Source organism: Pagrus pagrus, assembly GCF_965226575.1.
Source record: "Pagrus pagrus genome assembly, chromosome: 19".
NCBI classification, from domain to species: Eukaryota; Metazoa; Chordata; class Actinopteri; order Spariformes; family Sparidae; genus Pagrus; species Pagrus pagrus.
Genome location: NC_140203.1, coordinates 28,002,347 through 28,074,435, shown reverse-complemented (window position 1 = coordinate 28,074,435; position 72,089 = coordinate 28,002,347). Strand labels below are relative to the sequence as shown.

Here is a 72,089-nt window from a genome sequence, read left to right as displayed (position 1 = left end):
CCCCCCTTGACAGACAAATGTCCATCGACCAGGCGGGAGGACAACCTGTTGCTGCTCCCCTGGGCTTTTTGAGAAATGGAGAATCCTGCTATGACTGAGAGTAAGTTAGCCCAAAAATGTGACCTCTGCAACATGTTTTAATCATCAATGTGGAGGATTTTATGAATAATTTTATTTGCACCAAATGTGACAAAATCAAAGAACTGCAGGAGAAGCTAACTGATCTGCACATGAAACTCAACTCTGTCAAATGACAGAATTAAACACTGCTTTAAAAGAGACAACGAAACTGCAAAAAAACTCCACGGTTTTAATCGGTTCCACTGTCTTTGGAACACATTCAGCACTGCCCACATCAACTCTCCCAGTTCTGGACCCATATGTGGAAACCCTGACTGAGGAACACTATCAACCACTAACCACTGACATGGCAGCTCCAGCTGTGGGACGCTCAACGGGGTCCTGCTCCACACCATGCCTAGGGGAAAATCAGTGGAAACGAGTGGTTGACAGGCGGCGGGGAAGACAGAGGGAAATCCTCCCCCCCTACCACTCGTCCGGAGCTCAGGCTTGAAAAACGTTTTACAGTACTGAGCCCAGACTCAACCCTTTGCCATCTCAGGACCCCTGCTAACCTACAAAAGGGACACAGAAAAATTCAGTCACCTTCTCTCTCTCAATTCATGGCTTAAAACTGCATGTAGACATTTTAAATGCATTTTTATTGATAACTTCGTTGCCCTGCAATTTTTAAGGGTGATGGACTGCACCCCAACACAACACAATGCAATATATTACAACATGACTAACTGCTTCCCCACCCACCTTGGTTGATTTTATTAAACCCATCATCTCAGCTCGACACAATAAAGCCAATAGAGCTTTACAAGAACCAAACATAAACAACCTGGTTCACAGAAACAGGAACTCTTTTTCAGCTGCAAAATGTACAGAAATAAACATAGCACTGAGCATTAACAAACAAATCTTTTCTGTTTAATCTTTCTTACAAATGGTCACTATCATTGTCATGTTATGCAATTGGTGTGCATTAGTCTCTAAACTGTTTTTATACTATATTTTTTCTTTTTCAATCACTTGTACATCACTTTGGATTGCATTTTGATTTGTTTGAAAGGTTGACTGAATTTAAAGTCAAGCCCAGGCTAGATTTTGAAAGTATCCAGCCAGTAAACCCCACCCCCCTGCACTCAGACCTCTGTCCAAAGCCGCTCCCCCAAAACAATGAACATGCACTGTCTGCATGCCGCCGCCGGAGTCCCGAGTCCTCACAAGTGGTGGGAAGGAGAGTGTATCGGTGCATCGTTTTCATCACATCTAACAAGTAGCTACCTTATGTCTCATTCACCTGTAAGTAAACACCTAATATTATCATATTGAACGTAAACAAACAACACAGCCATTGCTAGCACTGATAGCTCAAGCTAGCTTTGTTAGCATTCAGACATTGTTTTGAAAGTGTATTTTGGTGTTTTAACTCATTGAAGGTTAGCTAGCAGCAGCTGGCTATGGTAACATTAGAAATGGCAATGCTAAATCATCAAGATTAGTGGTGGGCCCGCTACATGTTTTATTTTTTGTTTCACTCAATGATTCACAGACAAATGTGAATATTGTATTGGACTCATGATGATATGATGTTTTGCATGTTAGAGCTTCCACGATGAGAGCATAGTTGACTCTGGTGACGAAGACACGCCAGAGCGAAACACATCATCACGTCAGAGAGGACGACAGGAGGGCAACCAGCAGTGTCCGAGGCAGTGAAGGCAGAGGCCGTGGACACGGGAGGGCGACAGGTTAAGGAGCAGATGTTCATACGTTGAGTAGAAGATCTTCAAGCTCAAAGAATTGCACATGAGCAGGTCAGCATCTGAAGTAGAACATTACTGGTGCTTTTTTTTTCCTGATATACACCACCTACAACTAACCTACTGTTTGTACAGTATATTGACCAGGCATGTAACTTGGACACACATTGAATTTGTGTTTTGGTGCATTACAATAAACACAGTAAGTAGAAAAATGAAAAGAATGATAAAGGGCTGGTACTTAGCATAAATAGATAAAATGAAAAAAAAAAAGCATCTACATCTACATCTGTAGTTTTGTCCAGGAATGTCTTCACCATTGACTGTATATGTTCACAGTATGCTGAGTACAGTTAAGCTCTGTTCCATAAAAATATCTAACCATGTTGCTCATCTATTGCTTTACAAGTCATTTTTTGCAAATCCAAGTCAAGTCTCAAGTCTCTTATGGGTGTAATTAGCGTTCTATCATCTGCAGCATGCCATCTGATCTGCTTAGAACACTGCATAGTTATATCTAAGGAATTCAAAGCATGTACTGTATTATAATCACTCCTAATTAATCTATTAGCATAGAGTATTATCAGCACTGATTAGTTGTTTGATATATGATCACTTTAAACAGGTTATTGCAAAGCAATATGGGAAAAACACACACAATGAAAGCTTTCCTTTAAAATGAATAACTGTATTTTGCATTTAAACATAAATACACAGCTATGTTGTATCCTGTTGTTCATTATTATTTATTTAGAAATCATTATTTATTGATGGATTCTATTTCATGATTTACATTCAGATAGCTTAAATATATCAGATAGATAATATTAAAATACAGAGTAAAAGTAAAGTTATTTCCATACATGATTTCATTTATCATTGGTATGAGATGTTACACATTTAGACCACAAGGGGGCGTTCTGTTTGTTTAACATGTCAGTTGAGAGGAGGTCAAAGTTTGAACAGAAGAAGAAGAAAAGAGCAGTTGGAAAACGTTGAAGTAGAGACTGTTTTGTTCTGTTAGTCGTTGTTTTATTGTACTGTGATAGTCTTCTTCAACAGTAAAAAGCTGAAAAGACATCGAGAAGTCCTGCTTCGTTTTTTTTCATAGAAGCTGCAACTAGTTCCCATATTTTGGTGCCGAAACCCGGGAAACGGGAGACTAATGAGTGAAGACGGGAACCGTTAGCCGATAGCTGCAACTAACCGACCAACGGCAGGAACCGGGACAATGGCGGAGCGGCTACAGAGACTGAAACAAAAGCGAGGAGTTGTAAGAGCCTCCACCACGAAATTGCTGCGGGTTATCGAAGAAGAGACATCCAAGGACGATGTGAGTTGTGACTGCGTACGAGAGCTGCTGTCCATGTTATCGGTGAAGGAAGCGAATCTCCTGGAGCTGGAAAAGGAGATCGAAGAGGAGATACCGATGGACGAGCTGGAGGCGGACATTGTCAAGACTGTGGATTATCAGGACAACCTTATCCTCTGGAAGACTCGAGCCACGAGACTGATTGAAAGAGAAGGAGCCGCCGCGGGCGAACACATATCGCCGCGGCTGAGCGATGTGAGTGCCCACTCGAGCAGAATGACCAGCAGACCATCGGTAAAGTTGCCCAAGTTGTACATAAACAAATATGATGGAGAAATATCGATGTGGCAAGAATTCTGGGACCAGTTTCAGACTACTATCCATGAGAATATTGCGCTAAGCAAAACTGAAAAGCTTACTAACCTGAAGTCCTAAGACCTATTTGGCGGGTCCAGCAGCCAGAGCCATCGCGGGGTTAAAGATAACGGAGAGCAATTATGACGCTGCCATAGACATGCTCAAGGAGAGATTTGGAAGAAAGGACCTGATTGTGAGTGCACACATGTCTAAACTGTTGAGCTTGACACCAGTTAAAAGATCTTCAGACATTGTTGCTCTCAGAAGACTTTACGATGAGTGTGAGGTCCAGATTAGAGGCTTGGAAGCAATGGAAGTAGTGTCAGACACGTATGGAGGATTGCTATGCTCCATATTACTGCAGATGATCCCAGATGACCTTGCTTACACACGTGAAATAGGTTCAGACCATGAACTGAAAGTTCCAGAGCTCATTGCCTTAATACAGCAGGAGGTTGAAAGCAGAGAGCGTGCCATGCACCTGAACAAAGCAGGAAGCCACAGCAAGGAGTCACAGTCCCCCAACCAGCACAGATACAAGCCTGATTCAGCAAGCGGAAAGTTCAGGAAGCCAAGTGTGCCATCAGCTGCCATGCTCTACACCAGCAGCTCACAGTCCCCTCCAGGATGTATATTCTGTGACAGCACAAGTCATAAATCTGAACTGTGTACAGACAACACACTTAACCTGCGAAAGGAAAAGCTGAAGAGAATGGGACGGTGTTTCATATGCTTAGGACAGCGACACATGGCTAAATTCTGCAAAACCAAGGGAGTGTCATGTAGTGTGTGCGGACGGAGACACCACCTCACAATGTGTGACAAAGGTGAAACCAGTGAAACCCAGAGCAGCGCTCAAGAAACAACTGAGGCTGTCATCTCATCTGTGGCCCCCCCACACAGTAAAGACAAGCACAGCCAAGCAGAACACAGTTCTCCTGCAAACAGTAACAGCATTGGCAGAGGGAACCAAGGGGAAGAAGAAGGTACGTTGTCTGATGGATGGAGGAAGTCAACGGAGCTTCATTCTTGAGAAGCAGGCAAAGGCATTAGGATTACCTGTTGTGAGAAAAGAGACTTTAAAGCTCCACACCTTTGGCAGTGACACCCCAGTAACAATGGAACGAAATGTTGTGAAATTAATTCTGCAAAACATCTGTGACAAAGAGAAAACCCTTGAGATTGAGGCTGTTGAAACACAACAAGTTAGCTCTGCCATCATGCAGGTTCCAGGAGAGCAAATCCAGCAACAGTTAGAAAGAAGAGGAATGACATCAGCAGATGTCTCAGGCAGCACTGACCAGGAGCTGGAACTGTCCGTATTGATAGGTGCTGATGTCTACTGGAAAATGGTTTCTGGTAGAGTTGAGAGACTGTCAGACCCCTTAGTTGCCATAGAGACTATGTTTGGCTGGACAGTACAGGGCCCAGTGTCCATGTTAAGCATGAGTGAGACTTCATACATGAAGATCTGCACTGAGGAGACCATGCAGGTTTCAAACCAGCTGCACGCATTCTGGGAGATAGAGTCTCTGGGCATCTCCTGCAAAGGTGAACAATGGGCAGCGGACACTGAAGCTCAAGAGCACTTCAACAGGTCAGTCAGCTACAGAAAAGGGCGATATGAAGTTAAGGTGCCATGGCATCAAGATAGAACAGAGCTTCAAGGCAACCTGAGAATTGCCAAGAGAAGATTTGAAGGTCTAAAAAGAAAACTGAAAGCTGATGTAACACCGTTGAAGAGATAAAATGATGTAATAGACAACTACCTTCAACAAGGAATATGTGAAGACGTCCCAGAGACCACAGTCATAGTTGGAGCAGAAAATAACAACATCCAATACTACTTACCTCACCATGCTGTGATAAAAGAGGACAAGGCAACAACCAAGCTGAGGGTCGTTTTTGATGCTTCTGCACATGAGGATGGCTGTCCATCTCTTAATGACTGTCTGCTCACTGGACCTAACCTGAACCCAGACCTCCTCAACGTCCTTGTCAGGTTCAGGTTGCACCCCATTGCATTCATGGCAGACATCACAAAGGCTTTCCTACAGATATCCATCGCAGAAGAGGACAGAGATGTGTTGAGGTTCCTGTGGCTCACTGGTCGCCCTGATGCTGAGAACACAAACCTGCGTGTGCTGAGAATGACTCTTGTGGTGTTTGGTGTGTCATCAAGTCCATTTTTGCTGGCAGCCACGATCAAAAATCACCTAGAGAAATATCAAACAAGTCACACACAGGTCATTAACACCCTAAAAGACTCTCTGTATGTTGATGACTTTATTGCCAGCTCAAGCAGTGTTGAAGAGGCTTACACATTGACAGCAAGTGCAAAGACAATAATGTCTGACGCAAGCATGAACCTCTGTAAGTGGACTACAAATTCCCCTGAACTGAAAGCCAAGTGGCAGCAAAGTGACTTTGACTTCGCCATGGATCCTGAGACAAGCGGCTGTGTGTTAAAGGTGCTCGGCCTTGTGTGGAGGCCAGAGACTGATGACTTTGTTTTTAACGTGAAGCACCTTATGGACATTTTTAAAGACAAAGAGAACACAAAGAGGAGTGTCCTGCGTTCTTCAGCCAAATTGTTCGACCCCATGGGCTTTCTGACACCATTCACAATAAGAGTGAAATGTCTCTTCCAGGACATGTGGCAAAGAGGCATCAACTGGGACGGGGAGCTGCCAGATGATCTCTCACAAAGGTGGCAGCAGTGGTGTATTGAGCTCCTTCAGCTCCATCAGATTGTCATTCCCAGGTGGTACGGAACTGAGACACTGCAAAACAGTCAAGCTCAAGTTCTTCATGTTTTCAGTGACGCAAGTGAGAAAGCATATGGTGCAGCAGCTTATCTCCAAGGACAGACAGCTGAGGGAGAGTCCATGACTAGACTGGTCATGTCCAAGTCAAGAGTTGCACCTATTAAGAAACTCACACTGCCATGCCTTGAACTAATGGGGGCTCTGATTGCTGCAAGAATGGGAAACAATCTGCTTCAAGCACTGAATATGCAGCTGAACCAAATCCGAATGTGGACAGACTCCATGATTGTGATTCAGTGGATTTCCAGCACACCACATAGATGGAAACAGTTTGTTGCCAACAGAGTGATGGAGATTCAGTCCCTGACCACACCAGAAACCTGGTCCCATTGTAGCGGGAAACTCAATCCAACTGCAACACTCAGACATGAGCTTCAGTGAGCGGCATCCATACATCCTGCCTTCAGACCACAGACTCTCAGAAATGTTGATCAGGTGCTGTCATGACCAAGTGATGCATTCAGGTATGAGAGACACTTTAATGCAACTAAGAGACACATATTGGATTCCACGAGCCCGACAAATGACAAAGACAATCATTACAGCCTTCACTACTTGTAAAAGATTCAGAGTAAAGGCAATGCAGCAGTCAATAGCACCCCTGCCGAGAGATCGGATTACAGAATCACCTCCATTTGAGACTGTTGGAGTGGACTTTGCAGGCCCTCTATATGTCAAGACTAAGAAAGACAAAGTGGAAAAGGCATATGTAGCACTGTTCACCTGTGCTGTGACACGTGCAGTCCACCTGGAGCTGGTGTCCGACATGTCAACAGAGACGTTCCTCCTGGCATTTAAGAGATTTATATCCAGACGAGGCCTCTGTAGGATTGTGTATTCAGATAATGCATGGACCTTCAAATGAGCTGATCAAGACCTCAGAGAACTATGGACGGCCATCAAGGAGCCTGAGCTCTTAACCCTCTAGGCGCCAGAGTTTATTTAGCAATATATTCCGTTTGGACTTTAAGATTTCAAAAGGCTGTAGCTTGGAAGTGGTGAGAGATAAATCCATACTGTAAATGAGAAAAATATTCATAATGACCTAAAGTTTGTGATGGGAGTAAATTTACTCATCTAATTTGCATATTGTGACGTCACCAGGTGACTGGATGTAACTTTCAGTAAAACTCATTTTTGAACATATTTACACAGAAAAAAAATATTTATATTGTCATCTCATCAAAATAAAGGAACAGAAGTTTGAGTGGAGTAAATTTGCTAATCTAATTTGTATATCACCAGGTAAAATTCAGTAAAACGGAATTCTGAACATATTTACACAGTAGATTTTTTTTCATTTCATTTCATTTTTTCATAGATTTTTTTCATCCTCTCATTCTCAGAGTAAATGAACAGGAATCTGATAGGAGTCAATTTCCTAATCACTCACTCTCGCCGTGATCAGTGCGTGTTGCTCGTGTGACAGTGTGTGCAGCTGCAGCATGATCAGAGTCACTCGTCTCTGACGAGCGATCGTCATCAGAGGGCAGATCGTCCCTTTCTGAATCGCGATCAGCAAAGATCTGTGCAAGCACCTCATCCGCACTGTAAAGTCTTTGGGGCATTTTGTTTTTTATTACAAAAATCGCTATCTGTGTCTCTATCTGTCCAGCACACTTCTGCCACCGCTCCGCGGCTCTCTCCTCTCCCACTCTGCCGCTTAGCCGGTGCCGCTCTGACAGCTGGTGTCGGGTTTCAAACTTTTTTTTCTCAGGTATTTTGCATAGAAACACACCCACAAATGACGTCAGGATTGAAGCTGAATCTAGTGGCCATCTAGTGGTAGCAAGCAGTAACAGCACAGGGCAGTAGATTTAAAGATATGGGCTGTTTTATTCAGCAATGCTGCCTGTCGCAATAATGCGACTTTGGCGCCTAGAGGGTTAAGGTATTTCACTGAAAAGGGCATTACATGGAAGTACATCGCAGAACGAGCAGCCTGGTGGGGGGGATTTTTGGGAGAGACTGGTTAGATCAGTTAAAACATGTTTAAGGAAAGGGATGGGAAGAGCTTCACTGAGCTTTGAGGAGATGACATCTCTACTGGCAGAAGCAGAAGCAACAATAAACCCATGACCACTCACCTTTGTTTATAATGAACCTGAAGAGCCTCAGCCCCTCACCCCAGCTCACTTTCTGATCAGAAGGCGACTCTGCTCCTTGCCACCCAAGCCCTTCCATGCTGCCAGTCACACCCCCCGCTCCAGCAGAGAGGAGCTAACACGGAGATGGAAATATCGCCAGCGTCTTCTCAATGCTTCTCCCTGTGCTGGTACCTTGTCGTTGGTGGAGAGGCTTGTGTGTCTCAATGACTCATGAAGGCTATACCGGCGGGGGTTCACACCCCTGGCAGGTTCTACCATGCCGGGCAGGTTTCAGAGTAGAGGCCAGATGAAAGTCAGCACCCGGTCCTCCAGGTTGGGGGTTGGGCGTGGGGTTAACAACCTCACCCTGTAAAACAAAAGTCTGTTGCAGAAACGACGAGAAGTAGCCATTCCGGTAAATCGCGGCGAAGAAGAGATGGCACATCCTTGGATGTATCTATGACGGGGCCGGGTGAAATCCTCCGGGAAGCCCGACCCCTGATGACCCTGATCTTCAACGCCAAGACCAACACCAGAGTAGGCACCTAGAACGTACGCACACTGTACCAGTGTGGTCGTATGGACATGGACTATCGCCTGGACATCTTAGGCGTTAGTGAAATGAGGTGGACAGGGCAGGGGCGCCTCATGGTTGATGGAGCAACCGTTCTTTATTCCGGGAAGCAGGACCACCATACGCATGGAGTCGGCATCATTCTCTCCAGCTGTGCAGCACAAGCGTTGGTTGGATGGAAGCCAGTGAACGAACGCATCATCACAGCGAGGCTCTACACCAGACATGCCAAAGTAACGATCGCGCAAGTCTATGCCCCAACCGAGGTTGCCTCGGAGGAAGACAAGGACGCCTTCTACAACCAGCTCCAGACCGTGCTCGAAGAGATCCCCAGCTATGACATCAAGATGCTGATTGGAGACTTCAACGCACAGCTGGATAGTGACAGAAGGGGCCTAAACACCACAGTGGGACCACACGGGTCTGCAAGCTCCACAAACAACAACGGGGAGAGACTACTGATGCTAGCCAGCACCAGTGGTCTTAGTATTGGATACACCTTCTTCAAGCATAAGCAAATACACAAGATGACCTGGGTTTCACCTGGCGGCGGGGCCCGAAGTGAGCTGGACTACATCTGCATCAATATAACGTGGCGCTCGTCACTGCTAGACGTTCGCTCCTACAGGGGTGCAGATGTAGGTTCAGACCACTTCCTTGTGGTGGGTAATATCAGGCTGAAGCTGAAGAAGGTGAGGAAGGTGCAGCCCAAGAGACCTTATGCAGTGGACAAGCTGAAGAACACCCACATTTCAGAACGTTACAGTGAGGAATTAAGGAGGAAGCTTGAAGAATCGCAACATCCTTCAACCATTGAGGAGCAGTGGAGCCTGTTCTCTCGTGCCATCTCTGGGACTGCGGAGTCAGTCTTAGGCAGAAGGAGAGGTACCAACAAAGAAAGGTGGATAACAGACAAGTCATGGGAATTGATAGATGAAAGGAAGATGGCCAAGGTAAAAAGAGAACAGAAAAGGAAGCTCCGGAGTTGGAGGGTGGAGGATGAGGAGTACAGGCACTTAGACAGGGAAGTGAAGAAGAGCTGCAGGAAGGACAAAAGGTGTTGGCTGGAGGAAAAGGCAAGGGAGGCACAGGAGGCAGTGGAGAAGAACGACACAAAAACCCTGTACAGGATTGTGCGGGAGCTAACCAGCTCCAGGAGCAGCTCTGGCGTGCCAGTCAAGGGAAAGGATGGCAGAGCACTCCTGACCGACGAAGAGCAGGAGGCAAGGTGGGTGGAACACTTAAAAGAGATTCTCAACCAGCCAACTCCGCCCATGCTCTTCACTTTTGACCAGGAAACACCAGCTCCAACTCTCAACGTCACTTCAGATGAGATATCCGGGACTGAGGTTGCTAGAGCAATCAAGAACCTCAAAAACAACAAGGCGCCGGGACTTGATGAGGTGACAGCTGAGCTGTTGAAGCACGGTCAGGAGGTCGTTGTGGAGAGCCTCACTCGCTTGTCCAATGCAATTTGGCATGCTGAAGAAGTTCCAGCCGACTGGAGACGTGGGGTTATTGTGATGCTGCCTAAGAAGGGAAACCTCGGGGACTGTAATAACTGGCGGGGAATCACACTGCTGTCTATCCCTGTCAAGGTATTCTGCAGTGTGATGCTCCAACGCCTAAAGGACGAGGTGGATAACATCTTAAGGGAAGAACAAGCTGGCTTCAGGAAGGGGAGGTCCTGCTCCGAGCAAATCTTCACACTTCGCAACATCATTGAACAGTGCCAAGAACATCAGACACTCCTCATGGTCAATTACATCGATTTCAAGAAAGCTTTCGACAGCATCCACCGGGAATCACTGTGGCAGATCGTCCAGCTATATGGCATACCACCAAAGTATATCAACATCTTCAGGTCGCTGTACCACAACTCTACTTGCAGAGTCAAAACTAACAATGGCACAACCAACAACTTCGACATTGTGACCGGTGTGAGACAGGGTTGCATCCTGTCACCATTACTGTTCATAATTGTCATTGACTTTGTGATGAAGAAGTCCGTCACCGGGGCAAACTTTGGCATCAAGTGGGGAGGGGGCAGATTAACTGACCTGGACTTTGCGGATGACTTGGCTCTGGTTAGTCATACTCAGCTTGCACTCCAGGAGATGACCAACAACCTCCATGAGCACGGAGAAAAAGTCGGACTACGGATAAGCCAAGAAAAGACCAAGGCCATGGCCGTTGGACAAGTCCAACACCTTCCACCACTCACTATAGGCGGACATGACATAGAGTATGTTGACGACTTCACCTATCTTGGAAGTAACATCTCAAGTACAGGAGACGTGGAGAAAGACGTCAGTAACAGAATTGGCAAAGCTGCAGGAGTGTTCCAACGGCTCCGAAACATCTGGTCATCTAAAGCCATCACAACGGCCATCAAGCTACGCCTCTACATGTCAGTGGTCATACCAACAGCGACCTATGCCTGTGAGACGTGGATGAAGACAGCCAGCATCACCAACAAGCTGGACGTCTTCCACCGACGATGCCTCAGATCCATCCTGAAGATCTCCTGGAGAGACCACATCACCAACGAGGAGGTGATGAGAAGGGCGGGTGTAGCAGCACTGTCCGACATCGTCTCCGAAAGGAGAAGGAGAACGACGGGACACGTACTCTGACTGCCAAGAGAGAGACCGGCAAGTGTGGCAATGGACTGGATGCCAGAAGGTGGAGTAAGGAAGAGAGGGAGGCCGAAGAAGACGTGGAGGCAGACAGCCAAGGAAGACCTGAGCGAGATGGGTATCAGCTGGCACGGAGCAAGAAGAGCCGCCAAAGACCGGAACAAATGGAGGGGACTCGTCGCCCAATGTTCCAATAGGAACGGGAGGAACTAACTCTAAGTCTAAGTCTAAGTAAGTCTTCTCAACGACTTCTGGACTCGATGGAAAAGGGAGTACTAACTGGAGCTGAGATCTGCCCACACCAGTAAGAACTCACATTCTACCCCTCTCAAGGAGGGTGATCTGGTGCTCATTGGAGAGGAGAGAGCGCCGCCCAGCAAGAGATGGACTTGTGAGATCTTGTGCTGTACGCACATCAGATGGGACAATATTAAGAAGACCAGTTCAACTGCTGTACCCCCTAGAGCTTTAATTCTATGAACTGTCTTCATGGGGGGGAGGATGTTGTATCCTGTTGTTCATTATTATTTATTTAGAAATCATTATTTATTTATGGATTCTATTTCATGATTTACATTCAGATAGCTTAAATATATCAGATAGATAATCTGAAAATACAGAGTAAAAGTAAAGTTATTTCCATACATGATTTCATTTATCACTGGTATGGGATGTTACACATTTAGACCACAAGGGGGCGTTCTGTTTGTTTTACATGTCAGTTGAGAGGAGGTCAAAGTTCGAACAGAAGAAGAAGAAAAGAGCAGTTGGAAAACGTTGAAGTAGAGATTGTTTTGTTCTGTTAGTCGTCATTTTATTGTACTGTGATAGTCTTTTTCAACAGTAAAAAGCCGAAAAGACATCGAGAAGTCCTGCTTCGTTTTTTTTTCATAGAAGCTGCAACTAGTTCCCAGTTATATCTAAGGAATTCAAAGCATGTACTGTATTATAATCACTCCTAATTAATCTATTAGCATAGAGTATTATCAGCACTGATTAGTTGTTTGATATATGATCACTTTAAACAGGTTATTGCAAAGCAATATGGGAAAAAACACACAATGAAAGCTTTCCTTTAAAATGAATAACTGTATTTTGCATTTAAACATAAATACACAGCTACAGTAGCTAAATGTAAAACACCATTACTGCCAAATGATCTGAAATATACTGCAAGTCCATAAACTGGTAATATTAAAACATGAAGTTTTTGTTCAAAAAGAGATCAAAAAGAGTCTGTGTTGTTTAACAATAAACATCAGCTGACTTTTATTCCTGAAAGAAATGTTTGTGTTTTGGAATAAAACCCATTAAAACCAGGCTTTTCTCTAAGATTTTTTGCTTGCCATCAGTTCTAGGTTTACATGTAAGTAGCACACTATACTAAATGTGTGTAGCAGCATTGGTTCAAGTCGCTTATCAGTAATTGACCTATTGGCTGGATAGCACAAACTTCTCATGTGTAACATTTTTCAGTGTTTAAATTAGTGAAGAAAAATTCAGAACTTAAAGTGAACTTACCCCTTGCATGCTGTTGATGCTGAGCTAGACATGTTTGCTAACCGTCCATAGGCGCTGGGGTTAACCTTCACATTACCAAGTGACTGACAAATCCGGGTGTGTTTTTCTTCTTTTTTGTTTAGCAGTTGTTTGCAGGTGCCAGATAAAGTTTGATGTGGTCAATCCAGCATCCATTATATTCATTCTGCAAACGTTGCATTTGGCAATTCTTTTGTTTGCGCCTTGTGTGTAGTTCCTATAGGCAAAGCTTATGACCAACGGGAGAGCAGCAGCAGTTGTGCTCATCGACATAGTATTGTCGTCATCCGTGGCTGTGCGCAGCACCCACTAGACCGTGCCTAAGGTTACATACGTTCATGTCTTTGTCAGATCGTTTTCGTTTTCCCTCCGTCTTGGTCTGTGATGTTCCGTGTTACTTCATGTCCTGTCCTTTGATGTCCCATTCCTGGTACCGTGCCCTCCCTACTTTGCCCGACCTAGCCTGTGTTAGCCTGTGTCCGTCTTCATCTGTCATCCTCCATCTTTGTCTGTCTTTCCACGTGTTGCCTCCCAGCTTCGTCCCCAGTGATTCCTCCAGTGTCTCCTAATGTCTCCAGTTTGGTATGTTTCTAGTTTTGGTTTCTGGTTTCTCTTGATTTGTACTTTGCTTTTGTTTGCACTTTGTTTCAGCCTTTAGTTGTTACTTTGTTTTTTTGTCTACTTGACTCATTTTAGTTTTCTTTATTCCCCATTGTCTGTAGTTCAGCTTTGTTTATTAAAAGCTCGCCTTTTGTTTCCCCCCAATCCCGCCTCCTGTGTGTGTCTGCACTTGGGTCCTCATTTAATATACTGTAAAACATAACAGTTTGGCTAGTGTTACTACCCAAACAGTGGCTTAGCTAACCACCACCACCACTATGCCATGCTGTGCCCTGTGAAGACGATGTACTCACAGGGCTAAGATTGTCGACCTTGAGAAAGCTATCTGATGGTGAACTGTAGAAGAGGGACCCACTTCTATCCAGCTTCACGGATGTGGCCTCCGGGCAGTCAAAACGGATTGCCTCCCTCACTGCAGCCCTCCTGGACACCGCTCTGTGGGACCCCTGCCTTCCCCCTGTTAGCCTCACCCTCTTGTCTGAGCCTTTCCAACTGCTACACTGCCCTTTCTGACAACTATCTGGTCCATCCAGCACACGCTACTGCTGAACTGTCTCGGAAGGCCTTGCTTGCCAACACTGTGGCTTTCCCACCGCTGGTGGCTGACAGCATTGGAGCGGCCAGCTGCCCCACTGAAAAGCCGAATCCGCAGTCCTCATCACGGGCAACAACCTTCTCCTCACAACGAAAGATCTAAAAGAGGCTGTGCTCAGACGTTCCGGAAGTCTTCCCCATCCTTGGCCGGCAGGGATTCCATCACCAAGGTCCAATGCCGCAGCCTCACCACAGCCCCTGATCTGTCTGTCCCCAAAATGTGGATCCAGATTGTACCCTCTTTGCTCCAGCCACATTAACAGCCAGGGACTCCATAATCAGGCACACCTGTTTGTTCAGCGCTTTCTTGGAGCCACAGTTCCGGTGATCCTGGATAAACTCCAAGTGCTCACTGCTGTCTTTCAAAAACGTGTGGTTACACATGTTGGATCAAATGACACTCGCCTGTTGAAAATGTTTTTTTATGTCAGGACCTAACCTGACACTAGCTGGAGCAGGACGGATACTCAGCCTTCACACCTGCAGAGCTCACAACAGGTTTTATTTTAAATTTTTATTTGTTTCGGAACAGTTTCTCCTGTCCACCCAAAGAGTCCACCCAAACTGGCTGGGTCGCTGCATGCTAGCGGCTAACATACAGCATGCTGTACAGTCCTGTACAGACTGTTTACATCCCACACCTCCTCACCAGAACCTGCATCTTCTTCCCCACTTACAAAGACTGACCAACTGAACACTACTCCCCCCTCTAGCTCCCCTGACTGGTCTTATCTACCATTAACCCACTTACCAGGTACAAGCCATTAGGAGCTGCACTGGTATGCCTTGTTTTATAACGATCATCATCTTCTCCCATAGAAAAACAGCAGAACGCTCTGCTGCCAATCATAAACATTGGATTCAAGTTCCACTGCAAGCTCTGTCACCATCTGCCCCTCAGTGTACTCCTGTTAATTGGCCAGTATTTCAAAACTATCTCACAGGATAATCTTGGTCGGATTGGATTAAATTCTGATCTGATCCAAAAATTGGGTATTTCAAAGCAAATCCAAGGATTCCTGATACGGACGGTTTGGATTCAGATCTGGTAGTCCAATCCTACCTTTAATCCAGATAAAATGCGTTTGGGTGTTTCAAAAGTTAAAGCTACACTAGGTAGTTTTTTGACCTTAAAATAATGTTTCTAAACTCAGTTAAGTGGTAGAAAAACAGTTAACAGGATGAACGGTGACGTCTCTGCAGCCTGAGGGGGGTCGCGCCGGCAGAAACCGCACTGTGTAACTTCTCAGAGCGGGTCGGAACCTATCTGACAAAAAGGCGTCTAGTGCGACCTGCTTTACGGCATACGTCACACATTAATTGGTCGGTGGATTTAGCCAGCAGCTACTTGGATTTTTCGTAAACCAACACCATGGCCGAGCCAGCTAAAAAAGCCTAGAAGATATTGTCCGAGGAGGCGAAGAAAAGAAAAAGAGAAAGTGATAGAACACGAGCCCGGACACATAAATATTGGACCAGCTTACACTCGCTGGCACAAGCTGAGTAAGACATTTTTTTCAAGACTGATGGCGACCTAGCCTTGATGCTACTGGATTTGTAAGTCATATATTACATATATACATATTTATTATCTTACCAACTTTTACGTTGAGTTGATTTGTTGTTATGTGGCGTTCATTGGGGCTCTATTTGTCCACAGTTTATAACCGTAATAAAGCCGGGAGATAATCTAATGCTGTCCATTTCGATAGTGTTGAGATACAATATTTTTTTTTTAGCCATATGCTACTTTACATGTTCACTTAATAATGTCCCCATATAGAGCTGTACTTATCCTGTTGATTGATGAGGTTGACAGAAGCATTGACCCCATGTCATGAAGGGTTAAGACATTTGAGAAACAAGCCAGGATGAGAGAGAGAACACAGCTGTTTTTGTCTCTGTAACAATGTTCCCTACACATGACGACCTTGTGGTGAACAGTATCTGTCTGTGAAGTGATAGCAAAGTATTACTTAGAGAAACTCAAAAGTAGTGCAGAAACAGTGCAGGATGAGACAGGAAGAGAAGAGGAAGAGGGAGGTTCTTTCCACAGGGCGATGTCTTCACGGATTGGAGAAATCGTGTTGCCAAGAGGCTGGGACCAGCCTGTGCACCAACGAAAGGAGAGTCAAGTCTAAACCACGACCTCCTCACCTTTTTTGACCAATGACAAATTATAACACCTCAACAGCAAAAATATAACTGTGATTGTAATGCGAATATCTGCATCCTTTTTCTGGGCGACGGGTAACAGAGTAACAGCAATCCGCTGACTGTGATTTGTTTAACAGAGAAAGGTCCATGATCATGCTTGCTTAATGATACAATTCTAAATAAATACTTAGCCGGAACGTCGTTGTATGTCTTCACTCAAATAAACGAACACGACAATTTTGGTGACCCCGACGTGATTTGAGGAAGGGAGACTCGACGTCATTTGACAGAAGGAGACGTGATCCTCATTGGGCCCAAGACGAGCAGACCTTTCCGCCGTATCGGAGTCGGACAATCGGACCCTTCAACACTCACAGGGCGCGCCAAACAAAAAGGTGAGCAGAAACCTGTTGTTTTAATAAATCAAATTCTGCATATTGAACATAAACAAATCACTGTGAGTGGAGAGGAGGTAAGGTTATTTGACATAAAAGTATATCGAAATTATAGAAAGCTATGCTACATGTTGAAAGAATTGTATCATTAACGTCCTTAATGCCGAAAAAGAGTTGAGTTTAAAGTCCCTGAGCTTGAGTCTCAAAAAGGTAATCAGCAGATAGGTAATCCCGTCAAGATCAATAGGATCTTGATAGGAAGAAAATTTAAATAGGTTGAAATCCCTCAGGGTGGAAGTCCCAAAAAGACCTGGGTTTAAAGTCCCTGAGCTTGAGTCTCAGAAAGGTAATCAGCAGATAGGTAGTCCCATCAAGATCATTAGGATCTTGATAGGAAGAAAATTTAAATAGGTTGAAATCCCTCAGGGTGGAAGTCCCAAAAAGAGAAGAGAAAGGCCTAGTGTATACAAAATCTGGTTAACCTTTATCATAGTCTTATAATGCATTGTGTGTTGTTGCTGTTGCTTTAAGGTGTGGGAGGTAGTTACAACAGTGTCTTGGCTCAGAAGGCAGTAGTGTCTTGGTGGAAAAGAAGAAAAAGCGAAAGGCAGAAACCTAACGGTGCCAACAAAGTTGTTTGTGCTGTTGAAACCTAACGGTGATAACACACGCAGCATTTTTTTCTTCCTCCTCTGAGCTTGTTGCTTGGCTGAACTCCATACAAACTGGCTGGCTGCTGTATTGTGAACCAATTGAGTCGGTTGTTCAGGTGACTACCATACAAACTGACTGGCTGTTGGGGAAAAGAAGTATTACATTGCGTTGCATTGTGTTGTGTTGTCCTGAGTCGTGTTGCGTGTTGAAGTTTCTGTGAGTGGGAAAAAATAACAGTGTAAACAAACGTAAAGTGTTTTAAGCAAAAGCTGGTGGAACTTTTTGTCTCCATCCAGTGGACAAAGCATAGAATTACACGAAATTTTGAAAATACCTCCAGCTAGTGGAGCAAAAATAGAATTACATTTGACATCTTGTATGGCTCCATCTAGTGAGTAAAAATAAACATTATATCAAAAATTGTGAATTGCCCCACCTCATGGTCGAAAAATAAAATTGCATAAATACTCAAATATTGCCAAATATTGGGGACAAATTAAAAAAAAAAAAAAACTCAGCAAGACATTTGATGCTGACAACATGCTGATACCATCAATGGCTTGCTAACAGCAGGAGTCATCATCCCTTTTCGCTCTCGATGGAACACACCAATCCTCCCTGTTGCAAAAGCAGACAACAAAGGCTGGAGAATGGTTCAGGACTTCAGAGCCGTCAACGCTGCGACTGAAACTACAGCCCTGCCAGTGCCTGATCCTTATCTTGCACTCCAAAACCTGATGCCTGAACACCAATACTTCACCGTGATTGACCTAGCAAATGCCTTCTTTTGCCTTCCTCTGACACCTGAATCACAAGAGTTGTTTGCATTCACATATCGAGGACAGCAGTACACTTACACCCGCCTTCCACAAGGCTTCAGAGACAGCCCAGGTTTGTTCAATGCTGCTCTCCGTGCAGACCTCCGAGACTTGGAGCTGCCTCCTGATGTTCTCCTGATACAATATGTGGATGACTTGCTGTTAGCTGCAGCAACAGCTGAGACCTGCCTAAAAGCCACGCAGTCTCTCCTGGTTGCGGTTGCGAATGCCGGCTACAAGGTGAAGAAGGAGAAAATCCAAGTGTGTCGACGAGCTGTCACATTCTTGGGACGCAACATCAATGGAGAAGGACATACTCTCACCACAAACCAACGTAACACCATCCTGACTCATGGAAAACCCATCACTGTACAACACATGCTGGCCTTCCTGGGCCTGACCGGCTACAGTAGAAACTATGTTCCAAACTACGTTGCTTTCACTCAACCCTTGAGGGACATGGTGTCTGAAGCTGGGAACAGAAATCTCACTGCTGCTCTCATCTGGACACAGGAGGCTGAAGAGGCGTTCACCAACACCAAACAGGCTTTTTCAACAGCAACAGCGCTTGCAAGTCCTGATTACACTGCACCCTTTCACCTGGATGTTTCTGAAAAGTCAGGCATTGTGAATGCTGTCCTTTATCAGAAAAAGGAGGGAGAAAGAAGGACACTGATGTATCACAGTTCAAGACTGGACAACATGGAATTAGGACAAGGAGGCTGCGCCCGACACCTTGCTGCATTAGCGAAAGCTATAACGAAGACAGAACACATGGTAATGTGTCACCCACTCAAGATCAATACAAACCATGGTGTAGTGGCGTTTCTGAACTCCATTGCGTTCACCTTGTCAACAACGAGAAAAGTCAAAATCTCGGCCGCACTGAAACAGCCACATATCACCTACCACACAGAAGGGATAAACATGGCCTTGAACATGACGACAGAAGAACATCTCCCACATGACTGCGCCGAAATAGCAGCAAAAGACATCAGACTCAGACCAGATCTGCAAACAGAGCCCCTGCAAGCACCGGATTTCACTCTGTACACTGATGGATGCTGCTACAAAGGAGAGCACGGAAACGTTGCCTCGTATGCAGTAGTAAAACAAGAACAACAACATCACGACGTGATAGATCAAGGGACGATCCCACAGCCTGCCTCAGCACAACTGGCTGAAGTAATAGCGTTGACAAAAGCGCTACAACATAGCAAAGGCCTCAGAGTTAACATATACACTGACTCTGCCTATGCTCATGGAGCTGTGCACGTAGATGGCCCCCAATGGGTGAGAAGAAATTTTCTAACGACTGCTAGCACGCCTGTGAAACATAGAGACCAACTGGAGGAACTGATCAAAGCAATACTACTTCCCAGAGAAGTGGCTGTAATGAAGTGCAGAGGACATCAAAAGGGATCTTCTGATGTGGCAAGAGGAAACGAAGCGGCAGACGCTGCTGCCAAACAGGCCGGAGGATACAAAAGACAAATGATGGCTGTTGTAGCAACGGAGCTACCAGAGCTAACGGAAAAACACATCAAGGAAATGAAAGATGAAGCTGGAGCCTATGAAAAGAACGAGTGGATGAAGAAAGGAGCTACTCACAAGGAGGGACTTTGGAGATCTCATGATGGCAGACTAGTAGCTCCATCCAAGTTGTGTCAGCTACTTCTGAAGCAAGCTCATAGACCAGCTCATGAGAGCAAAAAGACTACATTAAAGAACATTGACATACTGTGGTGGCACCCATACATGACAAGTATGGTCGACAACTATGTGAGTGAATGCACCGTCTGCACCGCACACAATCCCAGACCGACCTACAAGTGTCCCATGGGAAAGTTTCCTGTCCCAGATGCACCGTTCAAAGACATCACCATCGATTTCACAGACATGGGAGCAGAAAACTGAGTGCAAGGATACAGATACCTCCTAGTGATGGTAGACAGATTCACCAAATGGGTGGAAGCAATCCCTTGACGGAAAGAAGATGCCAAAACAGTGATAAAATGGCTGAAAAATGAACTCATTCCCAGATATGGAGTGCCACGCTCCATTAAGTCAGACAACGGGTCCCATTTCAATAACAAATGCTTAGCTAAAGTAGAACTAGCATTAGGGATCACACATAAGTTCGGAACTGTCTATGATCCTGCTTCGCAAGGGATAGTAGAGAGAGCAAACCAGACATTAAAGAGAAAAATGGCTAAGATATGTGCAGGTACTAAACTTTCATGGGTTGATGCCCTGCCATTAGCGTTAATGTCAATGAGGAACTCACCTAGCGGTAAGACACACCTGACTCCACATGAGTTGTTGACAGGCCGTCCTATGCCAGGCCCACCTAGAGAGGGGGGACACCTCCCCACTTTGGATCTGTGGCAGATTGACTGTGATGACTATATGACTGCTCTGACTAACATTGAGTGCGGAGGAGGTGCCAGAGACAACTCAACTGAAGACTCCTGCTGTAAGTTTGGGAGCTGGATACAGGTAAAGGTCCACAAGAGAAAGTGGTCTGAGCCCAGGTGGACAGGACCATATGAGGTAACTGAGTGCACCTCACATGCAGTCCGAGTAAAGGGTAAAACAGGAGCAAATTGGCACCACCTGACACATTGTGTACCAGCCTCACCACCAACACGCCCTTTGAGCGAAGTTAGAACTGATTTGGAAACTCAGGCTGCAGGCCCAAAACAGTAAAATAAATCTGATTGAGCGGCTTTAACTCTGCCTGCTGCTGCCCACGTGTGACGATGGAGAGACAGAGGCCATGGCACCCATTTAGACTGTGGTCTCAATGTAATTTTTTGTTGCTTAGTAGTATTAGCTTTGCTAGTGATTCTCCCTGTACTGTGGTGGTAAAGTCTTGCGTAATATCCTGCCCCCACTTAGACAGGAACGTGTACTCTTGTTAGATTGGCTTTCCCCATCACTCTAGCATCAGTTATGTTCAGTAACTACAACTGATCCTTATTGACTTCTCAATCACTAACAAGGATAAGTTGTAGTTTGCCTAAGTTGACAAGTCGTAGTGTTTGCTGGAATTTAGCCTTGTCAACTGCTGCCCACAAGTTATGCCCACTTTGATTAACATCATGGTGTGTTAGTTTTATTTCTTAGATGTGTTTTTGTAGTGGGTTGATCATTACAATTAATATTAGATTGATTTAATTGTTAGGTTTATTATTTGAGGTGAGGTTTACTCATTAGGTTTATTATTGGCTGGGTGAATAAATCGTTAGGTGCGATGTTGGATTGATTTCTTTAGGTGTGATGTTGGATTGATTTTATTAGGTGTGGTTTTGCACGTTTTCATGTAGTGACTGTAAAGGATGACTAACTTACTAAAACACTATGAACGTCTTGTCTTGAAAAGTTGCAGATTCCTTAGTTCATGCAGATAATCAACGTAATTGTTGAACAGTGTGGTCGGGAGGTAACGTTAGGCTATTGTTGTTATCAGTAACGTTAGCATGCTACTTACTGTTGTCGTACCGAGTTGGTTTTATTTATTACACCAAACACAACATCAACTTGCGATTGTATTTAGTAACTACCGAAAACATAGTTATATTTTCAGACATTACTAAACACATTCACGCCCAAGCGTCGTGTTTTGGAAGTAACTTAGTCGGTGCAATCACTATAACCAACTCGGTATGAGAATAATTCTAGCATGCTAATGTGCTGTGCAGCCTATATGCTAACAAACTACCAACTCCTATCTCTGAATCTAGCTTGTTGTTGGCACTCAATTGAGGTTTTTTCAGACGATTTCGTGATTCGCCGGCTCCGTCAACAAATTCACGTGTATTCATTTTCCTCAGGGATGCTCGTACAGCAACAGTATTTACGACACCGGTAACAGATAATTGCGCTTTTCAACCAGCTGGTGGTAGTAATGAGTCCAAACTACCTAGTGTTGCTTTAAGGGAGAGATCTGGATCAAGTTGATACCAAAAATCAGGATTATTTGGATCCCACCTCAGAGGTGGATTTGAGGTAGACGGACAAATAGCCTAGGCTTAAATTCTGACAGATAGTGTTACCCAAGAACTCTAAACTGAATGTTCCCTCTAAATGTGAACGTGTTATAGTTCTAACAGAACCAAAATATTGAAGAAATATAAAGCACTGTAAAAGTTTAGGCCACACTTTGCATCCTCCACAGGTGTAAGGAGCACAAATTCACCACTTGAGAAGAGGTTGAATGGCTGGGTGAGTGACTTATAAATTGATTCCCCCACACAGGCCGGCAAAATCCCATGAAGAGCCTGGGAAATCTCCCCTACAATAATATTGAGAACTGTGTCCGAAAACTCACCACGTTTTAGGGCCTTGTTTCCAGTTTGGGGGTTCTTCCCCTCTGCATGGTCCTGGGGTCCATTTCACAAAGCAGGTTTAGTGAAAACTCTGAGTCTGTTAACCCTGAAATGAGGGAAACTCTGAGTTTTCCGTTTCACAAAGGGAGGTAACTCAAACCAGAAAAAGAGGGGTAACTCTAGCCTGTTTCACAAAGAGAGGTAACTTAAGCTCTCGGTCAGTTACCATGGTGACATACTCTATGAACTTAACCTGGTCGGGACCAGGTTTTTCTCAACAAACCTTGAGTTTCTCTCTGTCTGTGCCCTCTTTCAGACACACGGTATTTGATTTCCTCATTCATTCAGTCAGCAGGCGAGTTTTGGCATAATATAGTTCTGCCGTCTGTTTTTTGAGAAAATCATTGATGACCGCGCATAGATGTTCTTGCATTTCCAGACAATTATCTTTTTGAGCGGTACCGTTTCACGTCACAGTCCATAATTTACATACACAACCTAATCCGTCCTTACATTTCCAACATTACCAACAGAAGTCATGCTCTCACATCCCAGCAGATATTGTGTGTTGCGCTGCGTTTTTTTGCAAATGGGAGTTTTTTATACAATGTCGGAGATGCAGAGCACTTGAGCAAGGCAACTGTATGCAGAGCGGTCAGAAAAGTGTGCCTCGCCCTGAAACGGCTACTACCCATCTTTATCATTTTCCCTGGACATAAACCTGTCACAGACTGCAGCGTGGTAAGCAGCCTAAAGATTTGCACAATACTGTATAATTCACTTGTCTCCCTCCTTATAATATACTCTAATGTATCCACTATACATTACAGGAGAGTTTGATGGCCATCTGCTGGGTGACAGGGATTACCCATGCCAACCTAGGCTGCTGACCCCTTACCCTGACCCTGAACCAGGCCCCCAACAGAACTTCAACCGGGCTTACTGCAGGACGAGAGCCCGGGTTGAGATGACCATAGGCCTGCTGAAAGCCCGTTTCCAGTGCCTACGTCATCTCAGGGTGACCCCTGAGAGGGCCTGTGATATTATTGTGGCATGTGTTGTTCTTCATAATATTGCCACTATTAGAGGAGAGCAACACCCTGCCCTACAAATTGAAGACCCTGATGATGACCCCATCCACCTGTCAGCTATGCAGGACAGCAGAGCAGTCAGAGACACCATATGCCATCATCACTTTAGTGATTGAGTCACCATCATCACCACCACAGCAGTCAAATAAAGACATAATACACATTTCATTTGGTATTCTTTATTTCCTGCAAATGCAAGAGCTAGTTTTGTTAATGTTCCAATAGTTAACATAATTAACATAATTCACCTTTGACGATGCACCTACCTCTAACTTGTGCTCCAGTATTTCAATTTCTAGGTCTGCCCTCCTAATCTGGCGGTCCAAGTACTGCATTTCTTAGTCAGTTTTTTTTATTTTTTTCAGCAGGTGAATTTTGTAAATCTCTTTGACTGGTAACTGGGAATACATACAAGGAGGACATTATACAGTTGCACATGAATTCCACAGAATGAATCTCTGGTGTTTACTGAACATCCATCTCACTGTGTCAATCTGTGCAGTGGAAGTTGAGGGACCCTCCTGCTGCTGCCCAGCCATGCCCTGTTAAAAAAGGATGAGAATGTGTTAATACTTCAGTGTAGGCTTAATGTCACTAAGAAATGTAAATGGGAAGAGAACTATCAGTAACATATCAAGATGTTACCTCTATAGGCCTTTCTGGATCCCCCTCTGTAAAGGCAGCAGATACAGTTTCCTCATACTCTTCATCCTAGATGAGTGATACGTTTCAGTATATTTAAACTACCATTTGACAAGATCTTTGGAGTATTGCCTACTTACAGTTACATGGTCTGTTGTGGCGTGAGGGGGCTCCACCAGGCAGATAGCACCATCAGAATCTGTTGGGACAAAAGTAAAAAAAAGTCATGAAAGGGAAATAAATATTTTTATGAATAGGCTTAAAAAATATATATATATAGGTGTAGGCATATTACATTTTATAAAAGCACTTGTGTCTTGGGGGGTGAGCTCAGAGGATGAGCTCCCTCCAGGGATTCCCTCAGCCACTGGCCTTCCTAAATTCTGGCTTAGGGCCAGCTCCTCTGCCTCTGTTAGAGGTGGCGGTGCTGGGCCACCACCCGTTTTACGGGCATCTGCTTTCTCTCTGTTGGCTGAGTAGAAGTCTGTGTTAGTTTAAATAGGCTTAATTATTTAACAGAACATGATATAGATGGGAAGACATTTATGTGTGTGAAAACAGCATTATGTTGGGGTTAAAACAACTGTACAGTCAAACAGCCACTTAATATTTACTTTACAATGTAAAACATGATCAAAATGAGGTACCCCCATGAGATTATGCCGAGGTCTTACCTGTTTGAACAATGTTTTTATGTTTCATCTTAAGCGGCTGCCAAGTGCGCTTCTCCCCCGCAGGATTGCACCTAAATGAAATAAATTAACGACCACTACCAGCTACCACTCAAGCAGTTTCCCCCTGTAATAAATCAAAATCAAATCAAATCAAATTTTATTTGTATAGCCCAAATTCACAAATCACAGTTTGCCTCAGAGGGCTTTACAATCTGTACAGAGACAACACCCTCTGTCCTTCGACCCTCGATTCAAGTGAGGAAAAACTTGCCCCAAAAAAAAGCCCTTTTAACAGGGAAAAAAAAAAATGCGGAAGAAACCTCAGGAAGAGCCACAGAGGAGGGATCCCTCTCCCAGGACGGACAGATGTGCAATAGATGTCGCATGCACAGAGCAGATCAACGAGATCACAATGTATACAATTATAATGGATGGTTGACAGGAATGAAAGTACATAAAGAGGTATTACAGCAATAATAATGAAATGCACATAATGGAAATGTGATTACTAGTAATAACAGTAGTAGTGGTTAACGGTAAGGATAGTATGTAGTAATGCATTACAATAATAGTAGTAAAACGTATGTAGCAGAGATATGACTAATATTAGCAACAGTAGTGGTGGGTGTCAGGCAGGGTCATGGCAGTAGGCGCATCCACGATCCACGACCCGGGCGCGACCAGGATCCATGGGAGCCTGTAGGACTAAAATATAATATAATATTTTATAATATATATATATATATATATATAAACTATATAATGTTATTGTGATTGCAAAGGACTACATTTAAACTTACGCATTGACCCGAGCACCAATGTTCTCCCACGCCGTCTCCCTCTCTTTTGCTGCTGCAGCGGTGTTACACTTCCTTCTAAAAACGTGCTCAAACTCACCGTATGAGCGCATTAATATTAACAATTCCAGTGGGGTGAAAAACGTAGCCCTCCTCTTCCCCGTTGCCATGGTGACTCGTCGAATCGGGGCTCCATTGATGCTGTACTTTTATACCAGGTGAAACTTCTCCGAGTTGATCAAACTAACTCAAATCAGCTGTTCTGGAACCGAAAACTCAGAGTTTCCTACCTCAGAGTAGATCAACTCAGAGTTCAAGGTTAGACTCAGAGTTTGTGGAACCTGCTTTGTGAAACGGACCCCTGGGTAGCCTTCTGCTTCAGGTTCTTCCACCTCAGTCGAACTTGTCCAACAGTTCAAAATTGGCATTCACCTGCTGTGTTTTGTCAGCCCAAATGTCATTTTTGACCTTGGCTGACAGGGTGCTCTGGCCAGAGCCACTGACAGGACCCAACAAGCATTGATAATTAAGGTGCACACCCTCCAGTTGTACTTGAGTTCCTTGTTCTTTTGGGCCTCCAAGTCATCTGAAGGTTGGTGAACAGGTTGTCTTTTTATACCATGCTGGCATAGCTGAATTCAAGTGTGAAAGTAGGCTGGGCTTATTGTGAGGAGCTTAAATTCGGTATGAGACAGCATGTTGAATGTCGAAATCTACTTGAGCAGTATACCAATGATGAACTTTATTCATGTTATAGATATTTATAGGATATTTATTTCATTTGAGACAGTCTGCGTCCACATTTAGAATGTGCCACTCAAAGCAGCCATGCTTTGACTGTGGAGGAGCAGGTGTTAATTGCACTATGTTTCTATGCATGTGGAATTTTTTCTCATTGGGCAGGATGCCTAACACCATTGGCATGATTGACTTTAGACATGTGCATATTCAGGCACCTCATGAAAGAGAATGTGAGCTTGTCAACAGAAAGGGCCGCCGCAGCATCAATGTCCAGCTTGTGGGAAATGCTGATCTTCTGATCACCAACTGTGATGTACACTGGCCGTGGTCTGTGCATGATGCTCCTATTTTGAAGGAAGGCAATATCTTGCACAAGTTCCAACAGACTGCTCAAGTTAGCATCCTCCTCAGCGACAGTGGTTAACCCCATCTACCCTTGCTGATGACCCCTTTTGCGACTGCAACTCGCGACTCAGAGCAGAAGTACAACAACGCCCATGTCTGCAGCATCATCTATGCCTGCATTGTGTTTCACAACATTGCAGAAAGTGCCACTCCATGACGAGCACAATAATGGACCTCCTCCCCAAGCAGAAGTTTCTGACCTGCTGCCCCCTCCACCACCACAGCAGCCTGACGGACCTGCTGGAAGAGCAGTGCAAAATGCTATGGTAAATCTTTATTTTTCCCATGAAATTAATTGGTTCTGCTATTTAACATGTGAACTTGAATTTTTCTTACACTTTGCCATTACACGATAGCGCTGAAAGCTAAGCAATTTTCTATAATACATTTTAAGGAGTGTACATCCTATTGGCACTAGTGGCACAAAAAAGAACTGGACTAATATTACTGGTAAATGGTAATTGTGTTAAAGGTACAGTGTGTTATATTGAGTATTTAGCAGCATGTAGCGGTGAAGCTCTACATAGATTGCAACACTCTAACTCACTCCTCCCTTTCTGAAGACTTTGGAGAAGCTCCAGAAGCTATGGTGGCCTCACGGACAAGAAACTCATTTTCTTTTTCTTCTTTTCATTTTCTTCAGTTTTGTTGTCTTTTTGTTTTATTTTGTTTTGCTTTTAGTTTTTTGGGAGGGGGGGCAGCAAGGATGGGAAATGTTTATTTCTTGATGGGCGTATACACAGACAGGTGTGTGTCCTGTTTTTGAAAGCCTTGAACAACTTACGGTCTCTTTACATCTTCCTGCACTCAGAAATGATGTTTTTAAAATGACAACATTACAATTTGCCAGCTTTAATACCAATGGGCTAAACAATCCTGTGAAGCGCACTGCTTGCTTAGACCTCTTACGTCGGCAGCAAGTAGATGTGGCGTTTATCCAGGAATCACATCTAGGAAATAATGATGTTAACCATTTTAGTAATAAAACATACTATGGAGCAGCCTCTAGTTCCTTTTCATCTAAATCTAGGGGCTCTCTAGTGGTGCTAAAACGCAACCTGTCACTTACTGTCTTGGAAAACTATGGGAGTGATGACGATCGTATAACATTTGTTAAAACAATTCTATCAGGCATAAAGGTAGCATTCTTATCCATTTATGCTCCAAATGTTTATAGTGCAGACTTTTTTACTTGCTTAAGAGCCTGACACCCACCACTACTGTCGCTAATATTAGTCACATCTCTGTTACATACGTTCCACTATAGATCAATTGTAATGCATTACTACATACCATCCTTACCATTAATCACTACTACTGTTATCACTAGTCATCACATTTCCATGTGCATTTCATCATTATTGCTGTAATACATCTTTATGTACTTTCACTCCTGTCAACCATCGCTTATAATTAAATACATTGTGATCTTGTTGATCTGCTCTGTACATGCGACATCTATTGCACGTCTGTCCATCCTGGGAGAGGGATCCCTCCTCTGTGGCTCTTCCTGAGGTTTCTTCCGCATTTTTTTTTCCCTGTTAAAAGGGCCTTTTTTTTGGGGGGCAAGTTTTTCCTCACTCGAATCGAGGGTCGAAGGACAGAGGGTGTCGTCTCTGTACAGATTGTAAAGCCCTCTGAGGCAAACTGTGATTTGTGAATTTGGACTATACAAATAAAATTTGATTTGATTTGATTTGATGATTAATAAATTTGTTATCCAACATGCACGATTTTGCTTTAATTCTCGGTGCAGATATGAATGCCACCTACCTTACAATAGATCGTTCAAACCACTTAACTCAGCACTCGAACAACGCTTCCTCAGACAGTCTTACTAAACTTTTGGCTGACTTCAGCCTCATTGACACTTTTTGTGCAATCAATCCAACATTATCTCTATATAGTTTTTACTCTAATAGGCATAAATCATACTCTCGTATTGATTATATTTTTATTTCTGCCTCGCCCATTTATTGAACCTATCACCTTTTGTAATACACACCACCACATATCTTGGTTTGCTGATGACATTTTGTTATATGTCAATGATGCTTTAATTTCTATTCCCTATGTTTTGGAAACTTTTGCTCAGTTTAGTACCCTCTCTGGTTATAAGATTAATTGGACTAAGTCTCATCTAATGTCTTTAAATCCATCTGTTAATTTATCTACACTACTCTCTTATCCTGGTGGTTAATTCTTTCAAATACCTAGGTGTTGATATTTATCCCACCTTATCAGCTATTTCTACCAAAAACTTTCAACACATATTTAAACGTGTTGAGGAAGAAATTTCAATGTCAGCAAGAATATCCATAATTAAAATGGATGTTCTCCCAAGAATAAATGTTTATTCAAATATAATCCCTCTCGCACCTCCCAAAAACTACTGGGACAATCTGAATAAGATCACTTCAGACTTTATATGGGGTGGTAAAAGACCACGTCTCAAGTTGTCTACACTACAAAGGAGCAAAAAGGATGGGGGGTTTAAATGTTCCAAATTTTAAATTGTACTCTTGGTCCTATAATTCGCCCAATATCTGTTTGGTTTGATCCATCTATGGTGGTCCCTTGGAGACCGATTGAAGAAAGTTTGGCTTACCCACATAGGCTACAGGACCTTGTTTTCTCTGCTCTTCCTTCCAAGAGTGCTCAACGCCAACTTGGTCCTATTATGTCTTTTTTATTGTCAACATGGCGAGCAATAGAGAAACAATGTCAGATTTCTTTAAAATGGCACACTCATAGCCCTCTTTTCAACAATTTTGACCTCACCACGGGAGGAGCCCATTTTAAGCTCCCTCAATGGTCTACTCAGGGAATCAATATTTTAATGGATGTTTGGAAAGAAAATGGGATGAGATTTTTTGATGATATATGTTCCCTGTAAAATGTCGCTAAGAGTTCTTTTTTCTTTTATCTTAGACTTAGACTAGCTATGCGCACTTATGGCGTTCCATGGGGTGAAAATTTGGCAACTCATCCACTTTACTCTTTACTGAATGTCAGAGGTGAAACTAAAGGTCTAACATCCAAAATGTATGCTCTTTTAAATTCTGTTTGTAAATCTTTAAATATTAACCATATTTGGAATAGAGATCTTGATATTTCTGAGAAGGATATATGTTGGACAACTGTTTGGAATAATCTAGATCATGTTTCCAAAAATCCCAATCATAAATTGATACACTTTAAATTTTTACATAGGATGTATCTTACACCTAGAAGACTCCATCTAATGAAACTTGTATCCTCCCCAAACTGTGATCTCTGCCCAAATCGTGATGTTGGATCTTTCATGCATATGTACTGGCATTGTCCAGAAGTCACAACTTTTTGGGAAATGGTATCTTTAACACTGACTAAACTTTTTGATGTATTAATCCCGTACTGTCCCAGATTGTTTTTATTGAGTGACACCTCTGCTTTAAATTTACCTAGTTACCAATTTCTCTGCTTTATTTGCTAGACTGACAGCTGCCAAAAAGATGCTAGCACTTCGCTGGCAACCTCCTCATTCTCTTTCTCGGATTCACTGGCTACTTTCTTTGTTAGATATCCTGTACATGGAGCTGTCAGTAGCCACAATGCGCAATGCAAAGCAAGCCACTATCATCTCCTGGACTTCTTCGATAGAGAAAATTAAGAACTTTTTGTGCTCCCAAACTGATCTCTAAAGCCTTGTATGTCTGTGTGTTTTTCTCTGTTTCTTTTTCTTCTTTTTTTTTCTTTGTGTGTTACAATAACTTTTTTTCTTTTCTTTTCTTTATTCTACTTTTTCCTAATTATTACTTATTTATTGTCTGATGATGTTCTGAGCCTGTCCTTGTATTGATGTGTCCTTGCTGCCTGGGGTGGGGTGGGAAGGGGGATGTCTTTTCTTTTTTTTTGCAACCTAGGCTTTTTTTGTGAAGGAACCCGAGTCAAACCTTTGTGTAAAAGCATAATTATGACGAAAAAGCCACTTTTAAGATTTACCATATTTTCGTTTTCAGGTCAAAATCATTTTCAATGGCGTGCTAGGGGCAACTTTACGACAGCATCAAAATCGATATTTTTAAAACAATAAGAAGACTCAACACAACATGAAACTTTGCTCATAGTATCACCAGGGTCTCTACACATAAACACGAGCATTGAGAACATTGTTTGTGTACACAGTTTACTAAAAAGAAGGTTTTTGAACAACTCACGCTAGCAGTAGCTAGTTCCACTCGCCGCTGTCCTGCCAGTCGAGAAGCGTCGATCCCTGAGTGTGACTTAACATGGAGGAGAGTAGAGCTTTCCACCTTTTCGAGTCTTCTTAGTGTTTTAAAAATAGCGATTTTGACGCTACCGTAAAGTTGCCCCAAGCACGCCATTGAAAATGATTTTGACCCGAAAACGAAAACACGGTAAATCTTAATCGTAATTATGCTTTTACACAAAGGTTTGACTCGGGTTCCTTCACAAAAAAAGCCTAGGTTGTATTTTGGCGAGAGTTTCACTTTAACAATGAGGAGCTGGTCTTCCCTTTCAAACCACTCCTGTCAGACCACCCTGGACTCTGTTGCACACAAAACCACAGCCATGGCTAAATGAAGCCTCACGTGAATTAAAAGGAGACTGTAGGAGAAAAGAAAGAAAATGGAAAAAACGTCTACGTGAATGTTATAATTTTTGTAAAATGTAATGAAGAATTATCAAAAAGCAATTAAAGAAGCAAGATCATCCTTTTATTCTTACTTCAATTTATCAAACCATCTAATGCAAGGATTTTCTTTAAAATTTTAGACTCTGCCACTGCCCCTCCCCCCTGTTATTTTACTGATGCCACACAAGAGATGTGAGAAATGTTTAATTTTTTTCTACAAATAAAGTGTGTCTGTGTGTGTGTGTGTGTGTGTGTGTGTGTGTGTGTGTGTGTATATGTACACACACACACACACACACACACACACACACACACACACACACACACAGATAAATACATATGTGTGTGTGCTACATTTTGTGCTTTCTTTTTTCCTTCTTGTTCAAACTTTTTTACCTTGGCTTTCTCCTGTTATATTATCTTCCTGCTTTTTTGTTTGTCTATCAAAGCACTTCGTAAACTCTGTTTCTTAAGGTGCTCTATAAATAAAGTTACTATTATATTATTTTATTATGTTATACGTTATTATAATTATACAGTCTACATCTGGTGAGTCAGACTACAATGTATCACATGATAATATTAATGGGGTTGTGCATAGTGATAAACCTACAGAGATGAACCTACTCATTTTCAGACTCAGCAGATACAGTTGGAGACTAGCTGGTTAAAATAGTGAAGCATTTAGCAGCATCATCATCATCACCTTGCAGTCACAACTGAGATATGTTTCACCACGGACTGCCAGCAGTCTTTGTCCCTCATTAACTTTGATAGGTCCACAATTTCATTTTGTCTGCATCTGCCAATAATGTGAATATAGTTGAGTAATCTTTGTCCTCTATCAGGGCTCACAAGCCTCCAAAACAGATATATTCCCCTCAGGATTTGGTGGGGACCAAAACTAAACTGCTAAAACAGAATAAATACTGTACATTCATCAGGTGGACACAAACGGGACTCTAAGAAATAACACTGTGACTGTACGCTCAAGTAAAATGTCAACTAATCATGTTCAGAACATTTCATATAATGATGGCAATGCGATTATCTGATATATTTTGTTTTTTATTTTAATTTCTTGAAGTTATATTTGAATGTCATTTGAATCTCAGTGCCTCCTGTTTGTCCTTTGAAATGTCCTTTATCAAAGCAAAGCAGATACTGTCTGGCAATCCCACAATTCCCCAATCCAGACATCAGCAACACACAGTATGCACATATCGACATACTGCCTCTCCTCTAAATGATATATTTTATATACAGACTAAATATATGTAAAGGTATTGTTTACTGTTACAGAGTCTTTAGATTAAAAAAAAATATTTAACTCATTTGGTTACATTTGTTAAAGCTTGTCCAGCTGCTCTGGTGTTCTCAACATCTTTCCTGGATCTAATGACATTTTATATCAAAGAAAAGGGCTGAGAGAGGAGTGAGGAGGTTTTCTAACTGCTAATGTAGACCCTGGTTCTTGCACGGAACATCTGTGTGATGCTTCTTCCTGCAAGCTCTTCCTGTGGTTTTGACGTCTCCAAGTGATGCTCTTCCTGTCTGTTGCCTGGCAACAGAAGGGAAAAAATAGATGAGGTGATGAGTGAAGGTGAGCCCGAGGGAGATAGGAGGGGAGGAAAGAGAAAGGCAAGGAATGGTGGGGAGCACAGCGCTGGTTGTTATTTGCTTCTTGACAAGCTTCTGCGGATAATTCCATTTCTTTTCTCTAACGTTTCTTTGAAAAAAAAAACTACAAATGATGAGTGCACCATGATTATATCACTACATGTTAGAATGTGAACTTCATGTCACATTGACACTCTTCATAATAATTATTGCTCCACAGTGTATGAAATTATGTTTTATCGCATTTGATTCCATTAGATATGTTGTATATTTCTTCTGTCTTCAGTTTGCCTTTCTTAAACTGATAGATTGACCTTTAATGCAACAAAGACACATACATGTTCCGTGCTACATGCGTGCACACAGGAACATATACCTTAAATTGAGACAAAAATGAGACAAACAGACTCCATGTTTTTACACAAAGAAAGAAGTTCATGTAGAACATTTGCTGAATTTACAAGAAGGTCCAAATAATGAAAAATTTGTCAGAGACAGCGTTTCACAAAGTTTATGAAGTTTCTCCTAACTCAACAACTCACTAAATTGAGACATTTGTTAAGGGAGTCTGGGGACTTTCTCCACAGGGACAAAGAAGTAGCCTATATTGGTTACTGTTTAGTCTATTTGTAAAATTTGACATGTTTAGTGTCCATAAAATGTTTCTTCTTTCATATATTGACTGTAAATGGTGAAATCAGTGTAAACAGTGTGTTCAAACAGCTGCTAAATGTTGGTAAGACTTTAGCACTTTAGACACAGAGGCAGACAGGCTGGTACAGCCATGCTGCCACGAACTGACACTTTTAACAAGGAAACTGTCACAGTTCAGACCCCCAAGGCTCAAGTGCGGACAAAGAGACTCAGGCCAGAGCAGTTCAAAACACCAGATATTTATTAAGCCCCAAAGATGCAAACAGATATAGGCAAAAGGGGAACTAAGGGGGGCAGCTATTGTAATAATTAACAAAGGGCGCTGCCTGTAAAAAAACGCGAGATAGGTGAACACAGGCAAATGGGAACTAAGGTGGCCAGTAAACAATCAACAAAAAGCGCTGTCTGCAAAAGCGCGAGACAGGTGGGGGTATTTAGTACTACCAGAACTGGCGAGAGAGAGTGAGCCGGGCAGTCCGTGGTTGCTGGCTGGAGGGGGAGAGGCAGGTGGTGATGGCGTGGTGCGGCCAGGTGGAGACGGAGGACAGGTGCGGCGTCCTGGATTGAGCCGGAATGAGGATCCGATGAGGCGGGTGAAATCAAGGCGGAAGCAACTTGGAGAGCCGGCGGTCCGAGGGCGCAGGCGGAGCGAGCAAACTGGAGGCAGAGATGGAGACAAGGATCAGAAATCGTTCTACAGGAAACAGGTAAAAGAGATATCTTATACTGACTGATTTTCGGGTTACGGTCCAGCGTCGGGTTGTGGAAAGCGCCTGGTCTTTATGGCAGCGGGTGAATGAATGAGAGCGCTCCTCTTCCCGCCGCACGGATCAATCCGCTGATTAGAGAGTGGCTGCACCTGTCCGCCCTGAAGCCGCATCACGCCTCCGCCTGCTAGAGAAAGAGGGAGAGGAGAGAGGGGGAAAAAAGAAAAGAAAAGAGAGGCTGCCACTATCTAGCCCTAGAAGTGGAGGGCGTGACAGTACCCCCCCCCCCACGTGCACCTCCAGGTGCACGAAGGCGCTTCTCTGGGTGGCGGCGGTAGAGGTCGCTGATCAATGTGTGGTCCAGGATCTGGCGACGGGGAACCCAGCTGCGCTCCTCCGGCCCATATCCCTCCCAGTCGACCAAGAACTGGACCCCTCTACCCCGCCGACGGACATCCAGCAAGCGACTGACAGTGTAGACGGGCCCATCGTCCACCATCCTGGGTGGAGGAGGGGGATGGACTGGGGGGGCCAAAGGACTCTCCCGTACCGGCTTTAGCTGCGAAACATGGAACGTGGGATGAATCTTCATGGACGGGGGCAGTTTAAGCCGGACGGCAGCGGGGTTAACGACCCTCTCCACCTCGAACGGACCCACAAAGCGTGGGGCCAACTTCTTCGACTCCACCCGGAGTGGAAGGTCCTTGGCCCTGAGCCAAACCTTCTGGCCCGGGGCGTAGGCAGGAGCAGGGGAACGGCGACGGTTGGCCTGTCGCTCCATTCTCAAGGAGGCCCGGCGGAGGGCGACCCGAACCTTCCTCCAAGTACGTTCGCACCTCCTGACGAAACTTTGTACCGAGGGGATGACAATTTCCCCTTCGGAAGCTGGAAACAGGGGGGGCTGGTATCCCAGGACGCACTGGAAGGGGGACAGTCCAGAGGAAGAGTTGGATAGGGAGTTGTATGCATACTCCACCCAGGGGAGTTGGTTGCTCCAGGTCGTAGGGTGTTCCGAGGCCACACAGCGTAGGAAAGTCTCCAGAGACTGATTGGCCCGTTCCGTCTGGCCGTTTGACTGTGGGTGGAAACCAGAAGAGAGACTGACCGTGGCCCCCAGAGCCCTACAGAACGCCCTCCACACCTCAGACGTGAACTGGGGACCACGGTCGGAGACTATGTCGGAAGGGATGCCGTGAATCCTGAAAACCTGAGAGACCAGAAGATCTGCCGTTTGAATGGCTGTGGGTAATTTAGGCAGGGGGAGGAAATGGGCAGACTTGGAGAACCGGTCGACGATGGTTAGTATGGCGGTGTTTCCTTGGGAAGGGGGGAGGCCTGTGACGAAATCCACTGCAATGTGGGACCAGGGTCTCCTGGGAATGGGAAGCGGCCGCAGGAATCCGGAGCTGGGCTGATTAGACGTTTTGTTGCGGGCACAGACGGAACAGGCCAGGGTGAACTCTCGGGTGTCGGCCTCCATGGTGGGCCACCAGAACCGTTGCCGGAGGACCTCTAAGGTGCGGGCAGCTCCGGGATGACAGGCGAACTTAGATGAATGCCCCCACAGGAGAACCTGCGGGCGGACGGCTTCTGGGACAAACAGGCGGTTCGGGGGACCACCTCCAGGGTCAGGTTGCTGTTCCAGGGCCTGGAGTACTTGGGCCTCAACCTCCCAAGTGAGGGAGGCGACAATGCGGGTCTGGGGCAAGATGGGTTCCGGGTCTGGCGGGGAGTTCTCTCCGGAGAACTGACGGGACAGGGCATCAGGCTTGGTGTTCCTGGACCCGGGGCGATAAGTGATGGAGAAGTTGAAGCGGCTGAAGAAGAGGGACCAGCGGGCCTGACGGGAATTCAGCCTCCTGGCCGACCTGATGTATTCCAGGTTCTTGTGGTCTGTCCATACGATGAAAGGCTGCAGGGCACCCTCCAGCAGATGCCGCCACTCTTCCAGAGCGAGCTTGACGGCCAACAGCTCGCGATCTCCGACATCATAGTTCCTCTCTGCGGGGGTAAGACGGCGTGAGAAGAAGGCACAGGGGTGTAGTTTTTGATCCGTAGCAGCCCGCTGGGACAGGACTGCCCCTACCCCGGTGTCCGAGGCATCCACCTCCAGGATGAACTGTCTCTCGGGATCTGGCTGGGTCAGGATAGGCGCTGAAACAAAGCGTTGCTTCAGTTCAGAGAAGGCTTTGTCAGCTTCAGGGGTCCAACCATAGATCTTGGCGGTGGAGGTGAGGGCGGTCAGGGGGGCTGCCACAGTACTGTAATTTCGGATGAAACGGCGGTAGAAGTTGGCGAAACCAAGGAAGCGTTGAAGCTGTCTCCGGTCTTCGGGACGGGGCCACTCCGTCACTGCTTCCACCTTTAATGGGTCCATCTTGACCTCCCCGGAGGAGATGATGTATCCCAGGAAAGCCACAGTGGAAGCGTGGAACTCGCACTTCTCGGCCTTGACGAAGAGGCGGTTCTGGAGGAGACGTTCGAGGACCTGGCGGACGTGGCAGACGTGTTCTTCAAGGGTTCGGGAGTATATTAAGATGTCATCCAGGTAGACGAAGACAAACCGATTGAGCATGTCCCTCAAGACGTCGTTGATGAGGTTCTGGAAAACTGCGGGGGCGTTAGTGAGGCCGAAGGGCATGACCAGGTATTCGAAGTGTCCCAGGGGAGTATTGAAGGCGGTCTTCCACTCGTCGCCCTCCCGGATTCGGATGAGGTGATAGGCATTTCTAAGATCCAGTTTGGAGAAGACAGAAGCTCCATGCAGCGGGGTGAAGGCAGAGTTGATCAGGGGAAGGGGGTAAGTATTTTTAACAGTAATGTCATTGAGGCCCCGGAAGTCTATGCAGGGACGGAGGGTTTTGTCCTTCTTGGAGACGAAAAAGAATCCAGCGCCGACAGGGGACGAAGAGGGGCGGATGATGCCCGCCGCCAGAGAGTCGCGGATGTAGGACTCCATGGTGGCCTGTTCAGGTCTAGACAGGTTGTACAGTCTGCAGCGGGGTAGTGTAGCTCCAAGGAGTAAGTCAATAGCACAGTCGTAGGGTCGGTGTGGGGGCAGAGACAGGGCTTGATCCTTGCTAAAAACCATGGCCAGATCGTGGTACACAGAAGGTACAAGGTCCAGATTGAGGGGTTCGGAAGGTAGGGCCTGGGTACTGGCTCGAGTCTCAGGAGTCAGGGCTGACGTCAGGCAACGTTGGTGGCACTCCCGGCTCCAGGAACGGATCTCCCCCTGCTGCCAGTCAATGTGGGGATTATGGTCCTGGAGCCAAGGGAACCCAAGAACCAACGGTGGACTGGATTGGTCGATGAGGTGGAAGGAAATTGTCTCATGGTGGTTGCCCCCCACCACCAGGGAGACCGGAACAGTCTTATGGCGGACTTGGGCCAGGTGGAGTCCGTTCAGGGCACGAGCCTCCAGGGGCGCGTCAAGGGTCTCTGTGGGAATGCCGAGCTGGGACGCCAGGCGAGTGTCCAGGAAATTCTCTTCAGCCCCAGAATCCACCAGGGCTTGAAGGGGGATAGGCTGACGCTGCCAACACAGGGTTACGGCCACTTGGAGACGTTGCGGGGACGAAGTAGTGGTACGGCTCACCAGCAGATCCCCCGTCACTGGCGAGCCGGACCTTTTGGCGGACGGGCGGGGCAGGAGGCAATGTAGTGACCCGGACGCCCACAATACAGGCACAGGTTTGCTGATCGACGTTGTAACCTCTCAGACTCGGTGAGGTGGGCGCGACCGATCTGCATCGGCTCTGGGAGAGACTCCGGCAGGGGTTCCGGCAGAGTTCTGGGGCCTGGGACACTTGGGGTTCTGGTGGGCCCTGGTACAGAGCGGGCGCTCCGTTCTCGCCTCCTCTCCCGGAGCCGGTTGTCGATCTTAATCGCTAATGCGATGAGGTGGTCCAGGTCTGGAGGGTCGTCACGAGTTGCCAGCTCGTCCTTGAGGGCCTCACCTAGCCCCTTGTAAAAGGCTCCCTGGAGCGCGCCGTCGTTCCAGGAGCTCTCTGCAGCCAGCGTCCGGAACTCCACCGCAAACTCTGCGACACTCCTTGTCCCTTGGGAGATGGCCATGAGACGGTGGCTGGCGTTGTTACCGCTTACTGGGTGGTCAAAGACCTTCCTCATCTCAGCCACGAATGCCGCGTAGGACTCACAGGCAACGTCCTGGCGCCCCCAAACAGCCGTGCCCCACTCTCTCGCCTGTCCTGACAATAACCCGATGGTGTAGGCTATCTTCGAACGGTCGGAGGCATAGGAGAGAGGCTGCATCTCAAAAACCAGCGAAACCTGAGTTAAAAAGGCCTGGCAGGACCCTAACTCCCCCCTGTAACGTTCTGGTACTGGCACTACAGGTTCACGAAAGGGCGGTGGGACACTACCGCTAGCCGTGGCAGAATTAGCGGCTAACGCTGAGTTTGGGGAAGCGGTCTGAGCAATTTGACCAGCCAATCCCCTTAACTGGGTGGTTAGTTCAGAGATCTGATTAAGCATGACATGATTGCTACTGACTAGGGAACGCAACAATTCATCATGTTGAGCTAACACGCTTTCCTGATTAGCAATAGCTTGTCGAAATGAGGTGGCGGGGGAGGCTGCCTCCGAGCCAGTCTCTTTGTCTGCTGAGCTCATCTTGGCTGGACCGTACTGTCACAGTTCAGACCCCCAAGGCTCAAGTGCGGACAAAGAGACTCAGGCCAGAGCAGTTCAAAACACCAGATATTTATTAAGCCCCAAAGATGCAAACAGATATAGGCAAAAGGGGAACTAAGGGGGGCAGCTATTGTAATAATTAACAAAGGGCGCTGCCTGTAAAAAAACGCGAGATAGGTGAACACAGGCAAATGGGAACTAAGGTGGCCAGTAAACAATCAACAAAAAGCGCTGTCTGCAAAAGCGCGAGACAGGTGGGGGTATTTAGTACTACCAGAACTGGCGAGAGAGAGTGAGCCGGGCAGTCCGTGGTTGCTGGCTGGAGGGGGAGAGGCAGGTGGTGATGGCGTGGTGCGGCCAGGTGGAGACGGAGGACAGGTGCGGCGTCCTGGATTGAGCCGGAATGAGGATCCGATGAGGCGGGTGAAATCAAGGCGGAAGCAACTTGGAGAGCCGGCGGTCCGAGGGCGCAGGCGGAGCGAGCAAACTGGAGGCAGAGATGGAGACAAGGATCAGAAATCGTTCTACAGGAAACAGGTAAAAGAGATATCTTATACTGACTGATTTTCGGGTTACGGTCCAGCGTCGGGTTGTGGAAAGCGCCTGGTCTTTATGGCAGCGGGTGAATGAATGAGAGCGCTCCTCTTCCCGCCGCACGGATCAATCCGCTGATTAGAGAGTGGCTGCACCTGTCCGCCCTGAAGCCGCATCACGCCTCCGCCTGCTAGAGAAAGAGGGAGAGGAGAGAGGGGGAAAAAAGAAAAGAAAAGAGAGGCTGCCACTATCTAGCCCTAGAAGTGGAGGGCGTGACAGAAACAAACAACTTCATGTTTTGATTTAATGCTGAATTTACAAGAAGGCACCAATGATTCAGAATTTGTTGTAGCCGTTTCACAAAGTTTGTTAAGTTTCTCCTCATGAAACAACTCTTAAAATCACTACATTTGTTAAGGGAGTCTGGTGATGTTATGGTTACTAGTTCAGTGGTTGGATCAGTTGAAACAGACAGTGTTTTCACAAACAGCTGCTGCTAACATTGGCAGGTTCAGAGAGCCCAAGCATGTCATTTGCATTACTGTGAGCACATCAAGATCAGACAGTGTGGAATCCATTCTGACTGTTGCTGTGGCTTCTTCTTCTTCTTCTTCTTCTTCTACTACTATTACTACAACTACTTCTTCTTTACGACACGTGCGTACAAACTGCTAAAAGAATGTGGTTACATGACCAGATCACCTCTGAAAGTGGTCTGAAGGATTGGATCTCAAATTGTGTCCTCTATGCATCTTGGTGGTGTTCACACCTGTACTTACAGCTGTCAGTCCATCAGCCTTCTATAAGGAACTACTGGCAGCTACAGGGGTGGGTTTAGGTGTGATGACCAGTGAGAGAAGAGACTGGTCGTTTAAAAACAACAATTGTGGCTCCTCCAGAGGTTAGCGTAGCTGCTATAGCATCAGTTACATCAGAACTGAAGACTTTATTTCACTGAAAGAAGAACAAAGAACAAAACTGAAGACTTTTCTCGGACAATGTGTTTTCACTCTTCTCTCCACTGACTACAGTAAGAGTTTGATTCTCTATCTCCCCTGGTGGCAGTGCTCTCCTACTGTTGATCTGAATGGTTGAAGTTAGCCTGTGATAGACAGATGGTTGGTCAGCTGCCAAGTATTTTTTTAAGGTGCCTGCCCTTTTCCAAACAGTTTCTTGCCCCTCCTTTCCAGATGGTTCTAAACCATCAGGTAAAAACCTTGGAGCCTCTGCTAATTAATGACTGTGTTCATGATTTCTGACTTTATAGCTTATAAGACAGTGTTTGAGTCATTAATAAAGATAGAGTTTCCATCTTTTAAAAAATTATGCAGTCATAAATGTGTGTACTGTTCTCCTCATTAATATTAAGATACTAATAAAGGCGTGTTTTTGTAGAACTAGTGATCAAAGTGTTCATTAGAACCCAGCAACCAAAGCTGTCTTTATTGATGACTTACTATTTATTACTCCATGAATAAATTAATTAATTCAGCCATTAGTTGCAATTTCTAGTTGCAGTCTAATATTGACCTCAGCTGAACTTCAGCGTACATTTTTATACAAAATGAGGACTGTGTATTATAGTCGCTTTAGGAAGAGATCTCTGTGTGGGCTATTTGGACAGGAGGTATACTTTTAATATACATATGGGCATATGAATATTGTTTGAAGAGATGGCAACTCTCTGAGAGATGGCTTTTTATTTTGAGCCATCAACAAGTCCAAATTTTAATTTGCCCAAACTGACATTCCCATCAGCCTGTTTAGCGCTAATTAGCCAATGTTAGCATGCTAACAAATGAATCTAAGATGATGACAATGTTAATTACCTTCTAACCATGTTATCATCGTCACCATGAGCATGTTGGCATGCTGCCTTTTGCATTTAACCACCACCACAGCCTCACAGAGCTCAGACTGAGGTATATACAGCAAGGATGGCTGTAGTCGTTTAGTCTCTCATTATTTGACCTTTTTCATCTGTGTTTTTTCTTTACAGAGAGCGAGTGAGTGACAACAATTTTTTTAGTTTAGTTATTAAGCCTTTGATTACCAGTTTAAAATCTTTCGTTTTCTATTTGAAGTTCATGACCCAGACAACACTATGAAGCACAATGTTGCTATACTGTTCCTCTGGTAGTACAATTACGATGGACAACGATGTCCCTGTCTGCTATTTGAACATAAATTAAGGTAAAGTAGCTTCTCACATATGTGAACAGTCCTGGAGCTGTTGGGAAAGTCATCTCTCTAAAGTCTTAAAGGGGTATTCTGCTGATCGTTCACAATCAATCATGAGCTGACTTATCATGGGGAACATACAGTCTCTGGAAATAGTGTAATATCTTCTGAGGCTCTAGAGGAGATAATAATAATAATAAAATAATCAAGATGTTGGGTATTTACTTGACAGGGAACCTTTGACAAAATGATTCTCAAGTTGTATTACGGGAAGTGTTGGATGCAATCTTTTAGAGCTGGATGTGTACTAAAGACTAAAATTAAGGCTAATTATGGTGCTTCAATTTTGGTCATTCTTTATTCTTATCTGTGTCGCTATATTGTTAAAGTATGTCTAGATGTGGATAATTAATATATATGCTATATTCCATTAACATGTTCTCTTCTGCCAGTAGAACGAGGGATGAGATACAGAAAGTAAAATAATGAGTGTATAACAGAGATGAGGACTCGGGAGAAGAGTGCAGATGATGCTCAGTGTTCCTGCAAGAATCCAATTGCACAGCAGGCTTTTTCACATTTGCTGTTTAGTTCAGCTTGGTGTATTTGTCCATGTGTGGTTCTGTCAGCTTTGTCCCTCAAAGGCCTTTTTTTCCCTTGCTTTTATTTTCCTAGAGAGAGAGAGAGAGGGAAAGAGAGAGAGGAGAGAGAGAGGCTGGAGCCAGCAGTCTGGAACGGGCATGACAGAATTTGAATTATTGAAGCAGCACAGCAAAGAGAGAGCGAGGGAGGGAGAGGGGGATGTGTTTCAGTGTCTGTGTGTGTGTGTGTGTGTGTGTGTGTGTTTGTGCGTGTGGTGTGTGTGTGTGTGTGTGTGTGTGTGTGTGTGTGTGTGTGTGTGTGCATGTCTGTTTCCGTGTGGCAGAGGAACAGAGAAAAGGGGAGAATGGTTTCAGCAGTGGAGGCTATTATTTCGAAGGCATTGTTAAAGAGCAGGTTTTGAACAGAGTTATGTAGCTAATTTTCATTTAAATGGCTCTTCTCCCCATGTAGTAATCAGGACTTAAACATGTTTATTAAAATATACAGTACTACAATGATTGTGTGTTTCAAAACTCTCAAAGCGGCATTATGAAAAATGACAATTTATAGGATCTGGCTGGAATTTTACTTTACAACAATGAAAACAATGTTATCAAGATACGAAAGTGTTGACATTCTGTCAAAGACATCTCTGTTCTATGTTACAGAGATGTCTACTGAAGCTAGCATGCAAACCAGCTAGCCTTGGCCCACCCTGTCTCCTAATACCACGTTGTACCATAAGAGGTGATAGTCAGTAGTTTCGAGCTGGGAGATGTGCAAGCCAGTTCACTACTCAATCTAATAAGTACAGAAAAGGAACTCACAAAAAGTCAATGAAGGAAATGTTTTACAACTTTTTTGTGTGTACACCATCACATTGAAGTTTCTCTCAGTCACCAAACCAAGATGAGCTGGACTGCCTTGTAACTTTAAACTCGACATAAACTTAATAAAAAACATCATCTTGGTTTTGTTTCCTCCAATCACCTCTGGTTTGGTCCAAATAAGTCCTTAATTCACAGAGTAAGATGTAAAAATATTCTGGATCTACACTAGGGCCCGACCGATTTATCGGCGAGCCGATTAAATCGGCCGATTATAGCCCGTTTGAGACTAATCGGTAATCGGCCAAAACTTGCCGGTTGTCGCCGATATTTTCAGAAATAAAATGCAGGGAATAAGACTTGGTTTTACTTTGAAAATGTTCCCCCATTTGAAAAGATCCCCCGACATTAGGCTATTTATCCTGTAGAGGGCGCACCGACCTCATGACAAACTCCGCTGCCTGCTCCAGATCAGTGACCTGGAGCAGGCTGCAGCAGGGACGCACGGAGGAGAGTGGTCCGCCTCAACGGTAAATAAACAAGTTTGTGAAATAAACAATAAGTCAACAAGTTTCAATTCAACCCACTTCACGATGTTCCCCGCTGTGTTGGTCTCGATCACGCCGAGTTAACGTTTAAGCACTATGTAATATGCAAGCTAAAGTTAGAATTAGCCATCTGCTATTAGCCTTGCTACACATATTAGCCGTGCCAGTAACGGTAGAATAAACATAACAGTACACATTACGTAATCGACTAGCTACTTCTCTCACTGAAGCAGCTGCATGTCTCCAGATAAGACCGGAGCAAAATGAGTAACGTGAGTTAAGACGGGGAGGCACCGACCGGTGGATGGGAGGGGGGGAGGGGGGGAGTAGTTGAAAACGCTTTTCTGGTCCGAGTTTGATTCATGATAAATCCGTGGTATATTACTGAGATGATCAGTCGGTCTTCCTGTTGGCGTGAAGAGCAGTAGCTAATGGTGCCTTGTTGTAGGCCTAATGTTGGATGGTTGTCATGTTAATATGCTGCTTGACTCAGCAAAAAAAAGGATTTGAAATTATTTTTCTGCCTTTAATTCTTTGTAGAAGTGTCTGAAAGGCTCAAAAGCAGCCATTTGTTAAAAAAAAAGTAAATATGTAGATATATTACTTAAATTAATAAAATTTTAAAACTATATATAAAAAAAATCGGCCGATTAATCGGTTATCGGATTTTTTTCCCCTTAATAATCGGTATCGGCATCGGCCCGAAAAAATCCATATCGGTCGGGCCCTAATCTACACGCTGTTTTCATGCGCTGCTCATGCCTGACTCTCTGTTACTCCACTGCCACTGTATTCGTCCTGATCATAGTTCTGATCAGAGTCGCTGTAAATCACCTCTGTACTCTTTCCCCTATCATTAAACTCACCTCTGCCGGTCACGGAGGCTGTTTCTGGTCCCAGTCTGGTGCCCAGCCATGTTCACTGAGTACTGTGGGCTGCGGAGCTCAGCCCATGGTGCTCACAACACTAAGCAGGGGATTGGGCAAACCATCCGCTATCACCGCCTATCACTGGCTAACTTAAACCAATCAGATCAACAGTAGGAGAGTGCCACCAGCAGAGCCGGTAAAATAACTCTAACCCTTGCCGAAGTCGGTGGCGAGAATGAAAACATCTTTTCCATTGAGAAAAGCCTTCAGTGTCATTCTTTGCTCTTATTTCAATGAAATATACTCTCCAGTTCTGATGTAACTGATTCTATAGCATCTACACTAACTGCTTCTCTATTGTTGTTTCCAAACAAACAGTCACTTCTCTTGCTGGCTGTCACACCTAAACCATGCCTGTAGTAGTTCCTTATAGCACACTAATTGTTCCAAGCAACTGTGGTTTGGACACAAGCGCGTAATCTAAAAAGCCCAGCGTGTAGAATTATTTGATCTTGTAAATCCAGCTGGCTCACATTGTAAACAAAGTACAGCTGGGTCATAGGCCAAAGTTTGACCTGGTGATGGTGCTAGAAGAAAGAGATTCACCATAGTTTTTACAAATATCCTCAATCTGAGGGAAAATGAATGTCTGAAGCACATTTCATGGACATCCATCGAATAGTTGTGGGCTCATTGTGGTTCTATTGTAAATGTCACAGAATCCCCAAAGTCATTGGATTTACCCACTGGGGACCATCAATGTCCATACAAAGTTGCTCTTACAAAATGCTCAAAATCGTGGCAATCCATCCAGTAGATATTTCGGTCGAGACCAAAGTGGTGGACTAACCAACTGAAACTGCCATCCCCAGAAACACACACCTGCATGGCTAAAAGGCTAAAGAGTAAACCAGGAAAATTGCAGAGGCTTGAAACTAGCTTGAGCTAAAGAATCCATCAAATTGAGTATCACGTCCACTTTGTCATCAAATTTATGTTGACGTTGTGTGATAAATAGGGCTGCTGTGGTGTTGAATTTTTCCCAACCCATGACTTAGCTTGTGCAAAATAAAAGCATTTAGCTGGCAAAACACAAGGTGACTTTTATTTTGAAATAGGCTACTCACAGGAAATGCAATGTGTTCACTGAGTTTAGCAGTGACTGCTGTCCAAGAAGGGGCTGTTAGATGAAGTGCTGCAGGTGACAGGATGGACACCTCCAACTTCTCAGTGAGATAACAATTCCTTTTCCCCCACCAATCTGTTACCAGATTTCCCACTGCCATTGAGTTTAAATCATAAGTTTTGCCAAACAGGCAAAACAGCCGAATTCAGCACAGAGCAGACAGGAAGTCAGGAACCAAAACAACATCATAACATCCGGTTAATTTTCATTATAAAACACTCCGTGATGACGCCAGTATTGGTGTATTGTGATTAATTGTCGTATGGAGCGTTACGCTAAATGAAAATATAAATAAAAATATTTTGATGCATGCACCAAAACAAACACATGTGGAATCAAAGTGTTTCAAAGTCAAATAAACAACCTTTGTTTCAATAAACAAACAACAAGATTTTTTCTATTAATTTCAATTTAGTTTCAAGTGTAAACGTTCAAGCGTGTGAACGTGTAAGCGGTTGAAAACAATTGCTCCTTGGCATCCCTGTCATCACATACACCTGTGTGTCCTTTGTCCTAAATGACGCGCAGTGATTGTGTCCGACTTAAAGCTATGGTCTACGATTTGAAAGATTTGTTATTATTAATAACATCATTTAGATGGTGGTTATGACCCAATAGTACCACCCACACAATGTGGAGAGTAAAAGGAACCAAAAAAATCCATTCTCTCTAGTGTCTGTAAAACTGAAAAGAAATTGACCAATAGGAACCATCCGGCCCGGATGGCTCCTATTGGATCAATTTTCCGATCCAATCCTCGCTCACTCTCCTGCTCGCGTCTGGTCCCGACCCACTTCCGCATTTGAAACTACAAGCGGACAAGAGGTTTGTTTTGCCCTGAGCTGTTCAGCTGCCTCTGCTCGCCCCACCGACAAAGAGTCAAAGAAAGAAAGTCTGTCACTGAAAAGACACAAAGTGGAGATGTGAAACAAAGAGGGCTCAAGCCGAATAAACATGAGGTCATCGTTTGAACGGTGGTGAAAGTTCCGTGAAGATATGGACCCGGTGCTGATACAGCGGCGTTTCTGTTGAGCAGGTAACCTTCGTCTTTATTGTGGATGTTGTGACACAGGTAACTTTCATGCCGATGCTGCTGATGACTGTGAAAGCTGCCGTTAGTTTGTTTCTGTGTTATTAGACGGTGTCCGTCTCTGCAGTGTTGTCAACACTTGTTTACTTGTTCGACGGAGACGTTAGCCTCTATGCTAGCATTGTAAGCTAACAACAAGCTAACATGTTTACACCAAATCAGCCTATTTATTTGCTCGTGGCAGCTAAATGAAGCAGCAAGTAAGATGAATGAAGGGATGGATGAAATCCCAACACGAAGCGGAGGGGTTTCGGATTTATTTCCGGATTTTTATCTTATTTGTCCGGATTTATTTCTCCATAACAACCTCTCGCCCGCTCACTGCTCAGCTGTTTTGCTAACCCTCCTCCCGGTCTTGTCCGTTTGTTTTCAACGAAGCCTTTGCTAAATCAATATGATGGATTATCATATAGGCGTTACGATGTGTGTATTTGTGTGTCTTATCGGTCATAAACAAGAGATCACGGTTTACGGACACGTTTGTGTCGCGGTCTGTGTGAGTCTCGGAGCAGCTGTGTGTGTCCTAGCTGCTGTCTGGTGCTACTCAGACAGCACCAGGGACACACACAGCTGCTCCGAAACTCACACGGGTTTGTTTTTCAGCCACAATGTGGAAGCGATCGTTGTGATGAAAGCTGACGGCAGCATCTGTTAGTCTCTTGGCCCTCAGTAACTTTTAGAAGTGGCTAACTTAGCTGTTGTAGCTGATTACGTAGCTGTAAGGTAACGTAGCTGTAGCATGCTAATGACGTTACGCTAGCTTGGCTGTGGAGCTTAGCTGTGGACATTGTAATGACTTACAAGATTTACGTGAGTTTCAACGTGCATTGTAATAACTTTATCTGTGAATCCGACATCGTTACTCCGCATTCAAAGCTGGGCTGTAGTTGGTTTCTGCCGGCTTGTTGCTCTTGGTGGTTGTTGCGGGACGTATAAAGTTCGTTGAAGAGGAAAAAAAAAAAAACCTTGTTGCGGGACGTATAAAGTTCGTTGAAGAGGAAAAAAAAAAAAAACCTTGTTGCGGGACGTATAAAGTTCGTTGAAGAGGAAAAAAAAAAAAAACCTTGTTGCGGGACGTATAAAGTTCGTTGAAGAGAGAGAGAAAAAAAAAAAAGCTTGTAGCCGGAGGGGGTGTGTCGCGGACTCCGAGGGGAGAGCGATACAAGCTCGGAGGGGAGGGGTTAAGGAGCACAGAGGGGAGGGGTGTGTGTGTGGGGGGGATGCTTTTTTCAAACCTTTCTCAGATCGTAGACCATAGCTTTAAATGCGACGAGTTGTAGTTCTTTAGTTAAAAACAACAAAAATGGCTCCTACAATATCGGGCCATATTGTTATGGGCGAAGTGCATAATAATAATACTAAATTAAAAAAAGGAGCCTACAAAACAAAACTACATACAATTTCTTTAAAAAATGCTATGTCAAATGTGAGGATGTGTGTGTGTGACTCCAAGCAGCAGACAGATTTTGCTGATTGGTCTCTCAATGAAGTTGGTCTGCATCTGCAGCTTCACACTCCTCACCATTCCTTTTCGGTCAGGGAAAGTGTCAATAACTCTAGCAGTTGCCCATGATCCTAGTGGAGAATTGGCATCTGCTACCAAGACAATGTCCTCTTGCACAAAGTTTCTTCTGTTGTAGTTCCACTTCTGACGCTCCTGCATGAGCGGAAGATATTCTTTTACCCATCTGGACCAGAACGGGTCTGAAATGTACTGTACTTGGCGCCATCGCCGTCTGACATAACTGTCCTTGAATATTCCAGGTGGGAGCCTCGGCTGCACCTTTAATAACAGCAGGTGGTTTGGGGTCAGTGGTTCCAAGTAATTTGGATCATCTTTTACAGTGGTCAACGGACGGCTATTGAGAATAGCTTCCACCTCACACATGACAGTGTGAAGACTTTCATCATTCAATGTTTGCTGTTTTATGACAGAAAGGAAAATCCTTTTAACCATACTAATCATCCGTTCCCACATACCTCCATAATGAGCAGCAGCAGGAGGGTTAAAGGTCCATTTCACACCTTTCTGTTGCATGGCTTGGTCGATCTTGTTTCGATTCCAATCTCTAAGGGCTTCTTCAACAGGTAAGAATTCTAAGTCCAAATCAAGGTCTTTCACCTCCTTGGTGCGTTCCTCTTCTGGTATAGATGTCAACACTGTTCTGTTATTACTGATCCATTTTGTTAGTCTGAAACCTCCCCGTGCGCAGAGAGTTGTTGTCTCCTCACACAGGTCCATGGCTTGAGCCTCGGTCCTCACAGACTTTAAGCAGTCATCAACATAAAAATTCTTCAGGACTGTGTCCACAGCCTCTTAAGAGAACAGCTCTTTGTTAGCCTCTGCAGTTGTTTTCAGGGCATAACTAGCACAACTAGCTGAAGACGTTGCACCAAACAGGTGCACCGTCATCCTGTATTCTGTCAATTTCTGCTCAATATCGCCTTTAGGCCACCACATGAACCGAAGGAAGTTTGAATCTTCTGTGTTTATTCTGACTTGGTGGTACATTCCCTCTATGTCTGCCATTACCACAACAGGTTCCTGACGAAAGTGAATGAGGACTCCCAGCAGAGTATTTGTAAGATGTGGTCCTTGAATCAGTTCTTCATTCAGTGAGGTACCTTTGAACTGTGCAGAGCAATCCAATACAACCCGAATCTTGTGCTTTTTTGGATGCCGTACGCCATGATGAGGCAAAAACCACACCTTTCCTTCCTCTTGTATCAGCTGATCTGGAGGCACCATTTCAGCATGCCCCTTGTGGATGACAAGGAAGTCTCTGTACTCCTGGTGAAAGGTAGTGTCTTTGAGAAACTTTCTTTTAAGCCTAAGGCTTGCTGTTCTACTAGCTCACGATTGTTTGGCAAAGAGTCAGCCTTTTTTGAACAGGAGTTTCAGTTGATAATGTCCAGCTTTTATTGTGGCAGATGTAGACATGATGTGCATGAATTGTTTGTCTTCTATGGACATTTCAGCCTTTTCTTCATACACCTTCTCAGGGAAATCATGATTGTAGCTCTGTTTCACAAGATCATCTAAATTTACCGCCGAAATTCTATGACTGTGAACCTGTTTGAGTTGATCTTCAATGCCACTGCAGTCATTCAAAAGTCCATTAACCACCTATCCTAGCCTAGTTTTAACAGCATAAGGACCATCATTTTTACTGTTAATTACCTTCCAGGGTTCCATAGTCTTAGGTGCATTAGCTCAGTATGGGTCAATTCAACCTCCTTTAGGTAATCCCATTCCTTCATGTATTCTGATGTGGGAATTTGCTATCACATCATGAGGTATCTCATCTTGGGTGTATAGTGCTGGCAGTGCAGTAAAGTCATCTCCTTCCAGATTTGACACTTCAAGACCAGAGATTTTCTCTACAGTCACATTTTTTCTTGTCCAAGGGTTTTCAGTAAGATTCTTGCTTTTCTTCCTTTAGCATTTAGTTGTCTTTGGAGAGCTGTTGTGCAGAAGGTGGCAGTCCCTCCTTGATCCAAAAAGGCGTATGTTTGGACCCTTTGGTTGCTGTTCTGCAGTTTGACTTGAAAGGGAACAATGGCTAATGTTTGGTTGTCACCGGCCCTGTTATGAACAGGCTTTTCCAAAGAAACTAGTGAACTGTTCACTTATGTTGCTGTACTTGGAATGTCTTTCCTATTTTCTTCTGTTTTCTTCCTTTCAATGTGCAATATGGTTGGGTGCTTCAAAGAGCAGAGTTTGCAGATTAGTCTTGCTGTTCAGTTCTTTACAGGCTTCAGTTGCATGGTCTTTTTTGCAGTACAGACATGTTTTGGTTTGCGCTGCTATGAATGAAGTTGGACTGAGCCTGATTTCATTTTGGGAAATTTTCTTTTGTCCTCTTTTGTTGTGACATCTTGGATATTCTCAAACATGGGGTCACATGCCATGTTTGCTTGTCTTTCTATGAAGTTTACTAATTGAATGAACATGGCTCTTTCTTGAGTGTGCTCATAGTGATCATAAGCTACACTTCTCCATTTTTCTCTTAATTTGTATGGGAGCTTTGAGACAAAAGTTCTCATGTGGGATGTATTGTTCATATCCGAGCTTTAATGTCAAGCATGGCGTTACTCTTTAAGTACTGTTCGATCTTCTGCCTTGAGCATGGGCCAATTCAATGCCTTTTCCTGGTAGGCTGAAGCAATGAGGATGTCGTTTCCAAAATGTTGGCGCAATAATTGTTTTGCTTTGCTGTATCCTTTTTTAGGTTCCATGTGTAAACAACTTCTTACTAGAACCTTTGGCTGACCTTCGGTATACTGATCTAAAAAGAACAGTCTGTCACGATCATTAGTTGTTTTATCCTCAATACAGTGCTCAAAGGTGCGACTGAAAGGTTTGCCTCCAAAAACAGGAATCTCCTTTGGGGGTAAAGTCGAAAGTCGTTGTTCTTTAAAGGAATAGTTCACTCTAAAACAAAATTCAGTCATTATCGACTCACCCACATGCTGATGAGAAGTCCGTGTCAAAGTTTACAAATCATAGTGCAGGCAGATCCCTCTTGTGTTTGTGTGTCGCTTGGTTGCTCAAAGCAGGAAGTACATGCCTGTGTGTATCTATCGCGAGTCTCGTTCATCTTGTCCGGCGCGGCTTCCGTAGTGCAATCGGCTGCGAGGGAGACTCGCGTGAACGCGGAGCGTGCCTCCGTGTAAACATAGCATAGTGACTGTTTAGGCTGTAAAAATGTACTAAATGACGTCGTTTCGAGTAAACTCTGGATGTCACCACTTCAGGACACTTGGATTGCAGCGGACAAGCAGTATGGAGGAATATTACAAAGTTTTTGTGTAGTTTTATGGACATTTTCCTCTGGGTCGCCACCTCTGCTCATTTTATGGATTACTCCTGCCGGAGGGAAGCACCGCGGATCTCCAGCTGCACTTTGAGGAATAAAAAACTACACCGGACTTCTCATCAGCATGTGGGTGAGTCGATAATGACTGAATTTTGTTTTAGAGTGAACTATTCCTTTAATGACCATTTCTGTTATTTCATTCTGCTTCTGCATTATTTGTAAGAGACCAGCATCTGGACTGCCATTGTTATGAGCATACACGTCACCAGTGATGGGAATAATGGCGTTACTAACGGTCGTTATTTTTTTCAGTAACAGGTAATCTAACTACATTATGTCCCAGAGCGAAGTGTTTGTCCACGTCCGTTGTAAACAACTCTAATCTAATGAAGCATCTCTCAACGAGAGTTAAAGCACTCCATATTTAAAGTGTGTAGGCTACTTTTATTGTTAAGAAAATACTTAAACAGTACAGCATGTACAGAGAGTTAAAAGCACTTCACAATGTTACACTGTGTATTTTTGTGATGAAGAAAATACTTGAAGTACAGTATGTCTACCAGTTGTGGTCTGTTGAGGTGCAATAAATATTAAAGGCTGTGTGTAGGTACCTGTCTATGCAGTTCTACTCTATGCAACTGGCTTGTGAAACCTGCTTAGAAAAAAATCCAAATTCTTAGACATATTTAAACAAACAAAAAAAAAAAGTAACGCAATAGTTACTTTCCCTGGTAACTAGTTACTTTTATAGTGGAGTAATTCAGTTACTAACTCAGTTACTTTTTGGGAGAAGTAACTAGTAACTATAACTAATTACTTTTTAAAAGTAACGTTCCCAACACTGCACGTCACTATTGGATACTGGATATTGGATTTAAGCCCAAGGGACGTCCTAGGATGGATTTGTTTCAACACGCCTCCTTTATATCCACATAAACTCTGCAGCACTTACATGTTGTTGACTGAAGGTCTGGGTTGGGATGAGGGATTGATGAATGGTGATGAATGTCGATGAATGGTGATAAATTGTGTTTAATGGTCATATGGAGCGTTGCGCTAAACAAAAATATAAATGAAAATATTTCGATGCATGCGCCAAAACAAACGCATGTGGAATCAAAGTGTTTCAAAGTCAAATAAACAACCTTTGTTTCATTAAACAAACAACTTAGATTTTTTCTATTAATTTCGATTTAGCTTCAAGCGTTCAAGCTTGTAAACGTGTAAGCGGTCCTTTGTCCTAAATGTAATAGTAATGTAATGCAATAGTGATTGTGTCCTACTTAACTTAAATGCGACGCCTTGTAGTTCTTTAATTAAAAATAACAAAAATGGCTCCTACAGTAATTATTACGGGAACTCCTCAGTCTTGCCACTCCAGTTGTCTGGCAGTGTTGCGCCGTGCTGCACTCAAAACGTAGCTGGTGGGTATTGACGGACGAGGGAGCATGGAGTAAAACTGTAGCGGAGTCGTTCCGCAACACACATGCAACCAGTGGAATTCCTGGATAACTGTATTAACAGCTGGGGCAGTGGGCAATATAATCGCTGAATGCACAGTGTAACACTGGTAACAGTGACTACCGCATCAAGCCTAATAATAAATTGAAAACAATCTGCATGTGTTGGCAGGATTACCATATTTTAAAGGGGCAGAGAGGTTTTTTTTTTTGTTATAGGTCTTTATTATTTTTATTTTTTCTGGTTTCTTTTCCCATTGATAGTATTTGTGCAGTGGTAGAGCCAAAACAGCAGTGTCCAGTCCAGCGTTCGATTTTTCATACTGTCTTGGGTAGTTTCTTCCAGGCGACATGGACGAGGAGGTACAGCAGCTTAAGGAGTTGGTGTTGCAGCTCAAGGCGGACAACGAGCAACTCCGCCAGGAGCGCGCTGCTTCCCAGGGGGGCCCTGCTGAGTCAGCTTCAGCCTCTTCTGGTCCGGCTGGTCATGCCCCCGCCGCTCTGCTGTCACAGAGCGGTTGGTTATGATCCCACGAGATCGTAAGTGTCCCATGTTTAATGGTAAATCGGGTATAGGCATTGTTGAGTGGGTAGAAGAGTTTCAGGCATGTGCACGTGCTTGGCACCTTCCTGCTGAGGGAAGGAAGGCGAAGGAAGAGACCAAGTTTTGCTCTGCGGCAGAGCGGAGAGATCCAGCCCGAATTCTTGCCATCTTAAAGGAGCTGTATGGTTGTAGCCAGGCATATGTCACCTTACAGCAGGCTTTCTATTCACGGCACCAACAGGAAGGTGAGACACTGCAGGAATTCTCACTAGCTCTTATGTCTTTAATTGCCCAGGTTGAGCGGCAGGCACCTGATGGAATGCCCAATGCTGACGTTCTTCTCAGGGATCAGTTCATAGAGCATGTCCTTGACAGCTCCCTCCGTCGGGAGCTTAAGCAGCTAGTTCGTTGCCAGCCCACCATCACCCTGTTGGGGCTGCGTAGTGAGGCAATTAGATGGGAGAGGGAAGGTCTTCCAGGTGGCTCTAGGGGTCGCAGCTCTTCATTACCAACATCTTATGATCTCCAATATGGAGTGCAGGGCCGTCTCCATCAAGTCCCTCCTCAAGTTGCTCCCCAAGAGCCAGGATTGGGAGCAGTAATGGATCTCTTGAAACGTCAGCAGGAGCAGCTGAACCAGCTAGCCCAGACAGTAGCTTCTTTGCAGGCCCCTCCTCCACCGGGTCCAGTGTCCCACTCTGGCCCTGTAATTTGCAGGAGGTGCCAACAGCCTGGCCATTTTGCCCGTGAGTGTGATGGTGAGCGGGCTCCTCCCCGCCGGCGTGCTAACTCTGTCACTGGTTTCAACCCACTTGCTGTCATGCCCTCTCGTTCTTCCCAGCAGTCGGGAAACTGAGGCCCGCTGAGCTGCCAAGCCACAGCTCAGTTGGGGAGTCCCTAGGCTCACAGCCAGGTGCAGGAGCGGAATTGATTGCTTCCTGTCCAAACATTAACATGTCCATTGGGGGAAATAGTGTTGAGTGTTTGGTGGATACTGGTTCCATGGTATCCACCATTACCGAAAGCCTCTTTTTGGCCCAGTTTGAACCTTGCGGCCATGATCGCCTTCGTTCTTGTCAGTGGCTACAACTGCGTGCGGCTAATGGCTTAGGCATCCTGTACATTGGTTATTTGGAGCTTGATGTGGAACTGTGTGGCAAGGTGATGCCCTGCTGTGGGATCCTTGTTGTGAAAGACCCCCCTGGTGCTTCATCTTTTGTTTTGCAGGGATGACCGTAATCCGCAGATGTTATCAGGAGCTCTTTGGCGTGCTCGGGTCTTCCCTGTTTGAATCACCCTTTGTGTCAGGGGCGCCTGGTCCAGTTGTGGCCGCACTCCAGGAAGTGCCATCAGTCTTCAGCCCAGGTCATCTCGAGCCTCACTGGTGCCGTGAGGGTCCGAGGCAAGCTGGTGGTGCGGATACCTGGTGGCGTGATGAAGCTGGTCACTGGTACCTGTTCAGAACAGTTTGCCAGTGTGTTTTATTCGAGCCTCCTGAATCAGGGTTGCCAGCTGGGTTGTTGGCTTCCCTGTACCTGTTAAAGGTTGTTCGTGGTACGGTGTGTGTTCCAGTTGTCAACGTCGGGGAGGCGGAGGTCCTCCTTTACCCCCGGACCAGCCTTGGTGTCTGTCTTGAATGCTGCTCAGGTTGTTAGCTTGCCTGCAGGGGTGACTGAGGTGGGGTCAACCGTGGCCACAGTGTCCTCCCAGGTAGCCACCCCCTCAGTCCTCGATAGAATAGGGTCATTAGATTCATCTGCTCTAACTGAGCAGGAACAGACCAGTGTGAGGTCTTTGCTGGACAGGTACGGCTTGGTTTTTGCAGTTAATGATGGGGATTTGGGGTGCACCAATCTCATTTCGCATGATATACCTCTGCTAGATGACGTCCCTGTACGGCAGAGGTATCGCCGCATCCCTCCCTCCGAGTACGAGGTAGTGAAGACGCACATTAACCAGCTTCTTGAGTCGCAAGTCATCCGTGAGAGCAGTAGTCCTTATGCGTCCCCCATTGTTTTGGTGAGGAAGAAGGACGGTGGCTTGCGGCTGTGTGTGGACTATCGGCTCCTCAACAGCAAGACCAGAAAGGATGCTTTCCCACTTCCTCGTATTGAGGAAAGCTTGGACGCCCTTTCAGGGGCCCGCTGGTTTTCTACCATCGACCTGGCCAGCGGGTACAATCAGGTGCCGGTGGCTGAGCAGGACCGTCCCAAGACTGCCTTTTGCACCCCCTTTGGTCTTTTTGAATTCAACCGGATGCCCTTCGGCCTCTGCATTGCCCCGAGCACCTTCCAGCAGCTGATGCAGTGGATGTTTGGTGATCAGCAGGGTCAGTCCCTGCTGCTTTACCTCGATGACATCATCATCTTTTCATCTTCCGTTGAGCAACATCTGCAGCGGCTGGAGATGGTGCTCGGTCGGCTTCAGAGAGAAGGCCTCAAAGCCAAAGCGGAGAAATGTGCCTTTTTCCAGCAGCAGGTGTTGTACTTGGGGCATGTCTTTTCGAGCTAGGGAGTTTCTACAGATCCCAAGAAAGTTGAGGCTGTGGCTAGTTGGCTGCGCCCCCGTCACATCTCAGAGCTGTGCTTCTTTTTGGGTTTTGCAAGTTACTATCGGCGTTTTGTCGATGGTTTTGCGAAGCTGGCCAAGCCTTTGCATCAGTTGGTGGCTGATCTCGCTGGAACAAAATTGAGAAAGGGGTCAGGTCAGGCACTGGGGGCGGCGTGGACGCCTCAGTGTGAGGAGAGCTTTAGTGCTCTGAAGTCCATGCTGGTCTCGGCCCCAGTGCTGGCCTATGCGGACTTTTCACGCCCCTTTATCCTTGAGACCGATGCCAGCCATAGTGGGCTCGGCGCTGTGCTTTCACAGGAGACCGACAGTGGTGTGAGACCAGTGGCTTACGCCAGCAGGGGTCTCCGGCCCACTGAGCGCAATATGTCCAACTACAGCTCTATGAAGCTGGAATTTCTTGCGCTCAAGTGGGCCGTGACGAGAAGTTCTGGGAGTATTTGTTGGGTCATAAATGTGTCGTGTACACAGACAATAACCCATTGAGTCACCTTCAGTCTGCTAAACTTGGAGCTGTAGAGCATAGGTGGGCTGCTGAGCTTGCTGTTTTCGATCTGGAAATTAAATATCGTTCTGGGCGCAGCAACAGGAACGCTGACGCACTGTCAGGACAGTATGTACCTGTCCCCCATCTGGCCCCTCCATCTTTGCCTGGCACCTTGATCCCCAACAGCATTCAGTCGAATTTACATCCGGGTCCTGTTTTGTCTGCCATTCAGTCTTTGGTTTCCATTCTTCCATCCCACTCTGCATCTGACCTTTGCGGTATGCAGGAGGACGACCCTCTTCTGAAGGAGGTGTTCCCATCTTAGCTGAGAGGCGGCAGCTTTCCCAGCCGGCAATTGCACTTTTGTGCCAATGGGACCGCCTGGTTGAAGAAGATGGTGTGCTCTTCCGTCGGGTCTTTTGTTCTGACGGCGGGGAGGAGTTCCTTCAACTGGTCTTGCCTGCTGTGCTCAAGCAGGAAACGCTGCATCAGCTCCATCAGGAGCATGGTCACCAGGGCATAGAGAGGACTATTGAGTTAGTCTGGCAACGTGGCTATTGGCCAGGGATGGCATCGGATATTAAGAACTGGGTCCAGCAGTGCGAGCGCTGCCAAGTGGCTAAGGGCTCAGGACAGGTTCCACATAGTCGTATGGGCCACCTGCTTGCATCCCAGCCAAACGAGATCTTGGCCCTTGATTTTATGTTGCTTGAACCCTCTCGTAATGGGCTTGAAAACATTTTGGTTTTGACTGATGTGTTCAGTAAATTTACAGTGGCTGTCCCTTCCCGGGACCAACGGGCCTCAACGGTGGCCCAGGTTTTGATCTCCAAATGGTTCTACAAGTTTGGTGTTCCAAGTCGCCTGCACTTGGACCAGCGTAGGAGTTTTGAGAGTTCCTTAATCCACCAGCTCTGCGCTTTGTATGGCACCGGTGAATCACCGTTCTACTTGATGTTTGGGCAGGAGCCTCGTCTTCCAGTGGACTTTCTCCTTGGTCGTGTTCAGGATCCAGTGCCTGGTGAGGTACAGGACTGGGTTGCCGAACATCGAGCTAGACTTCGTGTTGCTTTCGAGGGTGCTCTGTTGGCTGCAGCTGGCAGGTGCAAAGAGAGGCATGATCAACGTGTCCGGGATGCACCTCTGCCTGTGGGCCAGTTGGTGTACTTGAGGGACCATGGTGTGAGAGGCCGACATAAGATCCAAGACCTCTGGAGCTCTGTGGTCCACCAAGTTGTGAGAGCTCCTGCTGGTGAGGGAGCAGTTTATACAGTGGCCCCTGTGGATGATCTGGATAGGACTCGTAATGTGCACCGAGATATGCTGAAGGCTGTGGTCCAGCCTGAGGCAGTAGTTTTTCCAACCCCGGTGCCATCTTCACCAGTTTTGCCTCCTCTGGTAGCCTCTGTTGATAACTCCCCCAGCAGTGACCTTTGGTTTCTAGTATCTGAGACCCCTGTGCCACCAACTGCTGTGCCGCAACTTGCGGTGAGTCCTGCTACTACAAACGCCCCGGCTGTGATGCCGCCCCAGGCTGTGTCCAGCTCAGCGACACCCTTGGACCATGGGGATTCATCACAGCCAGCTCCTTCTCTGTCCCTGGCTGACCAGCCCAGTACTAGTAGGCGGTCCCTGCGTCGAACCACTTGTCCTAATGCTTGCAGTCATCCAAATGTCCACCATCTTCCTCGGTCAGCTGGCCCTCAGGGCAATGCTGCCAACCGACCCCCCGACCCCGCGTTTGTAGTGATGTCTCTATGTGGTAAGAAAAACATCGCCATCACCTCCTGGACCCACTGCTTTTTTGGCTCACTGAAACTGCATTTTGTGGCTCGTCAGCTCTTTGGAGCAATGTCGGAGCGGTCATTTGACCTCAGAGGCTCACTGCAAGCTGGCATCGGGGCTTTGATTGCTGCCCCTGGGAATTTTGTTTATTTATTAATTAATATAATTAATTAATGTTATTTGTGTATCTTGTATGGTGAATGGGACTTCTCTGTATTAATTTGGTTAACTTGGTTTAATAACCATTTACTTAATTTGGGTTTTGTTTGTTTATTTTCTTATTATTCGATTAATGTATATTGCTGTGTTTGTGTTTGTGTTTGTGTGTTTGTGTGTTAAACTGGCTGTGCTAGAACTGTGAGGCCCGTTTATATTTTTTCTTTTTCCTTGTGGACAGGTGCTGCGGGCCCCTGACGTCGATCCCATCCCTGGTGGTGGGCCTTTTTCTTCACGAATGTGTGTGTGTGTGTGCGGTGTCACGGGTGCTTTTGTTAATTATCCATCCTTTGATTTGATTTTGGGCGCCGAGGTAGCCTCAGCTCTGTTCACCCCTTCATTTTGGCCCCAGTCTAGCAGCACATGAGTCAGCCAATGGTGGTGATGATGATGATTTTGATGTTGATGTGTTTTATTAAATAACTGTTAAATAAAATTGTGTTTATATTTTTCTAAAAACTGTCTCTTGCCCGTGGTATTTCAGACTGTGCGACCTGTAATAATAGTAAAGGTACTTGATTATTTCTTCCAAACAATTAACTATCTCCTTGGGCGAAACTCCCCAGGTGGCATTGTTGGTGACACCTTTTTCTACCCTCCACTTGCCACACATGTATGATCCTTAAACTACATTAACTGTAAACAGTACTTTGACACATTATAATCACAATCCATTTACATCAACTTTGTACAATGTCCGCAGAATGAGGTCCAGACATTGTCTGGAGTTGCCCTTTCACACCATTGACTGTGTAAAATAGGGACAGAGCTTCTGAATCTGAAAAGTGGAGCCAATACAGAAGTGCCATAAAACTGCACTCTTTCTAAAGGCCAGCAGGGAACAACCCACTCACATTTGTGACTAAAAATAGATGTGTGCAAACTATAAAATGTACAGTCATAGTTCTATAATGAATTTATTATAGGCCCCTTGCTCCTTGATGCCCAAAGTGCCCTTTTGTCTGTGCTATTTTTTTTTTTTTTGGCGTGTGTGTGTGTGTGTGTGTTTGTGTGAAGGCCTGTCAGTAGCCCTTAAAGAATAACATTTAACAAATAATAATAATAATTTATGTAGCCTAAATGAAATGACCTGGCTCCCCTTGGTAACATCATCCACCAAGACGTGCCCCGACGTGCCCCCCCCCCCCGCAGCGAGAGACAGGCTCGGCCCAAAATCTGACAGATCGCACGTTACAGCAACAATATTGCATTTACGCTATGAAACGGGAGTAGTGACGGTCTGGCCATAGGGGGATGTTGGCAAATGCCACAACGACCGAGTTGACCGCGACCACTGCGTGAAGATGCAGTCCTGCTAATGTGATCAAAATAAAAGTCAGTTCGGGCCAGCTGTTTTACCGCCAACAAGTCTTAAAGACGGTAGACACTTTATAAAATTATGGTTGATGTATAGCTCACCTGGTAAAGCAGCTCCCTCAGTGAGCAGAACCATCCTATAGTATGGGTTTGAATCCCAGCAGATGTAGTACCTTTAGTTAATGTGTTTTCTTTTCTCATCATCATTATGATCACTGCTATATATATATATATATATACATATATATATATATATATACGTGTATATATACAAAATATATATATAGTTTTTATGCCTTTTTTTTTTCGTGAGCACCTGCCCCTCCAAAGGTCTCTGCACGGGCCTGCCTTACTGTGGACACTGACACCTGTCTTCCAGCAGCATCTTGCTTTTTGGTGGTTTTTGGTTGACTCTTGACCATCCTGACCAGTTTTCTCTCAGCAGCAGGTGATAGTTTGTGTTTTCTTCCTGATGGTGGCAGTGACACAACTGTGCCATGCACTTTGTTCTTACATACTGTTCTTTGTACAGTTGATCTTGGGACCTGTAACTGCTTTGAAATGGCTCCAAGTGACTTTCCTGACTTGTTCAAATCAATAATGCGCTCTTTCAGGTCAATGCTGAGCTCCTTAGACTTTCCCATTGTAGTGTTAGTGGCTGAGTCTAATGGGTGTATCAAACAAGCCCTATTAAAATGGGCCCAGAAAAGTCACCAGCTGTTATCAGACAGAATCACTCAGAAGAAGTTAAGAGGCCATGCTACAAAGAACATTTGATTCACACAACTTTTTATAAATAGGCAAAATGGATCGTTCTGGTCAAGGTCAATTTTCAGAAGACCTATAAAAATTCATTATTGAACCAAACTTCATGAATGATATACATGTTCTTTACAAGTGGATGGAAACTTTTGACCACGACTGTACATGGCACACACACACACACACACACACACACACACACACACACACACACACACAGTGTCAGTGAGTCACCACAGTAACGCATTCTGATGGAACAATTGGTTGAGTGTGTGTGTGTGCGTGTAGCAGTGGATTTTAAGCTCCTCGAAGAGACATGCTGTGTTCTGAATCACATACTAATGTACTTTTCATACCAACGATGATGTCACATTGAGAATGTATGTGGATTTTTTACTTTAGCAAGAAGTTCTGAGTACACGCTGTCAGCTTACTACACATACTCAGCAGCCACAGAATGCATTGCGTCTCTTCAGACTGTCCGATGGGGCACTGCTAGGCGATCAGTTCAAGCATCACAGTCGAGTTCTATTTACAGATTTTGTGCTATTCATCAGTAACTTCCCGGCAGTTATTTCAGTTATTTTACCTTAATTGTCAAAGTTTGGCTTACTAGTCACCAGCTTACTTCTGCCTGCCCTGTTACCAGCCATTCTCACCTAATCAGCCAACTCCACTCACCTGAGCACACGGCTGCACCTCATCACTATCAACCCTGTATATATACTTCAGCCTCACAGACATTGCCAGATTGTTCTTCGCTGTCATGCAAGACTTTCCAGCACTTTTCCTCAGACAGATTCCCCGTTGCCGACCCTGCCTGTCTCTGACCAACCCGTCTCGCCTGATCTACGGTAAAATCACCTGCCTTCTGTCCCTGGATTTGAGATTCTTCGCAGCTTCTCTGGATAGTGTGTTGCTTGTGGCTGTCGGGCAAAGCTTTTCCTCCACCTCACTACCGAGTGAGTTTCCCCTTCTGGTCCTCTGTGGTTCAGAAGCTCTCACGTCGTTGCTATGCTTGCTAGTTTGTCATCACTGTGTGTATATCCATCGGCTGACTTCCGCCTTCACAACCTCGCTGCCAGCTCACTCCAAACTGGTACTGTAGCAAACTTTGTACTGATCTACAAAAATGTTGGGACTGTTTCTGCTACATACACCCTGACGTTACTGCCAGATCCAGCCTGCCTTGGCTACAAGGCTTCAAGAGATGTTGTTAAGAGACATACTGTGTTTGTACTCGTTTGCATTTATCCTGCTGAGTTGGTTCATTAAAGCTGCTAATGAGCTATTCCTGGTTTCCCGAGTGCTGCAATTGGGTCCTAACACCACCGGTTACATTAATTCTTTAAATCAATTGTGAACCACAAACAGCTTATCATCAAGTCCGCCACTTAGAATAAGTGAAATGTGCCTAGATGGAAATGATAGTATTATAATCACACAGGGCAATAAAAACACATACCCAAAAATAAAAAAAAAACCTGCATGTAGGAGTCATGAAAAGAAGAAGAAAAGGGTGTACCAACACTGCAGGATGCAGCTGTGTGCTTTAGAACAGTCACTGGAGTCAATGCAGGATGGAAGAGTAGCTTTCAAACATAGATGTTCAAATTACAAATGTGCAACTTGTGAAATGCACTTTTTGCTTTCTTGAGAGAGTTAACTGAGAAGATCAATGTCATATCTGTAGGTTAAGTACAGCTCTGCAGGGGGAAACAACTCGCCTGAACAATGTTCAGCACCACCTCTAAATCCCCTCGAAGCTCATAGGGTGGTGTCAATCCTCTTATCACTTTCCTGACAAGAAAGTGAGCTAATGCTGTTTCTGTAATCATCATAATGTCAGATTTAGGTCAAAACTTTTATTTTCATGCTGTCACCTTTCTCCGAGAGTGAATCCCACTTCACTCTGTAGGTTAGATTGGTTCTACTTTCTAAAGCACACTTTATTAAAGGATAGTGTTCACACTTTTTCTTAAGAATCTAACTGCATAAAAAACAGACAGAACCAGAGAATGGATCATGTGAATCAGATACAGATACAACCCTCCATGCTGAAAACTCTTCTACACTGCTGTGTAAAAGCTGTGATTGGTTGTTTCAATGTAAACTACAGATAAAGTAACAACCAATCACAGCACTACTTGGTGCTACTGAGTTAGCTAGCTGCTGAACAGCAGGCTCAGTGGCTGTGTACTGTGAGTGCAGCATATACAGTAGTTGTAATCACTAACCATACCCAACTCCCTGATGTCTCACTCACATGCAAGGGTGTAGAATTGTGTAGGGACGCTAGGGACACGTCCCTACCAATATTCAGCCGCTACTGTGTAGTCACTATCAATACAACCGCTGTCCGTAGTGTTTAGTCAATGATTATGGCACACAAAGGGTTAAATGTCAGTCTCTGCTAGAAGTCCCGCCTCTAACCTAAATACCGCTCGCTGATCAGCTGCCGGTTTCTCGCTAACTTACATGTGATTGGCTGTCCCCACTGTCACTCCTTCTGCTTGTCAAAACTACCTGCAAAGTGCTAGTTGGACCGGACGAGAGGCAGTGCATGTTATCTGTGAGTGTAAGTTGTCAACATGTTCGGCATTTGTTCTTCCTGGGTCACGTCAGCCAGATAGATTTTAATATCAGTGGTGTCATTTACATTTGTGTTTGTGTCTGTTTGCGTGTGTGTACGTGTGTGCGTGCGTGTGTGCTGTATATGATTTGAAGGATGTCAAAGAAAAGAAAACTGGATATAAGAGACTTCTTTTGGAGTCAAAGTGTAAGTTACTTCAAGGTTGTATAGGTAGAGGCTCAACAATACAGATATTGAATAAAAGAGAATATTTAATGCCAAAGAGATACACTTTTTTAAAGTTATTTTTAAATCTTATTTTCATGTATTTGTGTAGAAGAGAGCAACAGTTTAAAAACACAAATAAAGAAAATTTGTGGTGGAAATGCAATAAAACTAGATGATTCTAGATGATCATGTGATTTTTTAATTATACAATATAATTAATTAATATTAAGTAATCTTAATATTTAGTAAAAGCCTTTTTAGCTCAGGCAATAACTGTACCATCAAGTTCTATGATCATTGTATCCCTAATGTATCTGTTCATGTCATGCATCAACATATTTTTGTAAGGTGACAGACAGCAGAGAGGCTGGAGGAGATGGAGGAGGAGAGGCTGGAGGAGGTAGAGGAAGAGAGGCAGGAGGAGGTAGAGAAGGAGAGGCTGGAGCAGATGAAGGAAGAGAGGCAGGAGGAGGTAGAGAAGGAGAAGCTGGAGGAGATGGAGGAAGAGAGGCAGGAGGACGTAGAGAAGGAGAGGCTGGAGCAGACAAAGGAAGAGATGCAGGAGGAGATAGAGAAGGAGAGGCTGGAGCAGACAAAGGAAGAGATGCAGGAGGAGATAGAGAAGGAGAGGCTGGAGCAGATGAAGGAAGAGAGGCAGGAGGAGGTAGAGAAGGAGAGGCTGAAGGAGATAGAGGAGGAGAAGCTGGAGGAGATGGAGGAGGAGAAGCTGAAAGAGAGGCTGGAAATTCACAGGTGAGGTTAAATAATGGATAGGTTAGTCATGAGATTCAGCACTGTGACAAATGTTAGTGTGATGATGATCTGAATAGCAATGCTTCACCCATGTGGCTTTAAAATCAGAGCTTTATATCAAGTCTGGTGTTCAAAGAGGCCTCATCATGTATTACTAGTGTGTATGTGTTTACAGTAGTTGCTATACAGTTGTTAAATTTATATTTAGGTTTATTCCTCGTATGTTCTTCCTTCCTTATTTAACCTATTAACATCTGCATGATGTGAAATTATGATTGCTAATGCAAAAAAACGTCAACACTTTTGTGTCCCCACCAATCTCAAAATCAAACCTACTCCCTTGCTCACACGTAAGAAAACCCAGAACATTATCATGAAATTAAACAGTGATGGCTATTGTCAGTATTCTGTAAGCATTGGGACATTCTAGTTGCACTTTCTCACACATCCTTGTGCTACTAGCTTGCTAATAGCTTTAGCAATACATTCACATAGCCCTGTGGAAGACTCCAGTCATGCACAATGAGTGCAAAGGGCAGAGTGCAGCCGGCCAGTTGAGAATATTGATGGGCTTATGAGGACACTGCAACAGCCAGATACTATCCTTTTTTTTCTTTTGTCAAAACATTTGATTTATTGATTTCTGTAGGGAAGCAATTTTCTACAAATATATATAAAAAAACTGCTTCTAGAATAACTTAAAACCCTAACTTATTATGTAACTTTTTGACCTTGAAATAACAGCTTCTAAATCATGTTGATGGTATAGTATCTTGTAACAGGGTGAATGGTTTCTCTGTCTCAGCCACTCCTGTTTCTGCACTATGGAACTTCAGTGGGATTCTGCCCCTCTCTTTTCTTTTCCTTTAGGGGCTCTTATTCTGTTTTGGGACCAGAACATCGTTGGAGATGGAAAGCTGATGGTCATGATGTCCTGTCCTTATCGGATGACCTCCACACCTGATTGGCTGGCGGACAGAGTCTCATGGTGTGGTTTACTCACCGTTGGCTCATTGCCCCTTGTGCTCTGATAATGCAACAGCAACAAAATAAATGGTTCTTTTAGTTGTGTCAAATGCCATCTAGGACCAGGGCAGCCATGAAATTGCTTCACTTCTCCAAATCCCACACATTTTCTAAATTCACACACATTGGATGGATGGATGGATGGACGGATAGCCCTGTGTGTTGCTTTGAAATATTTCCATATGTGGCGTGATGTACAGGGGAACTACGGGGTTGTCACAACGCCACCTGGGGTAATTTCAACCCCCAGGAAATTCTAAAGCTAAATTTTAATGAAGGAGGTCACAGGTTCAGTGATACCACAGGGCAAGAGACGGTTTTCAAATTAAAGGCAACACTTTATTTAACACATAAGCGACTCAGCAAAATTAATCACACACACACACACACACACTCACTCACTAATATTGTCACAATAAAATTAGCACCCTGCAGGAGCAGGGATTAAAGGGCTGGGCCAGTGTTTGCAAGGTGGCAGGGACAAATCAAAAGTAGGAAAGTCAGTAACTTAAAACACCTGTGACACTACATTCACACACACTGGACACTCGTGAAGGGGACCACCACCACCAGGGATTAAACTGCTGCCTCGGGCCCACAGCACCTAACCCAAAACACAGAAAAACAAGTTAAAAACATGCCATAGGGTGCTACACAGAACAGGTGTGACAAAACACAATGAAAACAAAATACGAAACACTGAATAACAAAATAGAAACTAATGATTCCCCAAACTGAAAACAGTGAAATGCCCTTTTAACGGCTCAGAAGTGGACAGCCAGATGAGGAGTAACCATGCGCTGCAAGCTAGGCAGCTCAAGCCAAAAGCGGCTCGATCGACAATACGCCCAGACAGGACACATTCATGACGGAGCCACAACGGCTGAGTATATTTGAACAGCGTCGTCACGGAGATCCAAAGACATCCAATATTTTACGTGGAGCCAAAACAGCAGCGTGGATCCCGGGAAAAACGGCTAATACCGGCTGACCAGTTATCCCGGTCTCTACAAGAAAGGCACACAAACTATAAGTTAGTGTAAAACTAAATATTAAAACCAACATTTTTGGAAGAAGTAACTCATTCATACCACTCTGCCAAGCCACGGTGAAGGCCAAGAAAGGCGGCGGAACAACGGCCTGCGCCACGGGTCAATCACCCAGCTACAGACACAAGAAATAATCAGCTGGGAACTGAGTGGCAGAGCCGCGGGACGGCAGACAATTTCGGACTTACTGAAAGGGACGGCAAGCGTATCCAGGAAGGGCTTCTGGCGTAGCGATGCGTCTCCCCACAGCTGATTGTTCTACAAAGAGCGGAGATCGCGTCACCAAAGTGCCAGTGTTACGCACACATGAACAATGGAAGACTAGCAGAGAGCATTACCTGAATGAAGAGGATTGCACACTCGCAACGGCCACGCCGAACCACCGCGCCAGACCAGCCACAGCCACCGGAGAGGAGCGGAGGAAAAGGAAGAGACAGGTGTGTCCCCACCTCTATATGTAAAGGCGCATTGTGCCGCCCCTCAATCGGGGTGCCCAAATAGTTGGCACAGTGCCATATAGTGGCAGGGAGGGAGACGACCTGTCACACATAGGTAAGCATTTTCTCAAAACAAAATCCTAAATGATTCCTGAGTGACTCTTTGGTATTTGTCTCTTTCCCTTTGCACCAGCTCTCAGGTGCCGTGTCAGATGAATTTCTTTAATCTAAGAGGATTATTATCATCCGTCAGATCCTCTGTCATGCTGTAAGGTTTGAATGTTTTGTTCAATATTTAACCCAGATAAATGGACCTCATCCATGAGGAATGCAGCACCAGGATGGTAAGTATGTGGCAGCAGGGGGCATGGACTGAGTGACTGAGTACTTGAGTATTTTCAGGCAGGCAGAACCCCATTGCATCAATGTTATAATTCAGGCCATGGACTATGTGCTTCTGTGTGCATCCTGCCTCTATGCCAGGGGCAACAGTAAGACACCAACAAGTCCTCTTTGCCCCAGTCATGGAACTGTAAAACACATCCTTGGCAGATGCCCAAATGCCTCCAATGAGGAAGCTGCTATTGCTGGCACCATAACCATGTGCTGGAGAAAGTGGTAGAGCACAAAATGCAGGCATCAACAGCAGGAATCACCTCCGCCTCCTACAGTAGGAAGCATATGATATGATGTGACAGGGGAATAGCCCAAACCAGAGTGCCAACAGGCCCAGCCAGAAGTTTTGAGACACCATTACACAAACAGCCTTGTGGCCAGGCATGGTCCTACTGTCAGAGGACTCAAAGACTCGGAAGTAATACACTCTTAAAAAATCCTGGTCTCAAATAACAGCCAACGTTTGCATTTCATTTGCAAAAAACGATCTTCCATTTTTATTTTCCTTAATTATTATTTTTTGCATATCCAATGCAGGGAATATCAACAAAGCTTTTGTTTGTTCATTCATTTTGAGAATGGTGAATCTGATTCAAGCCCAAGACAGTCATGAATATGACACCACTCATGTAGCAAGTCTAGCAAAAAAAAAAAAAAATGAAATAAACGGTGGTTTTTGGCCCACACCACACATCCCCAGGTGACACTTGGCATCTGCCCAGACCTGCTATCCAAAGCTTCGGTATTTGATGACCTAGATCTCTATGTGACCTATGTAAGCTAAGAAGACCTGTCACTAGGTCGGATTGTGACTTCACTGGATCAGATAATAAATTCATTAAGCTATAAAATGATCTCATTAAACTATATTTTATTGTGGAGTGCTGAGGATGAATTGAGCCTTTTAAACAGCATTTGAGCCACACATTTTAGCTCATTGTTACGGTTGTACATTTACATTACCTGTAGTATTTACTTTCTAGCAGTCACAAGCAACTCTGATAAATGCACGAAACGCAACATACACAACAGTAAAGAGCAGATGAAGTCAGCAACCAGCTAATGAAGAAACAGCCGCTAAAGAGGCAACAACAGTTAATGTAGTCATAAGATTTATAAGAAGAGCTATAACAATATAGTTTGGTAATCTCATAGGTTCGCCCAAAATACTATTTTCATGATGGCTCTTCTGTGTTTAGTATGAAAGGGGTCCCACCAAGCCATGTCAGTGACTAAGTGTGTGTTATAACACACAAACACACACACACACACACACACACACACACACACACACACACACACACACACACACACACACACACATACAGTGGAACAAAGTTCATCCTCCCAGACTTTTGATTTTGTAGTCTAGGATCTATAGAATTAAATATGGCATATTGCATTGTAGGATTATTAGCAGTGTCCATACACTGCATTTTCATTCCATTGTGGGATATTTCAAGGCGCTATACAGTGTATAAATGTCACACTTCGGATGCTCTAATAAAATGGACGAGGGCAAATATAGTGGACTATATAATAAATAGAGAGGAATTTCAGACACAGCCCATGTCACAGCCAAACAGGTGTTGCACTTGCATCCTGTAGGGGTTCACCAGGTGTTGGCAAAGCGCTATGTACTTAACAAAATCCAGCCTGAAATTTTGCTTCGATTTGCCCAGGACGATTATGATTGGTTTAAAGAAATACAAACATGCTAGCTTTTTTTCACTATACCAGAATGAGAATTGTTGCAGCCATACCTGTCTCCAGCACTAACACAGCGATAGGTCTGGCTATGCGAGTCTACACATGGGCACAACCAATTGGACTGAAGGCACAGCTTGGGTACTGATATGGAGGCCAGTGATAATGTCACAGTGTAGAGCTGCAACAATTAATCAGTTAATTGACTTGTTGTCAACTATACATAAATTGACTATTTTGATTTATGGTGGTTATGTTTTTTAAATATAGACGGACAGAAAATATTTTTTGCGCCAACGTCCTCAACTTCAACACACGTCCTACCGCTGTGACAGAAAAAGGGCGATAAATGAACATGTCCTCCCGGGTGTCATATTTCTGTCACTGCAAATCGGAGCTGAAAACAGTAGACACTAATAACTACTGAAGAGTCACTTGACACGAATGAATGCAGATTGTACCCTTTCCCACTGAAGAAAAAAAGCCAAATGTTGGTGGGTGCTAGTGGGTCTTTTGTCTAGTGTGAAAGGAGTATAAGAGTTTCAGGGGCTCTGTTTGGCTTGTACTCAGGTACTGTGCTGCCTTGAGCTAAATAACATAAGGATGCTTACATTTACACACTGGCAGTGCTAACACTGATGTTTTACAAGTATGATGTTAAAATTGTTCAAGATACAAAAGTCATTTAAAAACATTTGTTACACATTGTCACAAAATACTGTAACAAAATGTAGCTTGTAGTCCATTTCTACCATGAACAAATACATTATATCAATGGATTAATAAATAATAATAAGTCATAAAAGTAAAAAAAGAAAAAAAGTATTATTAGACTGTTGAGGATGAGGTTAGGGGTCTCCGACCCAGAGGAAAAAAGCTACCCTGTAGTCTGGTGGTAGAGCAGTGGATACTTCTGTATCACTTGCCAGTCAGCATCAGGGTGAACAGACGGTGGTTGGGGTGGGAGTTCGGATGTTTCCTCTTAGAATGCTTTGGATTGCTTTTCTGTAAAAGTTGAGAAGAAATTAGTTTATTATGTGCTTTATTTTTATTAGAGTAGAGATGTATGACATCCATAACAGGTTCTCTGTGATGTTGATAATTAACAGGAACCTAAAACTGTTCACCTACTCCACCTCAGCTCCACTGATGTAGACAGGGGTGTGTGTCTTTGCCTTCTTCTTTCCAAAATCAACAGTCAGCTCCTTGGTTTTGTTTGACGTTCAACAGTAGATTGTTCTCTGTGTTTTTAAAGAATGTTGAGTTCCTTCTGATGTGACGTCATCGTTATTTGAAATAGTGTTGTTGTCTGCAAAATTCACATTGGAGTTCTCTGAATGTCAGGGATTCATATCATGGGTGTACAGTGTGAACAGGAGAGGGCTGAGTGCTCTGGGGACAAGGCTGTGGTGAAGAGGAAACGCACATAAACGTATATAAAATGAAACACAGGATTTACTCACCTTTTTATGAATTACCTTTACTTAATGATGAACATTGAGCTAGTGGACACTTATAGTTCACCCACTACAGCCCTGCTACGAGGCTCAGATTTTGAGCACTAGAGTGGGGGAAATTCTGAGCAGAATTCTGAATGTTGAGCTGAAATCAACAAACAAAAGCCTACTGGTGAGGGTCCAGACTGGCAGGGATGTTGTCTTTGATGTGCTGGAGAACCAGTTTCTCAATGCACTTCTCAGGATGGGGGTGAGAGATACAGGGCGGTAGTCATTAAAGCCCTTTTCACACAGAGATACGGCGAAATCACCACAACACAGGCTTGCCTTTACCCGCCTTTGTTTGTTCACACTGAACCAAGCAGCGTCTGCATGAAGCCGCTCCAGTGTGTCATTTCATACAGCATGCCAGCACATCATAATGTTGAGATCTGTGTGTTTTGTTTTTTTTACGTTTCCACCTGTAAATCTAAACATGTATCCACCGACTGTCTATAATAATACGGATGCTGTTATAAGGTGTTGTGATCTAGCTCCTGACCCACCATGTCTCGTCAAAAGTGACAAAGAGAACTCAGTCCCAGAGGAGATGCTGTATTCTGAAGAGTCGGAAGGAGAGACAGGATGACAGCAACTTTTTCACGTATAAATTTGATATTTTAAGACACTACCTGCTACCACATCACTGTTGTTTGGTCCTTAAACGTTGCTTTTTGGGTTGATGTGTGGGACATTTCTCTTTTATTTGATGAGTGAATGATCTGTTTAGTTGGCTGTGTAGACTGTAAACACAATCAACCAATCAATCAATCAATCAATCAATCAATCAATCATATCAATCAATCAATCTTTATTTGTACAGCGCCAATTCACAACAAGTCATCTCATGACACTTTCTACTTTGGGAGAGACGGGGAGGGGGGTACAGCAGCCACAGCAGTAATAATAGCTTTACTAATTGAGATGTGAAAATTAATAATACTAAAAGTATAATAATAATAATAATAATAATAATAATAATAATAATAATAATAACAATTATATTAATAATGATAATAATGATAATGATGATGATGACAGTAGAAGTCAAGCAGGACCACAGCAGCAGGACCAACCACCATCCATGAGAACCTGCTGGAAGAGAGAGGACAGAGACTCCGGGGAAGAAGCCAAGTCAGTAACATGTATTAATGAGACATGAATGTGTACAGATACAGAGAAAGAGAGAGGAGCTCTCATGGGAAATCCGCTGGCATTGTTGTGTCAGCAAAGCTAAGAGCCTGTGCAGGCCCTAACTATAAGCTTTAACAAAAAGGAACATTTT

General features: G+C 44.6%; 4 long non-coding RNA genes across 4 annotated transcripts; 1 reads left to right on the top strand and 3 right to left on the bottom strand.

The window, feature by feature from the left end:
* Window positions 1-34,220: 34,220 nt before the first annotated feature.
* On the bottom strand, window positions 34,221-34,935 carry LOC311275187. Its single transcript, XR_014624831.1, has 2 exons — window positions 34,733-34,935; window positions 34,221-34,658 (listed from the first exon to the last, which is right to left on the bottom strand). It is a non-coding gene; the product is annotated as an uncharacterized lncRNA (long non-coding RNA).
* A 4,478-nt stretch (window positions 34,936-39,413) lies between these two features.
* Window positions 39,414-40,124, bottom strand: LOC311274676. Its single transcript, XR_014624777.1, has 2 exons — window positions 39,926-40,124; window positions 39,414-39,851 (listed from the first exon to the last, which is right to left on the bottom strand). It is a non-coding gene; the product is annotated as an uncharacterized lncRNA (long non-coding RNA).
* A 21,784-nt stretch (window positions 40,125-61,908) lies between these two features.
* LOC311274877 lies at window positions 61,909-66,061 on the top strand. Its single transcript, XR_014624797.1, has 2 exons — window positions 61,909-61,994; window positions 65,564-66,061. It is a non-coding gene; the product is annotated as an uncharacterized lncRNA (long non-coding RNA).
* LOC311274875 lies at window positions 66,059-67,177 on the bottom strand. Its single transcript, XR_014624796.1, has 4 exons — window positions 67,107-67,177; window positions 66,957-67,026; window positions 66,811-66,883; window positions 66,059-66,726 (listed from the first exon to the last, which is right to left on the bottom strand). It is a non-coding gene; the product is annotated as an uncharacterized lncRNA (long non-coding RNA).
* Between the last annotated feature and the right edge of the window lie 4,912 nt (window positions 67,178-72,089).